This window comes from Zingiber officinale, chromosome 10B (genome assembly GCF_018446385.1).
Source record: "Zingiber officinale cultivar Zhangliang chromosome 10B, Zo_v1.1, whole genome shotgun sequence".
Lineage (NCBI taxonomy): Eukaryota > Viridiplantae > Streptophyta > Magnoliopsida > Zingiberales > Zingiberaceae > Zingiber > Zingiber officinale.
This window is the reverse complement of record NC_056005.1, coordinates 8,447,167-8,518,770: the sequence shown is the minus strand read 5'-3', so window position 1 is coordinate 8,518,770 and position 71,604 is coordinate 8,447,167. Positions and strand designations below refer to the sequence as shown.

Genomic DNA, 71,604 nt, shown 5'->3' with positions numbered 1-71,604 from the left:
GTTTAAGTTAGGGAAACATAAATGCAATACATATGCAAATAAATATGCAAATCAACTCATGCATAAATAATGGAACCTAAATCCTTAGGCTCCCCCTTCACCTAAGCTCCCCCTTGAGCTAGGATTTTCCGCAAAGGTAAACTTCTCCCCCTTTGCGTAAACAATCGCTCCCCCTTCACCTAAGCTCTCCCTCGAGTTAGGATTTCTCGCAAAGGTGTATAGGTTTCCCACTTAAACCTAGACTTCTCCCCCTTTGTCATACATCAAAAAGAACTCCAACAATATCTCAATTATTGAAAACATGTCATCTAAATTGACCCTAAACTCATGTATTTATCCCTCATGGATCTCATACATTTAAACGAGTTGACACGGTCAAGAACAACGTTGAAAAATACTTTTAGGCTGGTATCAGTCGACTGAACTAGGTACCAGTCGACTGACCCCTTCGACAGAACCTTACAGAAGCATTCTGTGGTCGAAATCTACTGTTACCAGTCGACTGGTATCGGTACCAGTCGACTGGTATCGACAAAATGAGCTTACAGAAACATTCTGTGCTCAAAAATACTGTTACCAGTCGACTGGTATCTGCACCAGTCGACTGACACCCTATTTCTGCAAAAATCAGCCTTTTCAGGCCAACTTCAGAAATGCACCAGAAATTCCCTAGACCTCCAAAAATCCTCAAATTTTGTGGAAAGGTCTATTGTACCCTTGTCTACTTGGGAAAAATATATATAAAAATATATTTATCACAGATCCCAAGATTGACACAAAATTCAAAACTAGCTAAAAAGTTCAATTGAACATTGACCTAAAGTCCTAGTTTTGGCTTCCTCTTGATGTATCTGCCCATACTAAATCACAATACTTCCATAGCATGGGTTTATATGACATCTATACATTAAAAGCTAATTTTTATGCAATATGACCCCCAATGTCATATTTTCATGCATGAAACACATCCCAATTGTGCCAACCCACTAGGTTAGAGACTTAAGTTTGTCTCTTAATCACTTGGCGCATTTGATAATCCATCTATCATGGGTCCCAAAAGCTCTTCCTATCCTTAGGAATCTTAACCTTAGTCACCTCTCTTGGTGACTCATCCACTATGGTTAGGTCACTTCGATGCACCTCAGGTGACACTTGGCCTACTAAACTCACATTCTTAACCTTAGACACCTTGTCTTTGATTAATTTCTTCTTGTCCTTAATCTTGGACACCTCATCCTTGCTATAATTATATGCTACCCTAGCATATTCCTTCTTATTAGCCTTGGATGACTCTCTCTTGTCCTTGGTAACACCTCTCATACCAATGTCATGTGCTACCTTAACACTTGACCTCCTTTTGGTCTTGGAAAAAATTTTTATGTTTCTAAAGCGTAACTCCCCCTAAAAATATGGTCAAACTTCCATCATTGCACCAACAATGACTTAGGGTTTCTAAATAATTAGGAAAACCAAAACTCGAAGTTTTGAGGTTCAAAATTTAATAATGAAACTAAACCTCAACTGAAACTTCACTTTAGTTTTTCTTAACCAATCCATACTTGTTTTCATCATGAAAACTCATGTAAACATTATTTAGGGTATACTTTATTAGGAAAAAATAGTTTTCTATGAAAATACTTCCTATTTTCAAAGATTGATACAAATTTGAAAACTCTTGAAAAATTCAATGTTTTCTCCTAATTTGTATCTAACTTTTCAATGATGATTACTATCAAAAGATAGTCTTCACCAAGGTTTTTCAAAAGTATTTTGAAATCATTTTCAAAACCAATATCCAACCACGTTCTTTGGGCTCAATGCACATGACTTGTACATTAGCTTTCCCAATGATTGGAAGACACATAACTATGTGTTTTGATGAACCTAAAACTCAACAAGATGCACTAGATCAACATCTTGAGTTTAGTTCACCATCTTAACATCTCACTTGTATCTAACGTGTATTAAAACACATACAAGTCACCTTATAGTTCTTTGTGAGATGTATATTTGGTCTTGCCCTAAACTAAGGGATCATGCATCTCTATCTAGGCATTGTAAAAATCATGATCATCTATCTAGGATGCCACTTGATATAATCCCTCTTGTTGGGATGTTTACCATTTATAATAGATGCCATCTGTCCTTAAATAACAAGGGAATTAAAGTAATGCATGATGTTACATGACATACATCAAAATAAGCAATTTTCAAAATGAAAAGCAAGCTATAGCTACATGATGTATGTATGATATGACATGGTATTGTTTTATTTTTCATAATAAAATATGAATGCTAAATATAAATATGATGTCATGACATATGATAGGCAAACAAAACATGGCAAGTTAGCATAAATAAAATTTACCTAGATTACCTATCTAAGTATTCTTAACCCTAGCTAACTCAAAATTTAACCCTAAATTGCCCATGATTTTCCATGAAAATGTCAAAACCCAATTTTGACATTTATTTTTCCTTTCTAAATTTGTGTCATTTTAACTTAAACAAATTTCTCAAAGTATGACACATTTTACTCTTTCCAAAAGTAAATGAAATCAAATTAAAACATAGATTTGCCTTTTACCTTTTAAGAAAATATCAAAACCCCAACTTGGCATTTCTTATCCTTTTCTAAATGTGTCAATTTAAATTAAGTTCAAAACCTCAAAGTTTGACACATTTCACTCTTCCAAAGAGTGTACATCTTACATTATGACCTAGATTTTTCTTTAATTACTCTAAGAAGATACCAAAATCCCAATTTGGTATTTCTTATGTTTTTCCACATTGTACCAATTTAATTCAAAAATAATTCCTTAAGATTTGCCACATGTTACTCTTTTCCAAGAGTGACAATTTGGATTAAGGTTTACATTTCCCTTAATTCCATAGGAAAATGTCGAATTCCAAATTTGGCATTACTTTTGCTTCTCTCTAGTGTGTCAATTTAAATTAGATTTAACTCCTCAAATTTTGACACATTTTACTCTTTCAAAGAGTAACACTTATCATCCTTTTCATTTTCAAAGGTTAACAATCACCTTGAAAATGCTCTCAAGTGTCAACTTTCCCAAGGTTGGGTTAACTACCTTTCCAATTGGAGTTGACACTCTCTAAACCCATCTAGGGTGTAGAGAATATGTTCCTAGGAACCCAATACATATTGGTGCTCCTTGGATGCTCTAGGTACTCACTAGGGATGACTTCCCTAGATATCTTCCTAAGGACCTTTCTTGGCTTCTTAGAAGCCTTGGTCACTTCCACTAGGTCACTTCTAGGGTTAACTCCCTTTGTAACCTTATTTGTGACTTTATTAGGCCTTTTTGGAGCCTTAGTCACCTTTATTAGATCAACTTTAGGGATGGCCTCCCTTGTGACCTTCTTTGTGACTTTGTTGGACTTCTTAGAAGTCTTAGTCACATTGGTCTTGCCAAAAATACTCTTAGGGATTCCTTCCCTAGTATCTTTAACTTGACCTCTAAACCTAGGGTTGGTCCCATAACTATATGGAACCCTATGAAAGGAAGTCACATTCTTCTTGGCTTTAGGTTTGTATCCCAAATCTCTATAGCCATTGGATGACTCTTGTCTATCTTTTCCTAGGTTATGCTCATTTTGACCCCTAAGAATATTTTCCATTCTTGTTAAGGTCCTTTCTAAATTATCAAGTATTGTCCTCAAGACTTGATTTTCACCCCATAAATCCCTAGATTTTGATTTTTCATTGAATCCTTGAGCATTTCTATTTTTAGGCATATATCTAAAATCCTTGGTGTTATTGCCTAAGTTGTTATTTACCTTCCTAACCTTAGGTGTGGCAAATCTAACATGAGGAGGAATATATTTATCCTTAAGGTTATCATGCCTCCTATTCTCATGATAAATAACATTAAGATGATAAGAGTTGTTTCTAGCATGCTTTTTATCATGTGTCAACGGAATGAATTCATTAAATGATACCTTGGTTTTTACATTGGAAGCTCCCTTCTTCTCCCACTTCTTCAAGTACGCCAATTTCATGAGCTCTCCTTTCCTTGGGCACTTTGTGTGGTAGTGACCCCACTCACCACATGTAAAGCACCTAATGTGCTTCTTCTCCTTCTTCTTCTTCCTACAACTCACATTAGTTTCTAAATTAACTTTAGTGAGTTTAGGATTTACCTCCTTTACCTTCTTGAGTGAAGGACACCTACTCTTGTAGTGCCCCATCTTACCACACTCAAAACATTTGATGCAGTCCTTTGTGCTCTTCTTGGTAGTTGAGGTGGAGGGTTGAGCTTCCAAGATCTCCTCTTCCTCGGATTTCTCTTCTTCCTCTTCACTTGAAGATGTGGATGATTCCACTTCTTCCTCCCTTGAAGATGTGGATGCTATCTCCTCATCTTCCTTCTCCTCCTCGAATGTTGAACTTATGTCAACATTCGATTGGTCCTTCTCTTCTTGGACCAATGAGCCCTTCTCCTTGGGCTTGTCCTCTTCTTGGATTTGTGTAGGGTTCTCATGATGGACAATGATCTTTTTCCAAAGATCACATGCACTTGTGTATTCACCTACACTCAAAAGGATGTTAGAAGGTAATATGTTTAACAAGATTTTTGTTACCTTCTTATCGGCCTCCGCTTGTTCCCGTTGCTCTTCGGTCCAATGCCGAGGTCGGAGGCGTTTACCCTTCTTGTCCGTAGGAGCTTCAAATGGGTCACTCAAGACAACCCATTGGTTTCAATCCATTTGGAACCATGTCTCCAACCGCTTCCTCCAATTATTGAAGTCTTCTTTGTCGTACGGAGGTGGAATTCGGATATCCCATCCGAGCGGTCCTTCGGACTCCATCTTCTTCTTCCTCTAGATTCTTGCTCTCTTGGCGGTTAGTCCGTAGAAGAGCGCCCTCGCTCTGATACCAATTGTTAGGACCGATGTGCCCGCTAGAGGGGGGTGAATAGCGGCTCACCCAAATCGTTCACTTCCTACGTTGTTAGCTTGCGCAGCGGAATAATACAAAAATAAACAAACTAAACAAAATACAAGACAAGAAAGAATGCAAACCAAGCTACACGATCATTTACGTGGTTCGGAGATAAAGCTCCTACTCCACGGCGTGTCCGTAAGGTGGACGATCCCTATCCGTCGGTGGATTACTCCCCGGAAGACCTCCGGCTAGCTCAAACTCCTTGTGGGTGGAGAAACCTCACCACAAACTCACCAAGACCTCTTGGACACAAAGAAAACTCTTGAGCACTTGTAGACTACTAATTAGACCTTAACCAAGTCTAATTTCGTCACCTTGGCCGGCCATACCAAGCTCCTTCTTATAGAGCTTGGAACAAATCAGAACCTGATTTGCCCGTTACCAGTCGACTGGTCCTTGTACCAGTCGACTGGTGCCAGCCCAACGGCTATCTCAACGGCTCTGCTACAGTACATCAGTCGACTGCTACAGTAACGCTACAGTACTGCTACAGTAAACCCTAATTCTAGGATTTTACCTCGAGTGCATTCACTCAGCACTCGTTCTCGCCCGACCAACCTAGACCTAGCCTTCTAGCCTCCTCCATCAGCCTTGCGTCCCTCGGATGCCTCCCCATCCTTCACGTCTTGCCTTCTGGAGCTTCCATCGGCCTTGTCATTGTTGTCGGGTCTTCCTTTGCCAAGAGGTCGCGCCTCCGGGACTTCATCCATTGCCAAGTCACACTTGGACTTACGTTGCCAAGACCACATGCTTGGACTTACACCGCCAAGACTCATCCTTGGACTTTCCTCCTTTTCCAAGATCACACTTGGACTTACGTTGCCAATACTACATGCTTGGACTTACACTGCCAAGACTCACCCTTGGACTTTCCTTGTTGTACCTGTATCCTGCACACTCACAATGCATATCAAATACAACAATAAACCTAACTTAAACCTTTGCCCAAACATCAAAACTTAGGGCACCTAGATTGCTCCAACACATGCCCCATTGGTCGAACGTGCAAGACACCGTGGATGCCTTCATCTTCTCGGCCGGTCGGTGCAGGATGTTGTGATACTTTTGGTAAAACAAGCATGTAGCTGTTAGGACCGAAAAGTAGCTAGAGGGGGGGTGAATAGCTCTTCGCGTGCTCGTTGCTCGGCGTTGCTTGTTTCTTCAAGGATGCGCAGCGGAAATACAAAGAAACAAATACAAACACGCTAACACTCGGATTTTACTTGGTATCCACCTCCAAGGAAGGTGACTAATCCAAGGATCCACACAACGCACGCACCCTCCACTAATGAAACTCTCCTTTATGGTAACTACCAAGGGCGGAGAAGCCCTACAAGACTCAATACAAGAAGAAGAAAGGGTAGTAAAGAAATACAAGCTTACAAGCTTACAATGAGTGTACAAACTCTAACCCTAGTTTCTTCTTCTTGCTTTGATCCGCCTCTTGACTTGGAAGAGCCTCCAAGAACCTTCAAGAACTGGCGATCTCGAGCTTGAGAAGAGTTGTGGAGGAGCTGGTGAAGATTTGAAATGAATCTGTGAAGTGATTACCGAAGACAACGCTCGCCTGCGGCTCAAATACGACGCAACGGTCGGATCCCAATCGATTTGATTATTCCCAATCGATCGGGGAGGCTCTGGATCGATCCACGGATCGATTCAGAGCGCCTCTGTGCTCTGGAAAAATGCCTGGATCGATTCACGGATCGATCCAGCGCTTATCGCGCGAAGCAGCAGCGTCCCAATCGATCCACTGATCGATCCAGAGGCTTTCTGTTCGCTGGGAAAGGTCTGGATCGATCCACTGATCGATCCAGAGGCTTTCTGTTCGCTGGGAAAGGTCTGGATCGATCCACTGATCGATCCAGAGCTTGGTTTTTGCCCAAAACCAAGTCCCAAACCTCCCAAACCAACATCCGGTCAAACTTAACCTGTTGGTACGTCATGCCTAGCATCTAGTCACTCCCTTGACCTGCTAGGACTCCCTCACCAAGTGTCCGGTCAATCCCTTTGACCCACTTGGACTTTTCTTTCATGCCAAGTATCCGGTCACTCTCTTGACCTACTTGGACTTTTCTTTCATGCCAAGTATCCGGTCACTCTCTTGACCTACTTGGACTTTCACCTAGCTTCACTCACTAGGGTTTTCAATCTGCCTAGCTTCACTCACTAGGTCTTTCACCTGGCTTCACTCACCAGGATTTTCATACTGCCTAGCTTCACTCACTAGGACTTTCACCTGGCTTCACTCACCAGGATTTCCATCTGCCTAGCTTCACTCACTAGGACTTTCACCTGACTTCACTCACCAGGATTTTCATACTGCCTAGCTTCACTCACTAGGACTTTCACCTGGCTTCACTCACCAGGATTTTCATCTGCCTAGCTTCACTCACTAGGACTTTCACCTGGCTTCACTCACCAGGATTTCCATCCAGTCAGGTATACCTACTTGACTCTTCTTCATTCACACTGATCAGTCCTTGATCAGAATCTCCCCATATGAACAACTGCACGTGCATTGTCCATGTGTCTACATGTATTGTCAAACATCGAAACTATGACCAAGACTCAAGCTTGGTCAAACCAGTCAACCTTGACCTAAGGGATATTGCACCAACAATCTCCCCCTTTTTGATGTTTGACAATACCTTTAAGTTTGGACCATTCTGAGTTAAGCTAATCCCATAGCCTTAACTCCATTCATGCCAAGGTATGAATGTTGGTTCCCTTCATTCTCCCCCTATGACCTCCCCCATAGGTAATGAAGGTCTAACTTAAACCACACATTCTCCCCCTATTGGCACACATCAACCCATCTTTGAGCACACATCAACCCGTGCCTCAATTTGGGCACTCTTCAACAAATGCCCCATTGTTGAAAACTCTCCCCCTGAAGAGTTGCTCATCGTTGTTCACAACTTCACTCGTTGTGACCAACACGATAATGAAGGACCCATTCCCTTCATTAACCTTAACCCTACATTCTCCCCCAATGTAGGCAAATGCCCATCCTTGAGCATTATCCACTTGAAGTCACTTGAACAATGAGGATATCCACTCCCCATTAAAGTACAAACGCTCAACCTTGAGCATGTTCTTAACGGAAGGTTGACCACCTTCCAAGGTTCATGAAAAATAGTTTTCATGTCTTTAAAGAGTCCCTCCCCCTAAAGACATGGTGGTAACTTCTGTCATTGCACCAACAATGACTTGGAATCCCCAAAACTTTAGGAAACCCAATTTTAGAAGTTTTGAGGTTCAAATATTCAAAATTTGAAACAAACCTCAACCTAAACTTCAACTTAGCCTTCCTTAACCAATCCATCCTTGTTTTCCACACGAAAACACCCTTTTTATGTATACAAATGTATTTTCAGGGGTTTGGAGTGGTTACCTAGACTAAAATAGGTTCAAAATGCTGAAAATAAGCTTTCCCAGCCAAAATCAGCAACTTGGATCGATTGGAGTTGGGTTCCAATCGATTGAACCTTTCTGAATCGATCCACTGATCGATTCAGACTTCCTGGATCGATCGGCTGATCGATCCAGCGAGCTTCTGCTCGCGGGAGACTTGCCTTCTGAATCGATCCACGGATCGATTCAGGCACTCCAATCGATCCATGGATCGATCGGAGCTCTGATAGTAGCTGAATTTCAAAATCAGCCAACTTCAGAAACCCCTAGAAAATTCTACAAAAATCCAAAAATCATGAAATTTCGTGTAGACATTATTTAGGGCATACTTTATCATGGAAAAATAGTTTTCTATGAAAATATATCATATCTTCAAAGATTGACACAATCTTGAAAACTTGCTAAAACTTTAGCGTTTTCTACAAGTTTGTGTCTAACTATTCAATGGTGATTACTATCAAAAGATAGCCTTCACCAAGGTTTTCCAAAAGTCTTTTAAAATAATTTTCAAAACCAATATCCCATCACATTCCTTGGGCTTAATGCACATGACTTGTACATTAGCTTTCCCAATGATGGGAAAACACATAACTATGTGTTTTGATGAACCTAAAACTCAGAAGAATGCACTAAATCAACATCTTGAGTTTTGTTCATCTTCCTAACATCTCACTTGTATCTATTGTGGACAAAACACATACAAGTCATCTTATAGGTCTTTGTGAGATGTAAAATTTGGTTTTGCCCTATTCTAGGGATCATGCATATCTATCTAGGCATTTTAGAGATATTAGACATCCACCCAGGATGTCACTTGTTAATAAGTGTTGTTAAATGCCATTTGTCCTTAATTACAAGGAATTAAACTTAATGCATGATTATGCTATGGCATACATAAAAATGAAATAACTTTCAAAAGAAAGATTCCTATAATTACATGATGTATGTATGACATGACATGGTATTTTTGTATTTTCATAATAAGGTATGAGTGCAAAAATAAATATGATGTCATGACATATAATGGGCAAACAATCATGGCAAGATTCAGCATAAATAAAATATACCTAAATTACCTTTCTAAGTATCCTTACCCACTTAGCTAATCCCACTTGTTTTAACTTAAAACGTTAAACCTAGATTGCCCTAAATGCTTCAAAGAAATGCCAAAACCTAAATTGACATTTCTGTTTCTCTTGATTTGTTTATGCCACTTAAAAATTAAGCATATCCTCAAATGTTGGCATATTTCATTTTTCCTCAAGAATAATCACATAAATCAAGGCCCGGATTGCCTTAAATTTCTAAGAGAATACCAAAATCCCAACTTGGTATTTCTCTAGGTTTTCCCAATTTATGTCATTTTAAGATAAAATCAATTTTTCACCATTAGGCACATTTTACTCTTCCCAAGAGTAAACATAAATCCACTTCATTTTCAAAGGTTAATAATCACCTTGAAAATGCTCCTTGAGTGTCAATTTCTTCAAAGTTGGGTTAACTACCCTTCTTCTTAGAGTTGACACTCTCTAACCCATCTATGGGGTAGAGAAGATGCTCCTAGGAACCCAACACCTATTGGTGCTCCTTGGATGCTCTAGGTACTCACTAGGGATAACTTCCCTAGATACCTTCCTAGTGACCTTGTTGGACTTCTTAGAAGCCTTGGTCACATTTTCTAGGTCAACTCTAGGGATAGCCTCCCTTGTGACCTTGTTGGTGACTTTCTTAGACTTCTTAGAAGCCTTAGTCACATTTATTGCAAAAATACTCTTAGGGATGACTTCCCTAATATTCTTGACTTGACCACTAGACCTAGGGTTAGTTCCATAACTATATGGAACCCTATGGTACGAAATTTCATCCTTCTTAGCCTTAGGTTTGTATCCCAAACCTCTATGGCCATTGGATGACTTTGATACTCCTAGACCTAGATTTTTACCCTTAGACTCTTGTGTCATATTTGTAATTTTTCTAAGGGTCTTTTCTAATTTATCAAGTCTTGACCTCAAGACTTGATTTTCCTTCCATAATCCCTCAACCATAGATTTTTCATTACACCCATGAGCATTTTTGTTTCTAGACTTATAACTATGGTCCTTAGTGTGATTGCCTAGATTTTTATCTATCTTCCTAATCCTAGGTGTGGTAGTCTTAGCATGATAAGCTACATGTTTTTCTTTAATTTTATCATGCCTCCTATTTTCATGGTAAATAGCATTAAAATGATATAAACTTGAATTAGCATGCTTTTTACCATTATGCAAGGGAATAGGCTCAATGAAAGTTACCTTTCTTTTTACCTTAGGGGCTCCCCCTTGAATTGAGCTTCCTCCTTGAGCCTTGACCATCTTCTTCCCCTTGGGGCATTGACTTCGGTAATGTCCCTTTTGATTGCAAGAGAAGCATATAATATGCTCCTTGCTCTTCTTTGTATTGGGGATGGTCTCCTTGGGCTTTACCTTGCCCTTTTGTGCCACTTGGCCCTTTTTCTTGGCCAATTTAGGACACTTGCTCTTGTAGTGCCCATGTTCCCTACATTCAAAGCATATAATATGATTTTTATTATTAATTGAAACATTTATACCTTTGCTTGTAGGGGTGACATCTTTTCCTTTGGATCCGGAGGTAGAAGCTTCCTCTTGATCGGACCTTGATTCTCCTCCATTTGATTTTGCTTGACTTGTGGAGGTAGAATCTTCTTCCTCCTCTTTGTCTCTTGACCCGGATGTAGAGGCTTCTCCTTCTTCTTGATCCGGTGTCACCAAGGATTGCTCCCCCTCAATCCTAGAGGTGGAGGCTTCATCATCTTGTACATGGAACAAGGAGTATGCTCCCTCCTTGTTCTCTTCATTGCACTCCCTTGAAGATGAAGCTTCTTCATGGACTTCTTCTTCGGAGGTTGAGCATCTCTCAACCTCGGAGTCCTCCTCTTGGTCTTGCTCCAAAGAGTCACCCTCTCTGGATTCTTCTTACTCTTGTACAGTGGAGGGGATCTCTTCATGAAGCTTGGTCAATTTACTCCACAATTCCTTTGCATCTTCAAATTCTCCAATTTTGCAAAGGATGGTGCTTGGCAATAAATTGACCAAAAGCTTGGTCGCTTTGTCATTGGCCTCGCACCTTTGGACTTGCTCTTGACTCCACTTGCTCCTCTTGAGAACTTTGCCCTTTGAGTTTGTTGGAGTCTTGAAGCCTTCCATAAGAGGAAACCATTGCTCTATCTCCATCATAAGAAAATTTTTGATTCTTGATTTCCAAGAATCGAAGCTCGTGGAAGTGTATGGTTGAGCCACCCTCGTGTCGAATCCGAGCCCATCTCGGAATTCCATTGTAGAAGTTGAGCTTTTGAATTTCTTTGACTTTGACAATTTTGCTTCAACTTCTTCACCCTCTAGCTCTTCTTGTTATGCTTGACCCTTCCGGCGATGATTCCGGTGAAGAGCGGCCTCGCTCTGATACCACTTGTTAGGACCGAAAAGTAGCTAGACTTCAAGGATGCGCAACGGAAATACAAAGAAACAAATACAAACACGCTAACACTCGGATTTTACTTGGTATCCACCTCCAAGGAAGGTGACTAATCCAAGGATCCACACAACGCACGCACCCTCCACTAATGAAACTCTCCGTTATGGTAACTACCAAGGGCGGAGAAGCCCTACAAGACTCAATACAAGAAGAAGAAATGGTAGTAAAGAAATACAAGCTTACAAACTTACAATGAGTGCACAAACCCTAACCCTAGTTTCTTCTTCTTGCTTTGATCCGCCTCTTGACTTGGAAGAGCCTCCAAGAACCTTCAAGAACTGGCGATCTCGAGCTTGAGAAGAGTTGTGGAGGAGCTGGTGAAGATCTGAAATGAATCTGTGAAGTGATTACCGAAGACAACGCTCGCCTGCGGCTCAAATACGATGCAACGGTCGGATCCCAATCGATTCGATTATTCCCAATCGATCGGGGAGGCTTTGGATCGATCCACGGATCGATCCAGAGCGCCTCTGTGCTATGGAAAAACGCCTGGATCGATCCACGGATCGATCCAGCGCTTATCGCGCGAAGCAGCAGCGTCCCAATCGATCCACTGATCGATCCAGAGGCTTTCTGTTCGCTGGGAAAGGTCTGGATCGATCCACTGATCGATCCAGAGGCTTTCTGTTCACTGGGAAAGGTCTGGATCGATCCACTGATCGATCCAGAGCTTGGTTTTTGCCCAAAACCAAGTCCCAAACCTCCCAAACCAACATCCGGTCAAACTTAACCTGTTGGTACGTCATGCCTAGCATCTAGTCACTCCCTTGACCTGCTAGGACTCCCTCACCAAGTGTCCGGTCAATCCCTTTGACCCACTTGGACTTTTCTTTCATGCCAAGTATCCATCCGGTCACTCTCTTGACCTACTTGGACTTTTCTTTCATGCCAAGTATCCGGTCACTCTCTTAACCTACTTGGACTTTCACCTAGCTTCACTCACTAGGGTTTTCAATCGGCCTAGCTTCACTCACTAGGTCTTTCACCTGGCTTCACTCACCAGGATTTTCATACTGCCTAGCTTCACTCACTAGGACTTTCACCTGGCTTCACTCACCAGGATTTCCATCTGCCTAGATTCACTCACTAGGACTTTCACCTGGATTCACTCACCAGGATTTTCATACTGCCTAGCTTCACTCACTAGGACTTTCACCTGGCTTCATTCACCAGGATTTCCATCTGCCTAGCTTCACTCACTAGGACTTTCACCTGGCTTCACTCACCAGGATTTCCATCCAGTCAGGTATACCTACTTGACTCTTCTTCATTCACACTGATCAGTCCCTAATCAGAATCTCTCCATATGAACAACTGTACCTGCATTGTCCATGTGTCTACATGTATTGTCAAACATCGAAACTATGACCAAGACTCAAGCTTGGTCAAACCAGTCAACCTTGACCTAAGGGATATTGCACCAACAGTAGCTACTATCCGAGTGGCATCCTCTTGGAGAGTTGGTCAAAAATATCCGTCTAGAAGAATCTTTTGAGCCAGTGAATGACCGCTCGGGTAGCTTCCACAGGAGCCAAGATGTACTTCTTGGAGTATGTATTTTATGTCCTCTGGGCCCACACATTTGAGTAGCGGCCTTGAGAAAGACCTCTTATAAAGCTCGTCTCCGATCAAGATGAATCGCCCAACCCTCTTCTTTAGTAGTCGACCTGTCTCTTGGTCGGTCGGTGTGCTACCCGATCGGAGGAATTCAATCAACGACGTTCTCCAGTCACTTGGGAAGACCACTCCTTCCATCCGGTCGATGTGCGCCACCAATGAAACATGTTCGATTAGCTGGCTAATCACGATCGGTGATTATAAATTGGCTAATTTAGCTAGTTTGTCTGCTACTTGATTGCCCGATCGGTGATAATAAATTGGCTAATTTAGCTAGTTCGTCTGCTACAGTGACCTCTTGAAAATTTGCCTTCAACCTCTCGAAAGCTTCTGCATATAACTTGAGTCAGGAGCTGCTAATCTCGAACGTCCCAGATAGTTGTTGGGCGACCAATTGAGAGTCCGAGTGAATGAGAACTTTTGTAGCTCCGACATGTTGCGCTGCTTGTAAGCCGATTATCAAGATTTCATACTCGGCTTCATTGTTGGTGGATTGATAATCTAGCCGAATGGAAAGTTGCATATGGTCTTCATGTGGTGAAATAAGCAGGATGTCGATCCCGCTTCCTTGTCAAGTGGACGAACCATTGACATATATTCTCCAGGTTGCTGCTGATTCGGCGTTCTGGACCTCTGTGATGAAATCAGCCAAGGCCTGAGTTTTGATCGCCGTTCAAGGTTGATATTGAATATCAAACTCGCTTAGTTCGGTTGTTCATTTGATTAACCCCCCGAACGCTTCTGGGTTAAGGAGGACTCTTCCCAGGGTACTATTGGTTATGACGATGATCGGATGAGCGAGGAAGTATGGGTAGAGTCTTCGAGCGGCTAACACCAGCACATAAGCCAATTTTTCAAGACAGGTGTAATGGGACTCTGCATCTTTCAATATATGACTTAGAAAATACAAGGGCTGCTATTCAAGACCCTTTTGCTTAACTAATGTCGTGCCGACCACATACTCAGTTGTCGATAGATAGATCTAGAGCAGCTCCCCAACGCTTGGCTTAGCTAACATAGGTAAGGAGTTAAGATACTCTTTGAGCTCTTCCAATGCCTAGTCGCACTCTGCATCCCACTGAAATTTTATCGCTCGGTGCAGCACCCTGAAGAATGGCATGCTCCGGTCGGATGACTTGGATATGAAACTGGACAGTGCAGTGATCCGTTTGATTAGCCGTTGGACCTCCTTCAAGCTGCGGGGGCAGGGGCATGTCTTGTAGCGCCTTCATTTTGCTTAGATTCGCCTCTATACCCTGTTCGGTGATAATATATCCAAGGAACCGTCCACTCTTAGCATCGAATAGACACTTACTCGTGTTCAGCTTCATCTCGTATGTCCTCAAGGTTTGGCATGTTTTTTCGATATTTGCACATATATCAGTAGCTCAGACTGACTTTATTAATATGTTGTCGGCGTATACCTCCAAGTTGCCGCTGATTTGCTTCCGAAACACCTTATTCATTAGCCTCTTGTAGGTGGCACCAACGTTCTTCAGTCCGAACAACATGATGTTGTAGCAGAACATTCCATCGGCCGTGATAAAGCTAACCTTTTTCTGATCTTCTTTGGCTAGCGACACTTGGTGGTAGTTTTGATATGCGTCGAACATGCAGATCAACTCACAGCACGCCATAGAGTCCATCATCTGGTCTATTTAGGGTAGTGGATAGAAATCCTTCGGGCACGCTTATATAAGTCACGAAAGTCGATGCACACCCGTTATTTATTGCGCGGCTTGGAGACCAACATGACATTGACGAGCCAGCTCAGGAACTGGACTTCCCGGATGTGGTTGCCTCCAGTAATTTCTCTATTTCTACTCGGATGATTAGGTTCTGCTCCGCGCTGAAGTCCCTTTTCCTCTGCTTCACGGGTCGGGCCTCCGGTCGGATATGAAGCTCGTGTTGGGCGACGCTCGGCGAGAGTCGGAGGAGCTCGTAGGTTGACCAGGCGAACAAGTCGTGATTCTGCCTAAGGCAGGTAGACAGCTCTACCTTTCTTTTGCTCTCAAGATCGGTTGCAATGAAGGTGGTCGCTTCCGACCGGCTTGGGTGAATCTGGACCTCTTCCTTTCGTGCGGGTTTTTCCGAGCTGTCCTTGCTTTTGATCTGACCATCTCGACATAGCATCGCCGAGCGGTCAATTGTTCACCTTTGACTTCTCCCACCTTGTCGTCCATCGGGAACTTAATATTCTGGCAGTAGGTGGACACTACCGCTCGAAACTCGTTGAGGGTCGGTCGGCCTAATATAACGTTGTAGGCCGATGGTGTGTCTACCATAATGAAGTTTGTGGTCCTTGTCCTCTTCAGGGGCTCCTCGCCGAGTGAGATGGCCAACTTGGTCTGGCTGATCTACAACACTTCTTTGCTCATGAAACCGTAGAGCGGGGTCGTCATCGGTAGCAGTTCGCTCCGATTGATTTGCAACTAATTGAATGCTTTCTTGTATATGATGTTCACCGAGCTCCCTGTATCAACAAAAGTTCGATGGATTGTATAATCGGTAATTACCGCTCGGATGATCAGTGCATCGTTGTGAGGAATTTCCACTCTCTCTAAATCTCTAGGGCTGAAACTGATCTCGAGTCCTTCAGTTCTCTCCTTGCTGCAACCTACAATGTGGATCTTGAGTCGCCGAACATGCGACTTCCTTGATCGGTTAGAATCTCCACCAGTTGGCCCACCGGCGATCATTCCTATCTGTCCCCGAGCGGTGTTACTTCGGTTCTCTTTCTCCTGTGCTGATAGTTTGTTCTGCTCGGAAAAGACTCGGGCGAGACTTTGATTGCTCCCATGCTGAGGCCGATGGTGGCGTGGTTCGGCTGTTGTCCTTTCTTCCTCCCTTTAGATGGTTGTTCGGCGCCTTTGTCGTCGATCAAGTGATGGGGATCGACGATGACATCCTCGCGAGGCCGGCCTACTAGCTGCCGGTCGTAGCAGTCCCAGGTATTGTGTGTCGCCGACTGGTGAAAGGAACAGAACATTGATGTCCACATCTTGCCTTTTGCAGCCTTTGGATGAGCAGCCGCCACATGCTGCACGATATGTGTCCTGGGCTCGTGTGGCAGAGCTCCTCCTGATCGAGGCCCTTTGGGGGGTTGATGACTGCTCGACTACCACCGTTCAGACGATCCTGTGGGTGTCTCCTTCTTCCTTGTCGCTTGGGCTTCTTCCATGTTGATGTATTCATTGACCTTCTTTTATAGGTGACCAAAGTCTCTCAGCGACCTCCGAATGAGCGACCGGAAGAACTCTCCTTCGGTGAGCCCTTGGGTGAAGGCGTTCACCAACGTCCGAGGAGACCGCCGGGATGTCTATCACCACTTGATTGAAGCACTGGATATAGGCCCTCAATGCCTCTCGGGGCCCTTGCTTCAGCGAGAATAGATTCACACTCATCTTCTGGTGGCGGCGACTGCTAGCGATGTGATGCAGGAAGGCTTCTCGGAAGTCTTTGAAGCTGTGGATCGAGCTGCTCGGCAATCATTTGAACCAACGCTGCGTTGATCCAACTAGCATGGTGAGAATGAATCGACATTTCACCCCATCGGTGTACTGGTGAAGTGTGATCGTGTTATCAAACTTGGCAAAGTGGTCGTCAGGGTCAGTCACTTCATTATATTCCCTGATAGTCAGTGCGGTGTAATGCTTCGATAGAGGGTCATTTAGAATCCCCTCCGAAAACTACTGATTGACTCGCTCGGGTGAATCATCCTCTTTGGGTGCCTTCTTTTTCCTTATGTCTCGAGCTAGTGCCTCATCCGAGGAAGATCCTCGATCTCTATCCGCTCGGCCCCTTTCTTCTACTGGAGTCAATAACAGTGCTCGATGGTATGGGACCGGCGCATTCGGGACTTCCCCATAGGTATCGATCGGCTTTTGATTCGGCTCCCGAGTGGAAATTTGCGGTCTCCTCACTCAGCCTGACGACCTGCCACTGAGGTTGCAGGCTCCTATGCTTTGTGTTCGAACAGTGCCTGTTGGCGCTCGGTCAGTGCCTGTTATCGCTATTGCTCCACTATCTTTGCCACTCGGGCCTGTATCAGCGTGTCGAGCTCCTCTTGCGTCAATGTCACCGTTGTGAATCGTCCATCGTCTTCCATCTTCTCATTTGGATGCAGGTTACGATTCCCACAGACAACGCCAAAATGATCCTGTCCGAAAGCGTGAAGCTGAAAAGCCGAGGATGTGGTGACTCTGCTGACTAGATTAAGACCTCGCTCCTCTCTATAAAATAAACCAAACCAAGGAAGGGGTCCCTAGCGTTGGCTCTCCGACGCTCAAGTTAGAAACAATAGTAGGAAGAGAAATCGAAAATTATAAAGATAGAGATCAATCTTGCATTTATTCATACCTAGCATACTCTTTTATACTTTTCTTAGTGGTCCTCCATCTTCCCTTATTTAATGATATTAATTATCGACAGAAGACATCTTTATCTTGACTTATTCGCATTCAATGATAGATGGAGTGTTTTCTTTTATCTTCTCTTCTCCTTATTAAATATTTATCTTTTCCTCTTTTATTATTTTATCGGTTTATAATTAATATGTACAATGCTAATGTCATATCCCGAACCAGATGGGTGACCCACTCGACCACTCTCCTAAAGATCAAGCTAACCGAACATCGTTCATCCAGACGGTCGACTGGACAATGGTTCGTCCGATCAGCTGCTATATATATATATATATAATTGATTCTGTGTTATAATTTTTTTATTATTGTACATTAGAATAATAGAATAATTAGGAAGAACGAATGATTATCATAGAGATGTTAAAAGAAATTCATTTATAATTTATTGAAAAATTGAGAACTATTGACCGGAGAAAAAAACCTTTGAAACTACGACAATTTACCAAAGGGCGCACTTGAAAATCTGAATTTATCAAAAGACGTACACTACTTTGGTATTTACCAAAGAGCGCACTTTTTTAAAAGCATTTCCTATTTTACCCTCATGATAATTTGACTTTTTCTATTGTTTTTCTTTTCTTCATTATATTTCTCTCACTTCTCTCTCTCCTCTGTCGGCAGAATATAGGAATAACATTAGTCAATCTTTAATCACATTTTAATACATTTGAAGAAGCCAAAATAAATAATGGACACCAGATTTGGACTCCTTGTAATTTTAGAAATCCACAGGAACTTAAATGGGTGCAATCGGAGCTTTCTAGGTCGATCAGTGGGTTTAGGTTAAAACCCACTGATGGACCTAGAGAGCTCCGATTGCACTCATTTCAAGAAGTTCAAATATGGTGTCCATTATTTATTTTGTATTTTATAGATGTTAACAAGCAAAATCAAAGAATCGAATAAAAGCCCATGTTGGGCCTGATATGGAATCATATCAGGCCCAATGTGGGCCTGATATCTAGTCCACGTTGGGCCTGATATCATTCCATATCAGGCCCACGTTGGGCCTGATTTGAGTCCATATCAGGCCCAATGTGGACTTTTTTGCCGATTCTTTGATTTTGCTTGTTAATATCTATAAAAAGCCAAAATAAATAATGGACACCATATTTGAACTCCTTGCAATTTTAGAAATCCATAGAAACTGAAATGGGTGCGATCGGACTCTGGGTCCATGGTGGGTTTTCACCGAAACTGATCGATCTGAAAGCTCGGTGCCTCATTCGATTCTATAATTCTAAAATTACAAGGAGTGAAAATATGATGTCCATTATTATTTTAACACTCTAATGGTGGACCAGAGGTTTTAAAATCCTAAATCTCTCTTTCTTTTTTTCCTTTTTTTTTAGGCATGATATGAAGAGATATCATGCCCACGTTGGAGTCCGATATCTCTTCATATCAGGCCCAACCTGATATCTCCCATATCAGGCCCAATTGGGCCTGATATGGGAGAAATCGGCCTAGATACAACAAAAATAAAAAATAAAAAAGAAATAAAGAGAGATTTAGGTTTTCAAACCCTCCACTAGAAGTGCCAAAAATAATAATGGACACCATATTTTCACTCTTTGTAATTTAGAAATTCATAGAAGCTGAAATGGGTACAATCAGAGCTTAGGTCGATCGGTGGGTTTCGGTCAAAACTCACTATGGACTCAGATTACAGTCATTTCAGGTCCTATGGATTTCTAAAATTGCGAGTTCAAATATGGTGTCCATTATTTATTATTTTATAGATGTTAACAAGCAAAATTAAAGAATCGACATAAAAGCCCGTTGGGCCGATGTGGAATCATATCGGGCCCAGCGTCAACTGATCATTCCATGCTCGGGGCCCACGTTGGGCCTGATTTGAGTCCATATCAGGCCCAATGTGGTTTTTTTTACCGATTCTTTAATTTTGCTTGTTAACATCTATAAAAAGTCAAAATAAATAATGGACACCATATTTGAACTCCTTGCAATTTTTGAAATCCATAGAAACTGAAATGGGTGCAATCGGAGCTCTCTAGGTCCATCAGTGGGTTTTGACCGAAACCCACTGATCGATCTAGAAAGCTCCGATTGCACCCATTTCAGTTTCTATGAATTTCTAAAATTACAAGGAGTGAAAATATGGTGTCCATTATTATTTTTGGCACTCCTAGTGGTGGACCAGAGGTTTTGAAAAACCCTAAATCTCTCTTTCTTTCTTTTTTTCTTTTTTTTTGTTTAGGCTTGATATGAAGAGATATCATGCCCACGTTGGGCCTGATATCTCCCCATATCAGGCCCAATGTGGGCCTGATATGAGAGATATCAAGCCTAGTAACAACAAAAAATAAAAAAATAAAAAGAAATATTTAGGGTTTTCAAAACCTCTTGTCAGGAGTGCCAAAAATAATAATGGACACCGTATTTTCACTCCTTGTAATTTAAATTCATAGAAACTGAAATGAGTGTAATCGGAGTTTTTAGATCGATCGGTGGGTTTCGGTCAAACCCACGATGGACTGAAGAGCTGCGATTGCACCATTCGGTTCATGGATTTAAAATGGCGAGGAGTTGAATATGATGTCGTATTATATTTGACTTTTATATGTTAACAAGTAAAAATCAAAGAATCGGCAAAAACCCCACATGATACCTTATCAGGCCCAACGTGGGCTGATATGGAATGATATCGAGCCACGTGGGCCTGATATTCCATATCGGCACAACGTGGACTTTTATGTCGATTCTTTGATTTTACTTGTTAACATCTATAAATAAAATAAATAATGGACACCATATTTGAACTCCTTGCGATTTTAGAAATCCATGCGGCGAAATGGGTCGATCGGACTCTGGGTCCGTCGGTGGGTTTGGCGAAACCGATCGACTCTCGATTCGATTCTATAATTCTAAAATTACAAGGAGTGAATATATGGTGTCCATTATTTGACACTCCTAATGGTGGACAGAGGTTTTGAAACCTAAATCTCTCTTTATTTCTTTTTAATTTTTATTTTTGTTGTATCTAGGCCTGATATCTCCCATATAGGCCCACATGTGGGCCTGATATGGAGATATCAGGCCCAGTAACAAGAAAGGATATCAGGCCCAACATGGGCATGATATCTCTTCGTATCACGCCTAAAAGGAAAAAAAAAAAGAGAGATTTAGGGTTTTCAAAACCCACCACTAGGAGTGCCAAAATAATAATGGACACTATATTTTCACTCCTTGTAATTTTAGAAATTCATAGAAGCTGAAATGGGTGCGATCGGACTTTACAGATCGATCGATGGGTTTCGGTCAAATTGATGGGCTGAACTCGATGCCATTCATTCTATTTCTAAAATGCAGGAGTTCAAATATTATTTTGACTTTATATATGTTAACAGTAAAAATCAAAGAATCGGTAAAAAGCGCCACGTTAGACTCAATGACGTGGGCCGATATGGAATGATATCGGGCCCGTTGGGCTGATATGGAATGATATCAGGCCCGCGTTGGGCCTGATATGATTCTCAGGCCCAACGTGAGCTTTATGTCGATTCTTTGATTTTGCTTGTTAACATCTATAAAAGCCAAAATAAATAATGGACACCATATTTGAACTCCTTGCGATTTTAGAAATCATAGAAACTGAAATGGAGTCAATCGGACTCTGGGTCCATGGTGGGTTTTGGTGAAACCGATCGAAAGCTCGATTATCATTCGGTTCTATAATTCTAAATTACAAGGTGAAAATATGATGTCGTTATTATTTTGCACTCAATGGTGGACGGAGGTTTTGAAAACCTAAATCTCTCTTTATTTTTTTATTTTTTATTTTTTGTTGTATCTAGGCTGATATCTCCCATATCAGGCCCATGTGGGCCTGATATGGGAGATATCAGGCCCTGATATGAAGAGATATCGGGCCCAACGTGGCATGATATCTCTTCGTATCACGCCTAAACAAAAAAGGAAAAAAAAAGAGAGATTTAGGGTTTTCAAAACCTCTAGGAGTGCTAAAAATAATAATGGACATCATATTGTCACTCCTTGTAATTTTAGAAATTCATAGAAAATGAAATGGGTGCAATCGGAGCTTTCAGATCGATCGGTGAGTTTCGGTCAAAACCCACTAATGGACCTAGAGAGCTCCGATTGCACGGATTTCTAAAATTGCAAGGAGTTCAAATATAGTGTCCATTATTTATTTTGATTTTATAGATGTTAACAAGTAAAATCAAAGAATCGGCAAAAACCACATTGGGCACGATATGGACTCAATTGCACCAACGTGGATACGGAAATTCTCCACGTTGGGCTGATATGATTCCATATCAGGCTTTATGCCGATTCTTTGATTTTACTTGTTAACATATCTATAAAATTTAAATAAATAATGATACCATATTTGAACTCCTTGTAATTTTGAAATCCGAAGCGAAATGAGTGCAATCAGACTCTCGAGGTCCTTGATGGGTTTGGCAAACCCTCGATCGGCAAAGCTCGGTTGCCCATTTAAGTTCCTGTGGATTTCTAAAATTGCAAGGAGTCCAAATCTGGTGTCCATTATTTATTTTGGCTTCTTCAAATGTATTAAAATGTGATTAAAGATTGACTAATGTTATTCTATATTCTGCCGACAGAGGAGAGAGAGAAGTGAAGAAATATAATGAAAAAAAGAAAAACAATAGAAAAAGTCAAATTATTATGAGGGTAAAATAGGAAATGCTTTTAAAAAAGTATGTTCTTTGGTAAATACCAAAGTAGTGTACGTCTTTTGATAAATTCAGATTTTCAAGTGCGCCTTTTGGTAAATTGCCGTTGAAACTATCAATGATTATATCTGTAAAGAAAATCTTCTAATTAATTAATTTACTGAAATATTGATGGTCAGATAGTAATTTTTAGTTTTCGATAGGGGAAAAAAATGAAATTAAAAAAAAAATAAAATAGAAAAAAGGGGCGTTATAAAGTGACCGGACGGGATGTGAACTGTGAATGCCCGACGATGTGGATGCTTTACCGGATCGCGATGCACATCTTAACCTCGTCCTCCGCCTAGGAATACACAAAAATGGAGAATCGCCGCCGCGCCACCGGAAATAAGCGGCGGAGACGTCGCCATTCGCCCGCCTCTGACGAACGCAGGTCTGGCCTCCGTGACTCACTTCTCCGGTCTTCCCTCGACCGCACCAATCGAAATCAGCGGCGCCGGCCTCCCGCCTCTGACCGTACCAATCTAGCCGCGTTTCAATCCCTCGCCGCCGAGGACCTCTGGTCCGACTTGCCAGATTTGCTCCTCCTTTCCGTCCTCGACCGCCTCCCCTCCCTCCGCGACCTGTTCTTAGTTGCTTCCGTATGCCGATCCTGGCGCTCCGTCTTCCGCTCCTACTTCCCGTCCACCTCGTATGGCCGTCCGCCTCTCCTTATTCTCCCATGTGTCGAACCCGAAGCTTACCAGTGGATCGAACCTCCTCGATGCCGCCTGAGGTCTCCTTCCGGACCCTTTTCCAGCGGTCGCTCTATGGTCCCTTCGGAGACCCTCTGCCTGACCCTTCTTGGCTCTTCCTACGGTCAGCTCATCTTCCGCAACCGCCTTGGTGTTGTGGTGGCCGACGCATTCACCGGGGAGGAGCTCCGCCCGCCCACCCTCCCCAAGTCCCACCGCTTCTACTTCGGAGCCTTAACTGGTCCTCTTTCATCCCCAGGTTCCCATCTCCTTTTGTGCGACAAGCAGAGCCTATTCCTGTGGCAAGTGGGAAGCAGCAGCTGGAAAGAATGCTCCTTTGAACAGCATCATTTCTTCATAATTAGTGTCATGGCTTTCAAAGACAATATTTTTGTGTTGAGCAGTAGCGAAACACTATACTCTCTCCAGTTTTCCCCCTCTTTCGGCGTGAAAGAATTCACAGTGCGGTGGTGCGAGGAAAGCTCCAACTGGGCAGTGGCTTTTGGATCCAGCAGCCGGATGGTTGAGTGCGACGGCAAGCTCATGCTGATACGCATTGTTCCATCTGGGGAAGTAATAGATTTCTGTTTTGCCGTGTACTCCTTGGACTTCTCGGGGCAGCCGACATGGTCGAAGGTGGATAATTTGGGAGATTGGGCATTGTTCGTCGATATCAAGAGTAATTTTTCAATCTCTTGCGCCCATCCAGGCAGGTGGGGAGGAAGGAGCAACTGTATTTATAATGTCGACCGTGAGTTTGATCATTGGCATGAATTTCCATTGGATGCTCCGACTAGCAACATTGCCGAAGTAGAAAATCCGCTTGACTTCCATAATTTTAGCTTAATAAACTGGCCTTCTCCAATTTGGGTTTATCCAAGCATGTTATATTGAGACCTTCCATAGGTATGTAACTATCTCCTAGTATTGCACTTAAGACTAGAAAAACTTTTTATTGTTCAAGTATTTTGTTATTCTTGGCGATTTTTAGCAAGTTTTGGGTTTCATCACAGGTTGTTGTGATAATAAATAGTTCAATAGTAAAAATGAGTATGTTAAAATATTCATCTTTATATTGCTTGTAAACCAATGTAAAATATTTTGTTGAGGCTTCTAAGTTAAACCCATTACCAAACGGTTGATTCAGCTCAAGTAAAATTCAACAATAGATGACCTCATTTTCTCAGCTTTTCTATCAGACTGGGAATATGAAGAACCAATGATATTAAACCTTTGAAACTTTGCTTGGCTTCTGCTTAGAAAATCTTTGGATCTATAAACTATGTTATGGCTACTTGCTTTAGTAAATTCTTTTTTCTCTTGAGAGTTATTTAGGATAAGATGAGTATATGGTGTATATGTTTTCATCGATTCCACCACGCATGGATAGTGATTCTTGGTTTTCACAAATTTCTTCTGCTATTTTAATTTCTAGAATATCATATGATGAGCATACTGAGAGCATCCACAGTGAGAGCTCGTTGACGTGGACTTGGTGAAAAACCTCCCTCCCATAGTGGAGGGAGGTTTTTTGATTAAAACGTCGTCTTTTCATTTTTTTTTTTTTTTTTTAATAATTAAAAAAAATCAAAAAGCCTAGTAATTAAAGTCTGCTTCTTATTTCAATGAGAACAACCGTTGTATGCCGTTGAGCAACGACTAATTTTTAACCGTTGTTCAATAGTTATAATTAATTTTTTTTTAATTAATTTTTTTTATAAATACATGATCGATTTCATATTTTTCATTCTTCTCCTTATTATCTTTGCTTTCGATTTCTTTCCTCAATTCTCTTTATTTTCAACCACAAAAATATCTTGATTTATTTCAAATGACTCAAAATCCAGATCGATCTATGCTCCAGGAATTTTGGAGAAATGAATTGGCGGAAGATGCGAAGGATATAGATGAACGAAGAATGCTCCAACTATATGAGCAGCGACAAACGATACATCAAAGAGCTCAAAGTTCTTCCGGTAGAACACAGAGGAGAAGGTATTTGAATCGGAATCGTGAAGTTGGACATGCTCGTCTTTTCAATGATTACTTTTCTGATGATCCGATATATCCTGATGACATATTTCGACGTCGATTTCGAATGAAAAAAGAGTTATTCCTTCGTGATCCGGTGATAAGGAGGGGGGATCCTTGTCAACGGGGGGTCAACGACACGTGGAGGTCAAAGGTCAAGATAGTCAGCCCGGAGACCGGCCGACCGGACGAAGCAGGCCTACCGATAGGGCCCTGCAGGCCGACCGGCCGGGAATTCTCCGAACCGAATGGAAGACAACCTGACTAGGGGTCGTGTTTCCAATGCTCAAGGTAAAAAGGTTTCAATGGTCGAGCGGGCTCACCGTTCGGCCGGGGCACAAGGCTGGTAGGAGCAGTCTCAGCCGAGCATATGACCGATGCAGGAGTAATGTGCTTGCCGAGCGGTCGATCCGCTCGGCCCTGGAACAGACAAGGAGCGCAAGAGGACAAAGGAGACAGGAAATAACATCATCCTCGAGACACCTACCGCCGACAAGCAGCAGAGTTGGCGGTCGAGCCGTACACAGAATCGTACGGTGGAAGCTTCCACCGTCACATCCGGGATATGCTCGGACAATTGCGGAATGGCGCCAAAAGTACTTTTCTGACACAAGCTTGTTAAGGTATGTTTGGGAAAACGTGCACGCGTCGGAAAACGTGCCCGCGCTTCCCCGGGGTCCTATATAAAGACCCCAGACGTCGACGAAGGTATGCGCAACTATTTACTGTAGCCACGTTACTCTGCTTCGTTCGTTGCCTAACTTGAGCGTCGGAGGATCGTCGCCGGGAAACCCCTCCCGGCTCGGCTTCTTTGCAGGATTGTCGGAGAGCTACATCACCAGTCGGAGACAGCGGGGCGTGCCACGTCCCCAGCGTCCGTCGACTCAGCGCTCGGATAGGATTACTTCGTATAGTTGATGCCATGAAAAATCATTCCGAATATTTTCAATGGAAGGTCGATGCAGCGGGGAAAAATGGTTTGTCACCACTTCAGAAATGCACATCGGCTATTCGTCAATTGGCGTATGATGAGTATCTATGGATTGCTGAAACAACTGTCATCCAATGTTTATTCAACTTTTGTCGATGTGTAATTGAAGTGTTTGGAGCCCAATATTTAAGAAGACCTAATGCTGCTGATATCCAACACTTGCTTGAAATGCATGAGCAGAGACATGGTTTCCCTGGCATGTTGGGCAGTCTTGATTGTATGCATTGGCAATGGAAAAATTACCCCGTCGCTTGGAAAGGTTAGTTTATTCGAGGAGATCATGGCGTCCCAACAATTGTGCTCGAAGCCGTTGCATCTTCGGACTTGTGGATATGACATGCCTTTTTTAGGATTGCAGGGTCACGCAATGATATCAATGTGCTTAATGAATCACCGTTATTCAACGACGTCTTACAAGGGAATGCACCCGAAGTTAATTTCACGATTAATAATACACAATATACAAAATGATACTATCTGACCGATGGGATCTATCCAGAATGGGCTACTTTCGTCAAGAGTTTTCTATGTCCCCAGGATCCCAAAAGAAAAATATTTAAGGAACGATAGGAGGCTGCGAGAAAGGATGTCGAGAGGGCATTTGGGGTGCTCCAATCACGATGGGCAATGATAAAAGGTTCAGGACGATTTTGGTACAAGAATAATTTAAAGGACATCATGTATACCTGTATTATTTTGCACAACATGATTATTGAGAATGAGGGAGATGCAGTAGTCAATTGGTCAGACGATGAAGGAGATTCTTAATCACAAATATTTCAAGGCTCCACTCAAGAATTCCAAACATATATCCGTAGAAATTACCAGCTACGTGATAATCAGCTACATCATCAACTTCGAGCCGACTTAGTTGAGTATATCTGGGCACGCTATAATTGTAATCAGTGAAAAAATAATTTATTAATTGCGATATATATATTGTGATATTTATGTAATTTTTTTAATTATGAAAGTTATTTTATGTTGGTAATTTATGAATTTAAATTTTATTAAAATTTAATTATATAAAATGTAAATATGAAGAAGAGATAATGAAATATATATAATGAAAAGTGTGAGACCCATGAAGAAGTTGTTGAGAGGTTTTTTGATAATGAAAAGAGGTATGGAGTTTTTAACTTTTGATGTGATGCAGATGTGACAACGAAAGAGCTCACAGTGGGTTTTAATCACTGTGGATGCTCTGATTACTTAGTGTACTTGTGTCGAGCGAAGCCTGAAGGATTACAGCAGTTGGAAAGCCTCTGGTGTCTCCATGCAGAAGATGTAGTTTATAGTTCTTTGTAGTACGGACAATAATTTTGCTAGAGCACTCTTTCGTGGCCGCCCCAAAGCATTTGGAAGAGAGATAAATTTGTGCCAATTAACACATGTGATCGTGTCCGAGTGTTAAGTCGATGGACACTGGGGACATAGCGCTCCTGTTGACTGATCGAAGACCCTAAAGACGTAGATCCTTTGCCGCCGTGAACTTACAAACACAATGTCGAGCCGGGGAGGGGTTCCCCGACGATTAGGGGTGTTCATTTGGTTCGGTTCGGATTATTTGGGTTATTCGGTTCGGGCTATTTGGATTTTATAATTTTCTAAATCCAACCAAGAATCAAACCGAATTAGCTATAAACCAAACCGAATTACCCGAAACTAATTCGGATTATTCGGTTCGGGTACCAATTAACTCAATTTTCTTTTCATTTCAAATTTTCAATCTTCTTCAAATAAATAAACTTTTAATAATTTATATTTATAAATAAATAAGCTCCAAATTTAATAAAATAGTTTCATTCAATATAAGAAAAAAAAACTTACACATTCCAAAGATTATATAAAAAAATTAAAAAATATATATTAATTTCTTATTCGGGTTTCGGGTGGGTTATTCGGATGGGGAGTTAAATTCAAAACTAAACCATTAACCCAATTAACATTTCGGATCAGTTCATTCAACCGATCTGAATTTCATTTAACCAAATCAAATAATCCGAATATTATTTGGATCAGGCGAGTTAATGGATTGACCCGAATAATGAACACCCCGATCGACGATGACCCTCAGACGCTCAAGTCAAATCTCCGGCAGAAAGAAAGAAGTTGCGAAGACGCGAGAACTGTAGTACAGTAAGGATCTCCACATACCTTCGTCGAAGTCTGGGGGTCCTTATATAGAGCTCCCCAGAGGCGCGTGCACGTTCCTAGAGGCGCGTGCACGCTCCTCCAAACATACCTGGAATGGATGTGTCAGGAAAGCATGCCCGATATCCTACCTTAATAACACGAGCATATTTCTGACATGACAGTGGAAGTTTTCACTGTACGATTCTCTGTTCGACCAGGTCGCTGGCCATGCCTCTTGTTGGCGACATTGGTTCCTAGGAAGATCTCGCCACCTGCTCCCTCTGTCTTTTACCAGGCCGAGCGGAAGAACCGCTCGACTAGCGCTTTTCCCGGGCCGAGCGGAGGCCCGTCGGTTGACGACCTTCAGGTGGATGCCCGCTCGGCCGAATGCCGTGGCTACTGTAGGCCGAGCGGGATGACCACTCGGCCTCCGTTTCTTCCTGCTTTGCCTTATGAGTATCGGAAACTCGGCGTCAGGCCGAGCTGTCGAGTCGGCTAATCCTTCTGCTGATCAGGAAGGTAACCCCCGCTCGGGTCGAACGTCTGCCGAGTGTTGACCATTTTGACCTTCTGCCGGATGTTGACCACTTTGACCTTCTGCCAGGCGGGCCTCTTCCTCTTACCACCGGATCATATGTCTTCTCTTCAAGTCTAGTCGAAGGAGACTGAAAGTCCGACTGACTGGACAAATAGTCTGGCGAGTGGTTGGCGGGATTCGACGTCTTTTAAAATATAGCTCAAGAAATACACCGGCTGCTCCTCGCCGTTCGGCCTTACAAGGGCCGAGCCGACCGCGTGCTCGGTCGAAGATAGATAGATCCTGAAAGACTCTCCGACGATTGGCTTGGCTAGTACCGGTAGTGAATTGAGATAGGCTTTGAGCTCTTCGAACGCCCGATCGCTCTCCTCATCCCACTGGAACTTGGTGGCTCGACGCAAGATCTTGAAGAAAGGTAGACTCTGGTCGACCGTCTTGGAGATGAATCGGGATAAGACCGTTATCCGACCGGTGAGACGTTGAACTTCCTTCAAATTCCTTGGGGGTGGCAAATCTTGTAGTGCTTTTACTTTGCTAGGGTTCGCCTCGATAGTCTGCTCGGTAACTATATAGTCCAAAAATTTCTCACTCTTCGCGCCGAACAGACACTTGCCCGAGTACGCTCGGAGTGTTCGACAGGTTTCTTTCATGTCTGCATAGAGGTCAGTAGCTCGGAGGGATTTAATGAGTATGTCATCGACGTATACCTCCATATTCCATCCAATCTGCTGTCAGAAGACTTTGTTCATGAGTCGTTGGTACGTGGCCCTGACGTTCTTTAAGCCGAACGACATTACGTTGTAGCAATAGGTGTCGTCCGCCGTGACGAAGCTCACCTTCTCCTAATCTTTTCGGGCGAGCGACACCTGATGGTATCCTTGGTATGCATCTAGCATGCATATCAGCTCGCACCTAGCAGTCGAGTCCACCATCTGATCGATTCTGGGTAGGGGATAGAAGTCCTTCGGGCATGCTTTATTCAGGTCCCGAAAGTCGATGCAGACCCTCCACTTGTTGTTCGGCTTGGAGACGAGTACTACGTTCGCTAGCCAGCTCGGGAACTGGACCTCCCGTATGTGGCCGGGTTCCAACAGTTTCTCGACCTCCATTCGGATAATCTGATTCTGCTCGGCGTTAAAATCTCTCTTTTTTTGCTTTACTGACCGGGCGTCTGATCAGACATGAAACTCATGCCGCGCGACGCTAGGGGAGATGCCGGGCAGCTCGTGTGTTGACCACGCGAAGATATCATGGTTCTGCTGGAGGCAGCTGATCAGCTCGACTTTCTGATCGGCTTCCAGATCAGATGCTATGAAAGTCGTCGCCTCTGGTCGGCTAGGATGTATCTGCACTTCCTTCTTTTCTTCATAAACTAAGGTAGGGGGTTTCTCGGTTATAGCGTTTACCTCGATCCGAGAGGCCTTTCAGGCAGACTTAGCCTCCGCCTTTACCATTTTGACGTAGCAGCGCCGCACAGCCAGCTGATCCCCTTTGACTTCTCCGACGCAATCTTCAACCGGGAATTTGATTTTCTGGCAAAATGTTAAGACAATTGCTCGGAACTCATTAAGGGCTGGTCGACCCAATATGACGTTGTAAGCGGACGGAGCGTCTACAACGATGAAGGTATTCGTCCTTGTTCTTCGGAGTGGCTCTTCTTCGAGGGATATGGCTAACTTTATCTGACCGATCGGCTGGACCTCATTACCGGTAAACTTGTACAGCGGAGTCGTCATCGGCAGCAGCTCGGTCCGGTTTATCTGGAGTTGGTCGAACGCCTTCTTGAAAATGATGCTGACCGAACTCCCTGTATCAATGAATATGCAGTGGATTGTGTAGTTAGCAATTACCGCTCGGATAATGAGGGTGTCGTCGTGTGGTACTTCGATTCCCTCTAAATTTCTGGGATCGAAGCTGATCTCTGGTTCGCTCGCCTTTTCTTGGCTGCAGCCTACCGCGTGGATTTCCAGACGCCGCGCGTACGTCTTGCGAGCTCGGTTGGAGTCATTGCTAGTCGGCCCACCAGCGATGATGTTGATCTTTCCCCGAACGACATTGTTTATGTTCTCCTCCTCCCGAGTGGAGTGCCCGACTTGTCCACGCGAAGATGGGGCGCGGTCATCTTGACGCTGATGCCGCCGCTCGGGTGACCGCCTGATCTCCCCTCGTCGTTTGGTGCTCGGCCGCCTATATCGCAGTTCGGGGGAAGGCGATCGGCGGCGATAACCCATGGGAGTTGGCTGAGCGACTGCGGGGACTCCGCGACAGTCTCGTGTGTTGTGGGTGGCGGATTGATGGAAGGTACAGAACATAGGAGTCCATACCTTTCCCTTAGACCTTGGTCGTTCGGCCGTCACGTGTTGGACGGCGTGTGGTCTTGCTTCCTGATGTGGTCGTACCACATCGGCTCGGGACCCTCTTGGAGGTTGATGGTTGTTTGGTGGCCTCCACTCGACTTGCATAGCAGGTTCCGATGGCGCTTCTTTCCTTCGGGCCGCCTGACCTTCTTCCACGTTGATATACTCGTTGACCTTCTTTAGCATATGATCATAATCGCGGGGCGGCTTCCTGACGAGCGAGCAAAAGAAGTCCCCATCAACGAGCCCTTGGGTGAAGGCGTGCATCATTGTTTCGGAGGAGACCGTGGGGATGTCCATGGTCACCTGGTTAAAACGCTGAATGTAGGCCCGAAGAGTCTCTCTCGGCCCTTGCTTCATAGAGAACAGACTAACGCTGGTCTTCTGATAGCGCCTGCTACTCGCGAAGTGGTGGAGGAAGGCTGTCTTGAAGTCCTTGAAGCTTCGAATCTACCCGTCCGGCAACCTTCGAAACCAACGTTGCGCCGAACCGAATAAGGTGGTGAGGAAGACTCGACATTTAACTCCATCCGTGTATTGATGAAGGGTTGCCGCGTTGTCGAACTTGCCAAGGTGGTCGTCTGAGTCAGTCGACCCATTGTACTCGCCGATCGCCAAGGGTGCGTAATGCCTTGGCAAAGGATCCTATAGAATTGCTTCGGAGAATTGACGGTTGATCCGCTCGGGTGATGAGTCAGCTCGGGGCGCTTTGCCCTTCCTTGCATCCCGAGCAGGAGCTTTGTCTGAGGAAAACCGGTCTCTATTTGCTTGCGCAATCTCAGAGGGCGTCTGGAACAAGGCCCGGTGAAATGGGATCGGCGCGGGGAGTGCCTCTACTTGCATACCGGTCGGACCTTTGTTTTGACCCCATATAGAGAGCTGTTCCGGACGGTCGTCGTGCGCCGCTCGGCTTCCAGATGCTGAAGTTGCTCGTTGCACCAGTCGCTCGGCTAACGTCTTCTGTTGCTGCTCTATCATCTTGGCCGCTCGCGCCTGCATGAGCGCGGAAGTAGAGAAGACGCGAGAACTGTGGCTACAATAAGAATCTCCACATACCTCTGTCAAAGTCTAGGGGTCCTTATATAGGGCTCCCCAAAGGCACGTGCACGCTCCCCGAGACGTGCACGCTCCTCCAAGCATACCTGGAATGGATGTGTCAGGAAAGCACGCCCGACACCCTACCTTAATAGCACGAGCATATCTTTGACGTGACAGTGGAAGTTTCCACCGTACGATTTTCTGTTCGATCAGGCCGTTGGTCATGCCTCTTGTCAGCGACACTGGTTCCTAAAAAGATCTCGCCACCTGCTCCCTCTGCCTTTTACCAAGCCGAGCAATGGAACCGCTCGACTAGCACTTTTCCCGGGCCGAGCGAAGGCCCGTCGACTGACAGCCTTCAAGCGGATGCCCGCTTGGCCGAATTTCATCCCGCTCGACCTCCGTTTCTTCCTGCTTTGCCTTATGAACGTCGAAAACTCGACGTCAGGCCAAGCTATCGAGATGTCGGGTCGACTAATCCTTTTGCTGATCAAGAAGGTAACCCCCACCTGGGTCGAACGTCTACCGAGTGTTGACCACTTTGACCTTTTATCGAGTGTTGACCACTTTGACCTTCTGCCGGACAAACCCCTCCTCTTACCACCGGATCACATGTTTGGCAGAACAAACCCCTCCTCTTATCACCGGATCACATGTTTTAGGGAGAGTTCGTTTTTTTTACTGGCTCAAAATGTTACCGATAGTCAGCACATTGTCATGCTCTTGTTGGACCATGTGGATGATATAGTTGCATGTTAATCCTTCCTCGTATCCAGTTTTATATCCTGGCTTCTATCTGTTGCTCAAATATTAAGTTCTTGGTTGGAACTGAGTTCTGACAGGATATTTGACAGAGATCTTGTAACGCCCCGGTCCGGGTGGGCCCCATCCGGACCGAACCAGGAACGACACCAGAATTGTCTATCGATTTAATGTCTAGCTCCACAAACCACCGGAGGTCCTTTCAGCGTGTTTTGTCCTCACTCGCATGCACCCTAGAAAACTTCCCAGGAAGTCACCCATCCTCAGATTTCTCCAAGCCAAGCACGCTTAACTTTGGAGTTTTTAAGTTTGGGCTTCCGAAAAGGAAGGTGCACCTTGGTGATATGGATAGTATCATCTAACCTTTTAAGTCATACTTAACCAGAATCTCAGAACCGGGGTATTACAATCACCCCCACTTAAAGACACAACATCCTCGTTGTGTAACCATAAATCACACCACAAACAAATCCCAGAATCTCCCTCGCTAGGTGGTGCCCTGGGTGCTCCTGCCACAGGCACACTCACGGTCGCAAGGTCGCTCTGATACCATCTGTAACGCCCCGGCCCAGGCGGGCCCCACCCGAACCGAACCAGGAACGGCACCAGAATTGCCTATCGATTTAATGTCTAACTCCACAAACCACCGGAGGTCCTTTCAGTGTGTTTTGTCCTCACTCGCATACACCCTGGAAAACTTCCCAGGAGGTCACCCATCCTCAGATTTCTCCAAGCCAAGTACGCTTAACTTTAGAGTTCTTAAATTTGGGCTTCCGAAAAGAAAGGTGCACCTTTGTGATATGGATAGTATCATCTAACCTTTTAAGTCATACTTAACCAGAATCTCAGAACCGGAGTATTACAGATCTAGTTTTTGCTTTTGCAAACCAAATAATTGGAAACAAGATACGGGCACGGATAAGTAGAAACAAAATTCTGAATACAATTGACTTTCCAACTTATTGGACCAATCCATTCGATTCCCTACCAGATGAAACTTTGGCCGCAGATGAATATAAGCATTTGCCCGGACTTGCAGGCAGCAACATAAGATGTTGGCATGATCATCACTTACGGTTTAATTAGTAGCCATAACCTGCAACAAGCAAAAGTGTAAACATCACACCAAATCATCAGGGGAAACACTGATGCGTTCTTAGTTTTGTTGTGTTTGGAGTACCTGAGTTATCCATAGGGTTTCCTACAGGCACAGGCTCAGGCTCCTTGATGTCAACGACCACAACGTCTGAAGTGAGAAAAGTCTTAGCTACTGAAGCAGCATGCTCCAAGCAACACCTCACCACCTGTTTCATGGAGAAGAGCTTGTGTAGGTACGATAGGCACAATGACGAACAAGTTACAGTTAAGGATGTGAATGTAGAAGTAATCGAAACACACAAACCTTGGTGGGGTCGATTATACCCGCAGCCATCAAATCCTCGTATATGCCAGTGGCAGCATTATAACCGACTTTGTAGTTTTCGTTGGACAAAACCTAAGGCAATTACCAGACATTATTGTTGCATACCTGAATTACATTTTATTGAACCGCGCATGTGATAGATCCAATACCTTCTCAGTGACCACACTTCCATTGACACCGGCATTTTTAGCAATCAACTTCAGCGGGTAGCTCAAAGCCCTCTTGACGATGTCTGCTCCAACCTGTGGAAGTTGCAACAAAATGAAATAGTTGATAAAGATCGGTTGGTTATGCAAACGCACATGATCACATGGATAAGTTTCTTAATGCAGGAGGAATGCTGTTAACCTTCTGCTCATCATTTTCGAGAGTCGCTTTGATGGCATCAACTTTCAAAGATAGCCGCAATAGAGCACAACCACCGCCAACCACAATACCTTCCTCAACAGCAGCCTGAACATGTGGCATGTGAAATGGGTTGTTGAATAAAACACAATTTGAAACATATAATATATTATGATTTAAAATGGGATAGTAGTTGAAAGCTAGCAAAATGACCTTTGTAGCATTAAGAGCATCTTCAACTCTCAGCTTTTTCTCTTTTAGTTCAGTTTCGGTTTGTGCTCCAACCTGCAAAAGTTTGAAATGAAAGAGAACATTAACAACACCTAACGGCAGAAACAAGAAACTAATAAGACCTTGAAAGCACAAAATAATTGCTTTGGTCTACCTGAATAACAGCGACACCACCAGAAAGCTTTGCTATTCTCTCGTTAAGTTTTTCCTTATCATATTCTTGCTCTGAAGCCTAGACATACATAATGAACTTTACTAAGATTTTTTTCCAAAGCAATTAATTAAAGCAAATAATATCTTATCACGGAATACAACCTCGATTAGATTCCTGATCTGTGCTACTCTTTTATTTACTTCCTCCTGAGTACTACCGTCACCAACTATGGTGGTTGAATCTTTTGTAAGTACAACCTTGGCCGCAGTACCCAAGATATCTTTGTCAGCTTTATCCAGGGAAAGGCCAACCTCTTCTCTGATCACGGTAGCTGCACAAACAAAATGAGATAGAATCTTAAGAAGAATAAATTAACAAGTAATATAGAGAATATATCTTAATGAATCGGTATGAAATAGATAATCTACCTCCTGTCAGTATTGCAATGTCATCCAGGTACTGACTTTTGCGCTCCCCAAAACCAGGGGCTTTAAGTGCAGCAATCTTTAATGCCCCTCTTAATTTATTCACAACAAGAGTTGCTAGAGCTTCTTGTTCAATATCTTCGGCAATTATGACTACTGGGTACCCACCTCTTATAGCATCTTCCAAAACATTGATAAGATCTCTTGCGTTGGTGATCTTCTTGTCAACAAGAAGCAACTATAAAACAATCAAATATGAATTAATACAAGCTTACAGTTGTACATGAAACCTATAAAAGAAACCTCTGATGTCAAGAAAAAAAGGGTGCACTCGTGATAGGATTAAACCTTGCAATTCTCATATTCAGCAGTCATCTTTTCACTGTCTGTAACAAAGTATGGGGAAATGTATCCACGATCAAATTGCATTCCTTCAACAACATAAAGATTGTTTTCAGCACTTTTCCCTTCTTCAAGGGTAACCACACCCTTCCTTCCAACCTTGTTCATTGCTTCGGCTATCATATTTCCTATTTCATTATTGTTACCAGCACTAACTGCAGCAACATCTGCAAGTTCACTGTCTTCAACCTGCAACACACAATACCAACCTCAAATTCTAATCAGCCAGACTTGACATTAGTTAGATGAGTAATGTAATCTGACAAAAAGCTCAGCCTACCTCCTTAGACATTTTCTTAAGTTCACCAACTAATGCTTTGGCAGTTTTTTCAATACCACGGGTAATCTGAACAGGATTTGCACCAGCTGCAACTACCTACATGAGAATCTACCCTATAGTAAGGGGGTAATTTGACTATCTGCCATAAAAAAACGTTGATTTGGATAGTGTACCTTAACACCTTCTGCAATCATGCCTTGAGCAAGAACAACAGATGTAGTAGTTCCATCCCCAGCCAAATCATTGGTCTTAGCAGCAGCTTGTCTGACTAGTTTGGCACCAATGTTCTCAACAGGATCCTCTAGTTCAACCTATCACATGTTAAAAGTTACAAAGGTTCAATATTGCATGAATAAACAGAGGGCTATCTAAAGAGGAGTAAAGCTCCACATATTAATTTATTTTACAATTGAAGAAGGAAAAAAGGAAGTCTTCAATTTGTGAATCTTGACAACTAGAATGTCTACGAACAATAAGTTTTCTGAAAGCATATAAATGGGGTATTTGGCCAGGCCTCCGCACAACACAAATGCAATACATATTTTAAAAACAACAAAAATATCACATTAAACAATTTCAATCATGCGTTCAAATATATACTTGCATTTACTGAATAGATACCAAATTAAACAACTTAAAAAATCAACATAAAAATCAATAAATAAACACATCTATCATTTCACATTTTGAATTAAGCATCCCAAAAAATTTATAAATTCCAAATAGAATGTATTACAAATCAGCTTAATTTTATCCATACAATGTTGCATGTTAACCAACCTAACCAATCCATATAAAAGAAAACCTAAAATTATCACCTAAACAATCAATGAATGTTATTTTTTCTATTTAAGTATAAATTGATCTAATCAAATCAATATTGAAATTGAAATGACTTGACACCATGACAAAGCAAAGATTGATTAAGCTCATATATTCCTTTCCCAGCCAATAAACAGATACAATAAAATTCCTCCTTGAATAAACCTGGCAGGCAGCAGCCACTTTCCAGAACAATGATGAAATAACTACCAGCGTAAGATGTTAGTTGTGATATAGCCATTTATAGTGTTCAATGGAGGTAAAACATCTACGTGGACTTTGCATAGTTGGATCATTGTTTGTTCGTTGCTATTGTTCATATTCCTAGTAAGAGGAAAAGAATATAAAAACAGTTGAAAGGACAATCATCAAGGAGATAGCTAGCATACTTTTTTAGCAATATTGCTAATGCATATAGTATGGTTAGCGTTTCATTCCATGCTGCCTATGCAAGCTCAAGTAGCCGTAATCATGTATATCAAACAAAAATGGAACATATCATGATGACTCAAGCATGAGAAAAAGGAAACACCAAATTGCCTACCTCTTTTGCTACTGTAACCCCATCATTCACAATCTTAGGTGATCCATACTTGCTTTCCAAGACAACATTTCTTCCCTTTGGACCGAGTGTAACCCCAACAAGATCAGCAAGCTTGTTGACACCATTCTGACGACACCCAAAATGGATTTTATGTAATAGACAAGGAAAAAAGATATATCTACAACATAATAAAACACATATGTGGTAAATATTTACAGTTAACAAAGCATACTTGTAGTTTTTTGATGGCTGAGCCATCTTTATTGAAGTATAACTCCTTGGCCATAGCATTAATCATACAGTTCCCTTTCCTTCGGCGACTGAAGCTCAACTTGTTGTTGCTGATGTTTAAACTAGGTGACATAGAAGCAAGAGAAGAAAGCTTCTGCCTAGAAGCTAGCATCTTATTGTCTGTTGTGGAACTAGGAGAAGCAACCGCTCCAAAAGTAGACATTGTGTAGAAAGTTGAAGCCATGGACTGCTGATGAGAAACATAAATATTTCATAACCAAACAAAAAGTAAACTTAGATTCACAACTACACACATATAGCGAGAGAAAGAAGTAAAATGGAAGATTTCTAGTAGAAGATCGTATTAATTGAATAATATGTTTTAATTTAACTAATTTTAGATGGCAATACTCATTGGATTTCCATAAGACACTAATTAGGCAAGCAGTGTTTCCAAATCATAAGTTTTGACAGTCCGCTTTCCAAGTACATGTGATCAATTTGCCACGATAAGGTCCGTAACAACACCAAACACTTCAAAACGCCGTGACAAAAGACTCGTGCACAAAAAATGCAATTGTGTTCTGCAAAGCACGAGAAGGTAAAAGGATCCCACCAAGTCCTCTTCGAACTCTGACGGGCTTACCGACGGGCCAAATTTCTGGAAGACGCGAGTTAAATTTGCATGGAAAAGCAAGCCCTGTACCTCGTAGACGAAAAATACCTAGAACACAAGCGGAATCGACCGAAACGACATACAAATTTAGGCAGGAATCTCACCTCGGACGGAAAGTCGAAACTAGGTCTTCGTTGGACTCCGGCGTACAGGCCTTGCTTTGTGAGAAAGCTCTGCAGACGAAAGATAGAAGTGGAGGCGGATGAGGTTTTATGGCAGAAGGGCTTTCCTTTCGGCTCGACAAGAGTCGCAAATCTCAGCCGTTAGATCCGGAGTGGAAACTCCGTGGAACCATCTAGAATTGACCGAACGGAGAACAGTTGCCACGTAACGCCGATTGTGATATATATATTTATATCGGGGTTTGCATCCCGTTTTAGGCTTTCCGTAGGCTTCGTGTCTCTTTCGCCCACACATCGGCCATGGCTTCCTTCCTTTTGCGCCGATCCAAATCCCTACCTCTCCATCGCTTCCTCCTCCGACCGGCGGCATTGAGCGAGTCCTTCGCTTCCGAACAGTGCCGCCGTGGTCTCATCTGCGTTGCTTCCCGCCCGTTGTCTGGTCCTGGATCCGCTGATCTCAGACCGGATCGCGCCGCACAAGCTTCTCCTGGACTCGCCCCGCCTAAGGTGATCGGCTGCCTTGGATCAGGAAAAGTAAACCTTATTCTTCCCTTGCCCTTTGTGGCGTCCATTTGAGTTTGCCAGTTGTACGTTTGCATCTCGTCCAGTTGAGATCAATATATGATCGATTCGTTTGCTTTCCGTATGTTGATCTGAATATTTTGCCACCCCTTTCTTAATCTTTCCTATCCTGGCGACTCCACTGAGCCTGAAATTTTATTTTTTAGCTGCATCTATATGTCTTCTTTCCGAGCTTGTAGTTGGATGCTCATTCGCCACCAGTAGCTTCTTCGAACCAAATTCAGTCTCCCTCTTAACTGAGTGGTAGATAGCGATACCTTTAATGGATCATACCTAACTGCATATTGATGTCATCTTATCCTCATGTCATTACCCTAACCCTTTCCCCTCTAAGCTAAGTCAGTGAATTTGAATTAATAGGCTTCATCATTTACCTCGGAGCTTTTGGAGTTGATTTTCTTGCTTATGCAAGTCGGTGATTTCCCTGATGGTTTAAGAGTGTCCTTTACGGGAAATTCTCTCTGCAACTTCTCTTATGAGAATGGAAGAATTGAAAGCCGCTAAAACAGTTATTTGAAGGCTCTTTTTTAAGCTAGGTATGTATCATAAGCTATGGTTAGGGGGTTACGTATCCATTGCTTGTGGAATTTGTCTCTCTGCTAGAAAAGCCTCTATTGATAACTTTTACATGTTGTAGAAGCTACTCGGTAGCTTCTACATATTTTAACAGATACTCGGCAGTTGCTACAACTATGATGGGTCAAAGGGCTATTTTCAGGATAAAATCATTGAAAGGGCGCCCATTTGATATTTTTTTTTAAAAAAAAAAAGGGGCACCCGTTTGATGGTTCTCTTAATTTGGGGTGCCCTTTTGATTTTTGCCCTTGGATTTTCAAATTTAGAATTTAATAATGTAAAATCTGAAAAGTTGATTATGTTATCTATCAGAGTTACACCTAGTATTTTTTATTTTATCTTCTCTAGTAATATGCATTCATCTTATTTTCAATGAAAAATTATTCTAAACTCCGTGATGGAGGGAGTAGTGAGCTATGAGTATGCAAAATGAAGTGGAGGAACATTGAAGAAGGGTAGAGGAAGAATGGTGGAGTGTGGTTTCTTCACTCTGTTTTGTCAAGTTTAGTGGAAAGACAGAAGCCAAAAGAAGTGACTGCTTTCCACAGATTAGCTTTTTGATTATTTGTTAGAAAATATCTAGTGTTTTAAAATGTGTTCCATGTTGCATATGGGATGCTTGACCATATTGCATGTGTTCCCATAGTTTTATCTTAGGTTACTTGTAAAAACAAAGTTACTACGTTTAACTGTACTTGATAACTTTATATAGTTAGGAAGGAACTAAACAAGAAGAACATGAACACATCTAGATATTGTAAAAAACAGAGAAATGTGTAGGAATGATCATTTGATATTTTTAGAAAAAAAAAATCAACAAATCAAATGTAAAAAAGAACAGATAAGTGAAAAGGAATTATTAATATTATATTTTAGAACAAACAATTTTTTTCTTTACTTAATCTTTATGTATGCTCTAATTTAAAACTTAAATAATATATTTTTCACTAAACAATATACATCATAAATATTATTAATGATAAATTTAATAATTATAACGAAATACTCTCCATATAGGTTATTGTTGGAACAGTGATTTTTTTTATTGTTTGTTTAGAAAAATAAGAAAGTTTCTGGGACTTTGTTCTATTTCTTTTTTAATTAGCTGACTCTTGTCACCTTAAGTTCTCGATCTTTACCTTCACCTCTCTTGATAAATTTTTTTTCCAATTGCACCAAAAGATTTTTTTGTTTGACGTTTGTTTCATTGTTCTAAAGCTTGTCAGAACCTTGTTGAATTATTTTAGTTAGAACTTCTCTATAATCACCAATTTGAATGGTTGTTGTTTATTATCATAATCCAGATTTCTGTCTATGGCAAGATTCTCCCAAATTGCACTTTTAGTTCACTATGGTATGATCCATCATTGTTGGCTCGTTCCTTGCACACGAAAGCAGATGTTGGAGAAATGAACACTCAAGGGAACAATTTGAACTCTCAAGAGAAGAATGATATAGATTCAAAGGTGCTTGCTTTCAGTCCACTTGAGGGCACCCTTGCACATGGAAGGAATAGTGAATTAGTTCATGAAAGATTGAAGCTAAAGAGCATGGAGCTCTCCATAAAGACTACATATGCACTTATACCACTATTGCTACTTGTATCAAAATCAAAGTTAACTACCTCGCTGCTCATCTTGTGCACATACTGGCAAATATATGGATTTTACAAGGAGATCTTTCTGGATTACGTTCACCATGAAGTTACAAGGAAATGGGTCTTGATATATTTCAAGCTGCTGCTGCTCATTTTGGCCAAGGACACCATCCTTGCTTTCGATCTAGTATGATGGCCAATCCTATGATTTTCTCAACCAAGTATTGTTTCTCGCAATTCCCTTTTTTGTTAAGTGTGGTTTGTGAAGGCATTCGGAGGTTAATGCTCGACAAATTTATAATTAATTACCTGATGAGTACTCAATTTTCATGGCGTTGTGGTGTCAGATGGTAGCCTTTTAATAAATTCGCAGTTGAATCCAGTTTTGTTACGCTTGCCTAACTAGTGTAATTGAGCTCATCATGTGATCAATTGAATCTATATACGATTGTTTATATTGGCTGGTTGCCTTGTGTTTTACCAGAAGTATCTGTATTAGTACCTTTGACAGATAAAACCTTTGTTTTCAATTCTCGGTTATGATCTACAAAATCTTCATCTAATTGAAATTTTAAGGGATCACACGAAGCATTACAAGAAAAATGTACATCCATCGAACCTCTTGGAAGCTGATATCATAGTTCAGTGGCTGTTGGTGCCCAAATGTCTAAGATGAATCATTATGGAAAGCAGATCAGAAGCACAAGTGTTAAATCCGTCCGAGCAAACTAACTTCGTACGAAAAATTTTTCTGGTGCAAATACATTAACAGCTTTCCATTAACAATTCATTGAGACTCCATCAAATCTAACACAACCATAGATGCTTGTCCATTTAGAAGTATAAATAGGAATCAAATAGCTGTACATTCCTCCAAACTGGAGTCCATATGAGATGAGTTTGAGACGGCAATTGCAAGTCTTGCAGCAATGATAATCATGTCACTAACTGTCGGAGCTATAAGAAGTTCCAGCTATAGAAAGATCATTTTCTTGCTTGTGTTTGATCTCGTAGGCCCATTCGAGTCCTGGACAGTAATGGAGAGGCGTATTGAACCGGTCATGTCACTAACTGTCGGAGCTATAAGAAGTTCCAGCCATAGAAAGATCATTTTCTTGCTTGCGTTTGATCTTGTAGGCCCATTCAAGTCCTGGACAGTAATGGAGGGGTGGATTGAACCGGTTGTCGTTCATGTCCGGTGGCAGGAATGCACCATTCTCAACCAGGAACTTGATAGCTTTCTTGTTTCTTTCTTTGGCAGCAGTATGAAGTGGAGTCCCTGCTTCATATAAACAAGGTTACATGAACAATTGCACACTGGTACAAGAACAGAAAGGCAGGCATCACACGACAGAAGTTTCCTTAAGAACAAATGCAAAGATAACCACAAAATACTTAAAATCTTCAATTAGACTAAGCTATATTATTATTTGTTCCACATGGAAATGCTTATAGAGCTCGATAGCTATTGTTTCCACTACCAGTCAAATGCACCTAAAAAAATAGAATTTCCTTCTAAAAGAAGGTATTGAACTAACTATGTTACAATCCATCCGCACACGGTGCGAGATGGAAAAAAGGACAGCCCGGTGCACGAAGCTCCCGCCATACAGGTCCCGGGGAAGGATCCATTGTATGCAGTCTTACCCTGCTTTTTGCAAGAGGTTGTTTCCAGAATTCGAGCCCGTAACATTTTGGTCACATGGCAACAACTTTACCGTTGCGCCAAGGCTCCCCTTCACGGTGTGAGATGGAGCAGTATAATAATAAAAAATGTGAATCGCACCTACTAGAAAAATAAAAAGAAGATAAAATGCAGAGCCACATTCATGCAAAAGTTCAGCAATGATAAAACATAAAAGAAGTTAAAAAGGTGATCTTAACTATTGCAAGCACACTATCCTTTATGATTGAGGCAATAAGAAGACAAAATGAAAGAATTAATAGTTTACTCATACTATACCATCATTGGTCCACAATTATGGGCATAAAATCAAATAGGGAATGACAATTTCCTCCATTTGTGTCATGGCATCCATGTCAAGATCCAAAGCCTAACTCAATCAAAATCATCTCTAAATGGCAGCATGTGTACCCAATGGTAGTTCCATCAAATACACCTGAGCATGTATGTCTAAGATAATTTCCACTCTAGATAAAACCTTGCCATGCCAAGCTCATGTAAAGGAACTGATGGATTAATTTACCAGCAAATTATAATAGTTTCCTCATCTAAGCTACAAGACTTCTTTGTTAGTGGGAGACTCAATTATGGTAACAATTGGAATATGGGAGACTAAGAAAGAAGGCACTGCCCAAATTGATAACAGTTTCCTCATCTACCTTTGCTAGTGGGAGACTCAATTATGGTATCATAATTGAGATATGGAAGACTGAAAAAAAAGGCATTACCAGGGCAAAATGATAAACATCTCACGGCTAGGTTTCCTGACTAGGGAAGAGTCAATGTTAAAACAACTCATTTATAACTCTTCTAGATAAAGTAACACTGTGCAACAAAAAGATATCACAATCTTCAAAAGCAAACAATACTTCAAGAAATAAATCTTACATCCACAAGCTCCCTTTGTTCGAGCATCAATGTTAGCACCCCTCTCCAGTAACTCAACCATGACCTTGATGTGCCCACCTTGTGCAGCAAGATGAAGAGGAGTCGCACCATGAGCTTTTGGACCAAAAGTAGTGACATTGACATCCATTCCTTCATCCAAAAGACACTTGACCTACAAAAGATGAATTGCAACAACAAATAAAATGATCAAGATTCATATTATCCCACACCAAACTACTGGTGGAAATGATGCAAAAAAGATCAATATATTGTATTCATACCACTAAAAAATAGTACCCTTCAAAAGAAGATTCCCAAACACAGATTTATATGTAATGCAATACAAGTATACAGCAGGAAGAAGCTGGAAATCTTGTAAAAGTAGGTTACCAAGATAGCATAATAGAAACACTGAAAAAGTACAATATAGAATATGAATTAACAATTACATGTTAAGTTAGCAGATCTAATAATAAACAAAAAATAAAGAAAAGTTATCAAACTGGCATCCCTACCAACATAAATGTCAAATGAACTATGATTGTTATTTTAATTTTTCTGAATCATAGCCTAATGTTTAGATGAAGGGGAGCTTGGCGCAACGGTAAAACAACCTATTGCAAAAAGCAAGGTAAGGTTGCATACAATGGATCCTTCTCCGGGGCCCCTTCTCCGGGGCCCCGCATAGCGGGAGCTTCGTGGACCAGGCTGCCCTTTTATAGTCTCACGTTTAGATAAAATATGTCTAGACAATCTATCCAACCACATACAATATCCAAAAACATGAACATCTAAAGCCTTACCAAGTGTGTGCTATATTAATATACATTTACCAATAGTGTCCAGATGATACTGAGAAAGAATTGGTCATTCACACAATCTGCTCTACAACAATGATGCCTATTGTATAAATCACATCTCAACAGCTTGAAATTTTGTTTAATTCCTATTTCATATTCAGAGAACAAACCTTCAGACACTTCAATGTAACAAAATAGTTCTGACATTGTCAAGCACAATTATTGACTTTAGAGTTCAGAGTCAATTATCAACTCCTAGGGCAATGGTGTGTATTTGATTTAAAGATTTAACTATAACTCTGGATGTACTGAATGAGCTTGGCTGAACTTGAACAGGAACCAAACAACAAAAGGAAAAAATTTGCAATTATTTTCCCACTTGGACTCCATTGTTAAGATATTTTTTTTTACATAGTTGAATGGCTGATCACTTATTTCAAGAGTCTGGTTGTGACTTGGACTCCATTGTCAACATTGTTTTAGTTAAAGTTGAATGCTGACAGCTGCCCAAAATTGCTTAACCAAAAGCTTGAGTGGAACTGGTCTAGAATCTAGATTGTAATACAAAAATTCTAAGTGATAATTATTTAGGCTGCCACATTGCAAAAGATGTAAGAGATTGTGACTAGGTTGGTTGCCCATACAATAGGGACTTATGGAATATAAACATGATAAATCCTGTGATTTCGTCATCTACGATATCCATGTAGACCTGGTTACGCATTTTGCACCATTGTTTACTGATAAAAACTAAACCATGCCAACAAGTCAACTGATGATCATGTATTTTCCCCATTCCTAGAAACAGAATTAATCTTCCTAGCTTGACTATCAAACGGTAGCAAACATGAACATTAACACATATAGAAAATAATATTAAAAAAAAATCTAACTATGCGCTATAAGAAGCTATTAACAGATTACTTCTAGTAGATAAATTGAACGGTAAATTAAGGACATCTACCTCTTTCAAGTCACCCTTTCTAGCACGAATGTGAAGCAATGTCCATCCCCTGTCATCCCTCTCCCTGACCCTCTGCTTGAAAAGATGCCTGCTTGACAAGTAACTCCTAGTCTTCACCTGCTGCTGCTCAAGAGGCATATTTCACGACCCCAATAATCAAATTCAAAGACGAAACGAAATCCCTAAAAACCACTAGAAGCAAAGATCCCCTTTTCGACGAAAAGAAAAACCAAGATCTTGTCCTGCCAAGTAAGCGACACAAGATACAACCCCGTAGCAAGATCCAAGCTTTACATAGTAGCCAAGGCAATCGAGAAAGCCAAAGAACTTAGCGGGAGGCGGAGTAGTTTCCCATGCCAAAGGGTGCAAACGGATTGAGTCCAGGACCGAAGGCGCGGAGGTCGTTGAGGGACGAGATCGGAGCGACGATAGTTGAAGAAAGAATCATAGTTGAGGACGTCTGTTTACACTGATAAGATAGAGCGAAAACCATAAACGGAAACGGACGTGATGATCAAGGGCGGTTGTGGAAGCCGCAGGAACTCTTCTTCCGATTTCTAGGGATTTGATTCTTCCTCGGTGACCTCCGTCCGCACAAAGAGTGAAGAATTTGTTGGGTTGGAGTTGGGGATTTTATAGACGGCCGCCTATTATCGAACCGAATGAAGCTGTCAGACCGATCTTGCGGTTTACTCGAACTGTGATGTGAATTTATACATGAGTTCCGGACTGGACCGGGCATTTTTTGGCGCTTTCAGATCGGACCGTCAGATTATAAATTTATAATGGAATATTGTAAAGTAATACTTATATATATATATATATATATATATATATATATATATATATATATATATTTATTTATTTATTTATTTAAAACGATAGAACATAATTTATTCATTACTCTAAAAATATAAAGTATTTTTAAAATTTTAAAATTAATTAGGAGAAAAATGTAGAAAAATTTACAATATCCCCATATTTTGCTTATCTGCAAGGGCACTGTGTTAAAGATATTCTCCAAATCCAAAAAGAATACTTTTTTAAAAAAAATATATATATAAACATAAGAATCTTTTTATTGCTCATCATTATGCGATTAGGATTAGAATTTTAATTTAGCCATGAGGACTAATTTTCGAAGCTCTCATTGGAAACCATTGATAGAGTTGAAATTTCTAATTTTATGATTGATTTTAAAAAGTTAAAATGGAATTAAAATATTAAAAATCAATTAATTCAGTATTTAATTGAATTAATTAATATTTTAGTTAGCTTACAAAAATTAATGCATTCAGTTTCAATTTAATATTAATTTAATTTTGAACCAATTGATGTTAAATAATAAATTATTTTCATACATTTAATTTTTAAATTTTAGACAAGAATGCATTGCAAATTAAAAAAAAAACGAACAAAATGCTGGCATAAACAGTTGTATATGAAACATTTTGATAACAAAATAAATCTTACATTTGAAATATTGAATGAAGATATTAGGCTGGCAAGATAAAGCTGCACATTAATCCAGAACATACTGTTCAGCCCTGAGAAGCACAGGGAGTGATGGAGAAGTTCCAACATTGGCTTGGTTGAAGAGTTAATGGTACCTGTCCTGTGCATGATTACTACATTATTGTCCTAAAAACTCCAAGGGACCTTCATGTTCGTAGAATCATTCATACCAAGCGCTCAGCTGAACTATTATTATGGCAAATCTACTGTTTTAGACAATAAGGAAAAAGGGTAAATAATCACATTCGCATTCCATGCTGCTTCCTTTCCCTTTCTTTTTTTTATATACGTAGTGTTGTATTAAAAAGACAGTCCCTCCCATTCTTATATATCTAGTGTTGTGTTAACGATGGTACGCATGATGAAGATCTCATATGGCATTGTGCCTGTGAAAAATAGGTTATCATGCAAGAAGGCTTGGGTCCTCTAGGAGTTTTAAATCATCAAGTCTAACCAGAAGCGAAATTTCAAGTACCTTGCATCACGACCCATCAGCTAAAGCTGATTAACCTTTAGCTAGCTGTGAATGGCTTTCATAATCTCTCAAATGAATTGAAGGGATGAGCTTCTAGTTGAGGCATTGGAGGCGAAGTCTCAGATTGCACTCCGGACCACTGTGGCCATCTGATTGCTCCAGATTAGATGCTTGCTTCCCATATGGTGTGTCCCAGAGAACTGTCAAATTCATATTATCAAAAGGGATCTTAGTGTAACGATTAACGTGCTATATAGAAATTGAACAAGTATACCAATCAAGTTCAAACACTGAGTGAGTTAGAAGTCCAGCAACTTTAGGTTTGTATAGAAAGTGAATGATTTATCACAAAATTCAGAGGAAAGTCATATTTATATCCTCGACCCACCCTCGATGGAAGATAGTTCCCGGACATAGTAAGTTACAGTGCTCCTATTATAATGCCAATAACAGTGTAACACTGTCGCAAGACAGGGCAAGAAAACATTGATCAGGTGCAAATGTGCATAAACAAAGACAACTTACGTAAATGCTAAGAATGATACAGACTATTGTTTCCACAGGAGGAGCAATTTGCGAACAAATCTTACTTTGTTTCGCTGGACAACAGCCTCCGTGCACGAAGTAAGCCTTTCTTACTTACTACAAGCCACCAAAGTTGAATTCTTGACGAGAAGATTGAGAATAAGAAAGTATTCCAATCATTACAAATAGTCTATTAGATCAGCGAAAAAATACGGTTAAACACTAAATCCTCTTATAACTGAACAATATGTTTATGTGTAAATGAGCGTGGATGTTGCCTCACATAACAAGCCATTCATGAAAAAGAAAAAGCCGTAGCCTTTTTACATCAAATTTTAGTGTTAATTCCATAATACATAAATAAATAAGATTTTATCAACTACTTACCAGGACTGCGAAGCCTCATTTAGCGTCTACAGACCTATTTCAAATCCTCTCTATGCTGAAATGAAATCCAAGTCAATTCACATATCCTTTCGCAGAAATAAAATGGCAATAAACTGAAAGTGAAAGAATCGATGAATCCCAACATCAAACATTACCATATACATTAGATGATATGCAAAACTTAGATGATTAGTAAATTCTTTTTTTTTTTAAAAATGACAGGGACCACAGAAGGAAATTCGAGAAGCTGCAGGTGATAATCCAGAGGTTTAAAGAGCTCTTAAGTTCATACCAAGTCACATTATGTGAACAAACAAATCGGTACAAGCGTAAATTCTCTTGTAGCTCTTATGTTATCTCTTTTTGTTGTTGTTGTTGTTGTTGAGAAGAATCATAAAGTGGAGAAAAGGACAGGGGCATAAACCTCCTAGCATACCTAAAAAAACAACCAATAAATCTGCCACTCAGCCGATGAGTGAACGTCTCGTCAGAGTTATGCTCGAGTCATGAAAGAATCCAGCGAAGGAACTCCTCCGAGGAGAAAGAGATTAAAAAAAGGTTTCTATTAATAATTTATCTACTTATGTCCTTAATAACCAGAGTTACCATACAGATCAAATCAGACAGAGTTCCGGAACATGTCAAATTAATAGAGAAAGCTTACAAATTGTACTCGAGGATTACAGAATTTGCATCTTAAAAAACGATAACTGTAAAATTCCACTCGAAAATTCGAACAATGTTAAGTGCCCTTCGATGTCGTAGAAGAACAAGAAATTAAGTCAAGCAAACAAGCAGGCGATGGAAGACCGAAGACAGAGACAAGACCAACGTTAAGAACCACATCAACAATCAATCGCCAAAAAAAAATTTAAAAAAAAAAGAGAGAAGAAGATAGAACATCGATCCGACCTCCAGTCATCGAGATCAGCGGGGGAAGAACCAGGACGAAACGGAGATCGTCGCTCTCGCTTCCGATTCAGTTGATGCAAGGCGGGAAGCAGCTCGCCCGCCGGCAGACGGCGACGCGTTCCCGACCTGCACCAAGCGAACCAGAAGCGGCCGCGACTGCTAGATCTTAACTCTTCCCCGGAACAGGCGGCGGCGAGGTCAGTGCGGAGTGAACCACGGCTCCCCCTCTCCGCCCCGATTCGGTGGCCTTACTTATCCAGACAACGAACGGCCAAGATCACGACACGTGCAGTCGAGAAACCATCTTCCGGATCCAACGGTTCTTTCGGATTACAAGTCGCGTAATTCGATCGGACGGTTCAGATTACATCTCAAGACATCATGACATCTTTAAGATGTGTGCAGTACCCTTGTGATGTGCAAAACATCCTTGAGATGTAATCTAGATCGTCCGATCGACAGTGAGACATGGGGACAGAGAGGATTCGGGACAGAGGATCCGAACTATAAGTCGCGGAGCCAAAATCTAGTAATAGCGAATAAAAAAAACACAAAATTATTTATCGATGATAAATATTCAAGGTCTGTTAATTCAACGTAATGTTGGGCATGTGAACCAGAGCAGATTCCTCTGGCGAGTGTGTTGTGAAAGGAATAAGGCACAGTGGAGAGCTCGATGCAGAGGGAGCTGGCAGAGAGAAGGGAGAGAGAATGTGCCAGCAATAAAAGGAACGAGTCAGTGTGGGCTTGTCGTCGTCGCCAGCGTTACGCTCGTCTCCTCTGCGAAAAGGATGCACGAGAATCTATCAGTGAATCATTCATTGCTTGCTTCGCAAGGATTGCTTCAAGGATCGGCCTGTCCAAGCTCGGGTAGGAATTACTGATCCACCTTCGTGTCACATGGCTGGGGAGAAGACACAGAACAAAAGTGGACAAGCAAGAGGCACTTGGTTTGGATATCCCATCAATGATTGAATTTGAAATTCCTTGGGAGTTTTTGAGCTGAGATATTGGATGAAGGCGCTGGGTTAGGGGTGCAAGTGAATTGAATCTGGTTATAAATATTTTGAGTCGAGTTAAAAAATATTTAATTTATATTTAAAATTATTGAATTGGAGTTACACTCAAATCTGTTTCATAGTTTTTTGGTTTATGCAGTGGGCTAATGGCCTCTAGCTATATTATTGTAAGAAGATATTTCATTCTGTTCTTAAATCTAAAAGCTCCTGCCACTCTGCGTGATCCAAGCATTCGCAAATTTAGTAAATAGAATATGGTTTAGGTATGTGTCCCCATTTAGTTAAAATCGACGTATCGTTGTTCTGGGTCAAACATAAGATTAAGCGTGATATCTTTTACTGCATTAAAAGATAAAATTTTATTAGATCATTGTACTAGGAAATCCTTTAGTTTTATCTGTCTCTACTTTATCATCAGACGATACTGAATAATTGAGGTAAGTGATACCATCTTTTCTTTCATAAGATAAGATTTTGTTGGCCCGAGGAAATGATTAAGTGATCGAACGTCTTTTCAATTTTTCAAGTATCTGGAGATTAAATTCCAATTTCAATGAATTAACAAATGATTTTTTTCTTAATGGATAGTTGTCATAAGAACGTTGAATTAATGAATCGTAGTATTTCTCGATTTATCCTAGTGATCGATGAAAATTTTTATGGGACTAAATTGATCATCCCAAAATTAATCGATATAAGAGAAATACCTAGTGTCAACTAAAAAAAGACAATATTTTGTTACCTTTCGAATCATGATACGGGCAACTTCTCAGTTTCCTAGATCTCTAAGAATCGAGTCCCGGACTCGATAATGGATGAATTTTCTTTAATAAACGATTAACCTAAGAACACTAGACTGATAGGTCACCCATTGCGAGCGCTTCCCGATTTATCCTGATAGTTGATGGAAAATTTTCGTGGGACTGGATCGATCACCCCAGGATTAATCGACGTAAGCTGGATATTTGGTGCCAACTAAAAAAATATTTTCTTACCCCCAGAGAAATGATGCAGTGGCAGAACACTTTCTTAGTTCTTTAGACATTTAAGATCGAATCTCAACTTCAACGAATTAACGAATGAATTTCACTTAATGCACAGTTGACCTAAGAATATAGAACAAATAGGTCACTCGCTAAAATCACTATTTGATTTATTTTAATGATCGATAGAAAATTTATGTAAGACCAAATTCATAATCCCCAGAATTAGTCATTAAAAATTGGATATTTAGGTGGCGTTTGGTTTAGAGGTTTGGGAATGAGGGAATGAATTCATTCCCAAACCTTATGTTTGGTTAATGGGAATGGAATCGAGATTTTGGAATGAAACCCAAAAATTTGGGTATGGATGAAACCCACCCCCTCCCTTGGGTTTTGATGGAATGAAAATAAAAATTAAGTTTTGGACGAAAATACCCTTAGTATATTTGTTCAATTTTTATTTCATTTCACTTTCTCTTCTTGTTCTCTCTCATCATACTTTCTCTCTCCTCATTCTATCATCACATTTTCTCTCTAAACATATTTTCTCTCTCCTTGTTCTCTCTCATCACACATTTTCTACCATTTTCTCTTTGTAGTCTCTCTCATCACACACACTCTCTCTCATATTTTCTCTCTCTTCATTCTCTTCTCATTTTTTCATTATACTTTCTCTCTTCTCAATCTCTCTTACCATACTCTCTCTCCATATTTTATCTCATCACACTTTCTCTCCCTTCATTCTCTTCGATCACACTCTCTCTCCTCATTCTCTCTCATCACACATTTTTTACCATTTTCTCTCTATATTCTCTCTCATCACACACACTCTCTCTTCATTTTCTCCTCATTTTTCATCATACTTTCTCTCTCATCATATTTCCTCTCTCCTCAATCTCTCTTATCATATTCTCTCTCTCTCCATATTTTCTCTTATCACACTTTCTCTCTCTTCATTCTCTTCCATCACACCATCTCTCCTCATTTTTTCTCATCACACTTTCCCTCTCTTTATTTTTTTCTCATCACACTTTCTCTCTCATCACATTTTCTCATCATACTTTCTCTTCTTAATCTCTCATTTTCTCTCATCACACTTTATCCCTCTTCATTTTTTCCCATCACTCTTTCTCTCTCATCATACTTTTTCTCTTCTCAATCTCTCCTTCACGCTCTCTCCTCATTTTCTCTCATCACACTTTCCCTCTCTTCATTTTTTCCCATCATACTTTCTCTTTAATCACATTTTCTCTCTCGTCATTCTCTTTCATCATATATTTCTCTCACATTCAACTTTATCTTCCATCTAATTTTTTCTCTTATTTTCCTCTAAAGGTAAAAAAAGGAAATTTAAGTTCATTCCGATTGAAAATATTCAACTAACCAAATATTATTTTAAGGAATTATACCCAAGCTCATACTCATTCTCATTCCACAATATTATAATACTCATTCCCATTCTGATTCCTATGAAAGAACCAAATGCCACCTTAATGTACGGTACAATAGTTACACTCTCCAAACAATTAATCAAACATCAGGTTTTGAATTTTAACTATGACCCACTATAAGAATTTCGATGAGCTTGTCTCGCCTGATCGGTAAAAATTTTTTATGGGACTAAATTAAATTAATTGATTTGAACGGTTAAATACCTGAATTAAATTTAAAAAATAAGATTTGGTTTACAGTTTTTTTATTATTTTAATTTTCAACGGCCAGAAAGGAAAGAAGGTCTAAGAGTTGAAATAATTCTAAAGTTTTTGAAAGTGTGAATTATATAATATAGGACAATTTACCAAATAGTCTACTAATTAAGTCCACAACTATTGACAACCCACAATAAATATCTTTATGTCTCTAAATGATAAGGTTTTAGGCTTGCTTCCTTTCGTGGCCCTCTTCAATTGGTAAGTACGTGAGGTAATAACGGCAGTGCTCGATAGATTAAAACTCTCTTGTCATCACCTATGTGAACTTTCACCCGTACCCTTATTAATTTAGGTTTCTATTAAACTCCTTATCAATAGCATGCGACGATCATGAGAAGGTCGCTAATGCGACAGTTATCATATTTTCTAGGCTTGTTTCCCTCTTCGTCTCTCTCCTCCACCCTTTTTAATAAACTCATGCCGATTGACTTAGAGTCGCTCTCAATAAATATTTTTTGATTTATTTTGATAAGTAATAAATTTTTTTCATATAATCAAATCTATCATCGCTACAGTTGAGTTGATATTTGAATGATAAATTTACATCACAGATATAAAATTTGAATCTTCTAGAGTTCATTCCCTTGTGAAATAAATTTCTCTCGTATAAGAGGTTGTTCAATATCATGATTTACCTCTCTTACACAAGGTCTTGAGGTGGATAATGGAGGGATGCCTAAGGTGGGCATTATCACCTTTTGCATCACTTAATAAAAATGTTGTCTTGCTTGCAAATAGAGCACCCCCTTCAACATTGAAACAACCTTGACGAAGACCATGAAAATTGAATAACGACGTATGACTATGAGCATTTCTAAGTGTACCTAATGCGAATAGAGGGAGGACCACCCACGGATGAAGTATAGACACTTGTATTAACAAAAAGAAAAAAAAAACTCGTTGTCTTACCTTGGGGCTATGGTGTAATGGTAAGAGATGAGATGAGCTCCTTATACAACAATGATTCAATTTTCACTCAGGAACATTACACTGAGAGAGTTTGAAAAAACTTATGACACAAGACCATCCGCTATGACCCATCTTCGTTTCTCAATTTATCTCCCAATTTATCCCGATAACTGAAAGAAAGCTTTCATAGGACTTAATCAGTTATCTTCAAGATTAGTAGATTTTAAGAATTGAATAGCTGAATTACTAAAAAAAACAAATAAAAAAGTAAAATTGTTGCCTAGCCACATGCTTCCCAGGGACAACACAAAGGGCAAGGCATAAACGACACAAACAAAAGCATCCCGTCAATTCCCAACTAGGGCATTTGCCCTGCATGATTAATTTTCAAAAAAATCTAGCTGCAAGTGTCAAATCCCTTATCGCTTTGTTAATTTACCTTGATCGCCTATCAAAAACTTCTATGAAATTAGACATTAATTTGTTTGAAAATCTAGATGCCTGAAAAAAAACTATTACCTTATCCCCAAGGCACAACGCGATAGTTAAAGATAGGATGGACTTTCATGCAACAAAAATTTGAAACTCACTTATAGCACCTCATATGTCCAAATATTCGAATCACTCGTGATACTAAATCATCTGTCAGAACCCATCTATGCTTCCAAATCTATCTTACCCATCAATAAGAAACTTTCATGAGACCAAATTGACCTCCTCTAAAATTACTAAAATTAATCAGTTCTAAAAACGGTCTTAATGTATCTTTAAAAAAAATAGAACTATTTGGGTAAAATAACTGGAGGGGCTAAAAATTATTTTAAATTTATTCTTATCGCTTTTTAATTTTCACATTTTTAGATCGGTCGACCATCCTGACCATACTTACTGATTCAATAGCCCTGCACCCAACCCCACCCACCCACCCACCCTATCTACTCAGGTCAGCATTTCCAAATCAATTGGCTTACATAAGGGGAAAATTGAAGGACATAAAGTAGTTTATTAGCAGAGCCTTGTGGAGGAGTAATAAATACTTTCTAAAAAGAAAAATGACTTGTTTTTTTTTTTCAAGGAATTTATTTTCTCAAATAAATGTCTACAAAAACTTCAGTTGACTTAAAAAGGTTTTTCTGTTGGCCATAATTTTGTATTGCATTAAATAGTTTTAAAAAATTCATGAAACATTAAACGAAATCTTAATTAAAAAGTGGTGCAAAATGAAATAATGTAGCTCTGGCATCACTAATTAACCAAGAATTCAGACAAAGAAATAACCTATTTATTGTTTCTCCAGAACAAACGAGGATCTAAGTTCAGGACACTCCTTCACAGTCATATGCCAATTTCACTTATCAGTTATACAATTTCATGATGGTCTTCCTACAAAACATTCTGGTATGCATCCATTTGTATCATAATCAATCCCTCGACTAAAGGGTATCATTTGACAGCATTAGTATATAGAGTAAAAACACAGGCTATACTTAATCCTCCACTTCAGATCTCACATTGTCCATCAATTCTTGTTGCTACAAAAAACATTTGCATAAATAACTCCTCTAAAGACTTCATAACAATCCAGCACAGCAAGCGAAGATTCCATCATTCCAAATGCACTAGTAAGATTACTTGAAAGAATTCATAATTTCATTAGCTACTATTTGTGCACTAAGGGATAACATACTTATGGCGAATAAATTGGCACAGCCAAATTTCTTTGGTATCTAGAACGAAGCATCAGAGCAGCACAAACAGACGCAAGGTTACATAAAGACCTTAAAAAGGGTTGCCAACAATATCTAAACAAGAGAAATCATGGGAAGGTTTTTTATCCATCACTTAAATTGATAATTAAAATAGCCAATTAATGACTCTATTAGATACCAGTATGATTAACAAATTTCAGTCCTGATATGTGAACAGGAGTAGCAATTTGCTGTAACCAATGAAAGCACAAAACCAGAGGAACTTTAAAATTCTTCACATTTATATCTTTTTATGTAATTCAATTTCAAAGCTTTGGCCTCTATTACTCAAACACTTTTGGTTATACCTGCAATAATGTTGACACAATCCTAGTAAGTTATGTAATGTAGAACACTTAGATGCCCTAGACCTTGTGTTGTTACATTTGATAATGAAATGTGTTTGACATCTAGATCCCATGTAGAATACTGGTAAATCTAAGTAAATGGGCATTCACTCCTTCAAAGTTCAAACACATTCTTTTCCTCTCCTTTAACAGCTCGAATCATAGCTGCTACATGGTTGGTTAAGGCAAAAATAATAACTTAGACAATCATAAATAACCTCCCTAGTTGCAAAAAGGTTGGAACCGCCAACCCAGCGGCCCCCTCACCCCGGCCCCACAAGTATGAGAGGGAGTAAATCACGGTGAATACGGGCCCGGCTATGACATGGTGGTCTCAGGTGTTTAGCACGGACAGATATTGATGTTATCGCATTTGCTGCCGCAGACCCTCGACCTATAAATAACCTCCCTAGTGAAATAAGACTTAGTGGTTGTTGCTGTAGACAATCATAAATAAGAAAATTAATATTAGTTTTGCATAGGAATAAATCAATAATACAATAATTGCCTGAAGAATAACAAAAGGAATGTCAGCCCTTTGACCACCATCTATAAATGGTTTCAAAATCTCAGTCAGTAAGTAGTACAGAGAAGCAAGGCAATCAGTTGTAGATTTCTAATTTTTTTTTATCAAAAAAAGGATGCAAATTTGTTATTAGTCTCACAGACATTGTACTCCATAAACCTCGGTGGAAGACATGAACTGGCAATCACGATTTTCAACCATATATGTCGCCATGATGTTTCCTTCCTTTTCCATTATCAATCCTGGCATTACAAGCTAATCCACATAGATTAGCAGAAAGGCTAGGATAGTAATTCATTGCACTCCGAGTATCTTTTTCACTCTAGAATTACAACCCCTAGAATCCTAATCTCTCACAGGACAAAATGTGTTGTCTGAAACTCTTGAAGCATTCCATTGCTTTGTAGAAAAGCTGCTCCGGCATTTTCTTTGCACTACCCAATTTAATTTACTAATATTAGCTGATACTTCAATTAAGTGAGGGGAAAGAAGAAAAAACCTATCAAGCATCAATAAAACTCAGATGCAACACAAAGGAGAAAGATGAGAACTACAACTTTCGGTAGTAATCACCCTTTTAACGAAACATGTCAAAACAGGAAAACTACAAGTAACCAAGAAGAAAAAAAAAATCGAAGATATGCAGATCTAGAAGAGGCGAATATGATATAAAGTAGTCATATGCATTAATAGAGTTAACCATCCGACTGTTGTCACACCTTATTCACACGTCCATATTCCCTAACCTCTCTTCACGGACACATAACACGCGGCCTACCATAGTACATAAAGGGTCAAGAGATGATTCGTGGCCAAAAGCAAACATTTCAGGGGCATGGAAGAAGTAGATAGACAATAACGATGGCGGTTTCGAGACAACTAGTAGCAGCGCGGAAGGGCAAATAGCGGAACAAACTTAGTAGTAAGATTACCGACGATAACAACTGCCACAGGGGGGAGGCTACTTCTTGAGGCTGCCGCGGACACCAGGACGGGGCTTAGATGTATCACCAACATAGCTCGAGTGGAGGTTGATGAGCTTGGACTCGTCGAAGGGGATCTTGGGATGGCGGGCGTCGTGGTGGATCTGCATGGACTTGAGGTCGGGGGCGGTGGTCTTGCAGAGAGGGCATTCCAGCTTCGCGTGACCGCCCTTCTCCTGGCCAGAGCGATCTGACAGCCCCGCCTTGCCGCCGCCCCTGTTAGTCGTCGCGGCGTCGATCTTCGAGGCGATCTCCTTCGCTGTGTGCTTCTTCGGCTTCGCCTTACCCGTCATGATTGATCCGATCGCCTCCCCGGTGCCTTGCCCCTTCCTCCGAGTGTCGATGCAAGCGACAAAGCCGCAACGTTAACCCTAATCCAGATCCTTATTCCGGCTCAATTGACGGAATCGCTGTCCCCTTTGATGAATTGGATTTTAGGAAATAAATCAATTCTTGCGACTTAAGTTACAAACCAAAATCGTGACCCGAATCGTGGAATTAAGGATCTTGTAATCTCAACATTATAAAATTATATATGAGTTATGATATTCATCCAGAAATTTTATCTAGAAAATTCATCTAGATAGACATATAAAAATGAGATCAATCATTTCATTTTTTGTGGGTCTTATTATTTATGTGTCTATCTAGATGAAATTTCTAGATGAATATATTTCTTATTATATATAGACTTTTATGTTATATATGTTTTTTGGAACCAGGATAATAAACATGAGTAAGTATAATTGATGCATATTAGTGAAAGTCAAAAGTCTAGTCGGATTAACACGATCAGGATTAATCAATCATATTATCTCAATTTCGAAGGGCTAGATTCCTAATGAATTAGTACCTTTTCAGTTTAGAGACATATTCTCGGTCAAATTCTTCCAACTTTAGTGGTTTATCTCCTTCTCGCTCAGTTCACTGCTCAATTAAGAGACATATTGTCGGTCAAATTCTTCTAACTTCAGTAGCTTATCTCCTTCTCGCTCAGTTCACTGCTAGGGCTGTAAATGAACCAAGTGTTCGTGAACAAACTTGATGTTCGGCTTGGTAAGAGCTTGTTTATGTTCGTTCAATATACATAGGATTAATTAAACAAACAAGCTTGAACAGCTTGTTAAGCTAAACAAACAAGCTTGAACACATATGTGTTCAGCTCGTTAACGTTCGTGAACAACGTTCGTGAACAATGTTCACGAACCATATTTATTAATAAAACTCTTTTTAATATCCTAAATAAATAATTAAATAAAATAAAATAAATAAATAAATTTAAATTATCAATCTTAATAACCAATCAAACAATTAAAAGTTTCAAACAATCAAACAAGCTTGAGTTGAGAGTTTGATAACATCTAAACGAACCAAGCTCAAGCCAAGCTCAAACCAAGCTCGAACCAAGCTCAAGCCAAGCTTGAATTGAGAGCTTGATAACATCTAAACGAACCAAGCTCAAGCCAAGCTTTAAACAAGCTCAAGCTCATAAAAAATAAACCAAGCCAAGTTTGAACACTCATTTCAAAAGCTTGGTTCATTTTAAGCTCGGCTCGGCTCGGCTCGGTTATCTTATCAAACAAGCTTGAACACCCCAAAGCTCGGCTCGGCTCGGCTCGGCTCGTTTACAGCCCTATTCACTGCTCAATTAGTCCATATGCATGCAGTTGGTTGGATTATCTCAATCTTAAATGGTCTGGATAATCACATAACAAAAATTATGGGGAATAAAACATAACCAATTGTTATTTGATTCAATTTAGTGAATGCAATAAAAATGTATCTGTTTGGAGATTTTAATAAATAACCTAATTTAATATTTTACTATATTACCCTTAGTTACAAAATTAATTATACATAATAATAATAATAATAATAATAATATTATTATTATTATTATTATTATTATTATTATTATTATTATTATTTAAACTCTACTATATTTACTATATTTTCACATTTTTCTTTATTTTTTATTTTTTTGTTATTTTGTTTTTTTTTTTTTTGAGGTTTATTATTTTTTTTATGTTTTTTAATAATTTTTTTATTTTTTACTTTTTAAAATTTTTTTTACGTTCTTTCTATTTTTTATTTTTTAAAAGTTTTTTTTACAATTTTTTTATTTTTTATTATTTTGTTTATGATTTTTTTTTAACGTTTTTTTTTCTTTTTTTTTCTTTACATTTTTCTATTTTTGTCAAATTTCTCTTATCCGAAAGTATTTTGGGTAAAAAAAATTCGTTAACCTCGGAATCAAAAAAACTCTCAGTTTTTCGATTCCTGGTTACATGCCCCTTTTGCTGACGTGCCGGACATGGAACATTACTCGAGAATCATCGATTACCTAAACCAAACAGGATTTTTGTTGATAACTTTGGATGGATAACCAAAGTTATCAAGAATAACCCTCAACCAAACGCACTCATGATTATCCATTCAAGATTATCAACGAAACCTCTATTTGGTTTAGGTAATCGATGATTCCCAAGTAATGTTTCATGTCCGATATGTCAGCAAAAGGGGCATACAATTCGGAATCGGAAAATCTTATAAAACTGAGGTTTTTCTTGATTCCGGAGTTAACGAATTATTTTTATTAAAAATATCCTTAGATAAGAGAAAAATATGAAAAAAAAAAAAGAAAAACGTAAAGAAAAAACATTAAAAAATAAAATAAAATGATTTAGAAAAAAATAAAAAAAACATTAAAAATAAAATAAAAAACTTAGAAAAAAAATAAAAAAAGAAATAATAATAATAAAAAATGTAAAAATAATAAAAAAACACAAAAATGCAAAAAAAAAAAAAACATAAAATAAGATTAAAAAATAAAAAATGTAAAAAATATAAAATTAAATTATGGGAAAATATAAAAACATAAAAAATTTAAAAATATATAAAAAACATAAAAAATATAAAAATGTAAAAAACGTAAACAAATAAAAACATAAAAAATTAAAAGTAAAAAAAAAGGAAAAAAAAAATAAAAAGCGTAAAAAATAAAAAAAATAAAAAGCGTACAAAAATAAAAATAACATAAAAAAAATCATAAAAAACATAGAGTTTAATAATAATAATAATATTATTATTATTATTATAGTTGGTTTTGTAACTAAGGGTAGTACAGTAAAATATTAAATTAAGTTATTCATTAAAACATTCAAACAAGTTTGTGTTGCATTACCTAGATTGAACTAAACAACATTTGGTTATATTTCATTCCCCATAACCAAGGTTATACATAATAACTTGAACCAAACACACCCTAAAGTTATGCTTGCTCTGACTTGGTACCCCATTCTACCAAGCTCAGAAGACCTAAAGTCGATATGAATTGCCTAATCCCAAAGGTTCGTACTCCCACTGATTCCGTGATTTGATCGGCCAGCCCTAAAGTCACCTTCCGAGCAGATTCTTTTGACTCCAGGGGCTCGACTCCCCTCATTTCCTTATAGATGAACAGGCATACAATCAAACTAGCTCGATCGAGACCAGGGGCTTTGTTCCCTTACATCTTGTACTATGTCATTGGAGCCCCCACTACTCAACATCTTTCAGTGGGCAAGACCTCTAAAGTCCAATGGGCTCCATGTTTCATGGGCTAATACTATAATAAATGTTGTGTGTAGATTGTTAGAAGCACGTGAGATGGTATCATTATACAAATATTAGATATGGGTGATGGGATTGGTTGATATAGTAGTATACAACAATTTGACATTTCCTTTATTATGGCATGATGTATAACTAATGAAGAGAGATTATATGTATAATAAAAGGAGCACATTTTCGCGGGCATAAGTATGCTTTCGCACACACATTACATTTCCTCTAGTATTCATCTTCTTCATCTACTCCATTAATTTGAGCACCGGAGTGGCTATGCCGGAGCACCCCCTGGCCCCTGACTATTCTTTAATGCTCCTTTTCCCCTCTCCATTTCTTGATCCTATAGGTGTTCTTGTTTTGAGGCCTTCTTCCAGTCAACTTAGTAGTCAGCTCAATAGTGGTCCAACTCTCATCAATCCTAAACAGGAACAAATTTAGCATTATTTATGGGAACATACGCTTGATCTGAAATGTGAAGATGGATGTAACCGGATGACCCGCTATCATCACTTTATCACAAGAAGACCTTGACTTGTTGGTAGCTGCCAAAGTGAAAAAAGTCATATAGAAACAACAAACAATAAATCCCTCACTATCGAAAGGACCCGCATCATCAACTGAGGGACTTCAAGCTCCTGATTGGAGATCCAAGCCACTATAGCCTATCAAGTTTCCACGCACCCTGATTCGGATACTTGCAGAAGAATATGTGGGATCCAAGCAGTCTCAAGAATCCTCCGACAGAGATACACCCCTAAGACCCTCAGAAGGGCAAAGTGTTGGTTGTTTCTATGCGTGTTTTACAAATTTTGTTTCGAAAACAAGAAGCGGAAGTGTAATAATTTTCTAAATCATTATAACACACATACATGATTCATATGTGTAGACATAATCATAGAAAATAAAAACTCCTTGTTTAGATTATATCTATCGGATAACGTTGCCTAGCAGCGAAGCAGCCGGTCGACAACATGTGACTGGAAGGCCAGCTGATGGGTGGCCAGCGGTGGTTGAAGGCGGTGGCACGAGGGGGCGACCTCCTTGGGTGGGCGATGGTAAGAGAGGGAGAGGGAGAAGGGAGAAGGGAGAGAAGCCTAATCACAATTAGGTTTTTCTTCCAATGAAATCTTTATTTTTTTTCTCTCCTCATGGAGGGGTTTATACACCTCCATCTAGGTTTGAAAAGCAAGTTCATACTCATACCCAATAAGTCAACTCAATTCATTAGCAATAAGTTTGGTTCAAGAACTAAATATTTTAGTTTAAAACCAATAAATTTTGGTTCATAACTAAACCAAATCAATTTGGTTTATTATTAAACCATAATGAATTGAACTTGCTTATAACAAGCGTGGCGCGCCATCGCTTCTTGCTCGACAAATACCTTTTATATTTGTCTTTTGTCTGGTTTACTAGATTTGATCTCTCTCAATATGAGAATCTAATTCTTAAACTTATTTTATGTCTTTCAGATATTCTCGTAGTGCATGACCCAATATGTTCCCAATTATGTTGGTCATTTATAATTAACCATTAATTATAAATCGATCATGAATACCACCTAGTAGTATATTATGACCCCAATTAATCAAAAAATCACAGTTAATCCCAGAATATTCTGAACTTTTCAACAACTACAGTTATCAATGAGTATGTTCATTTCATTCATCTTATACTCATTTGGTTTATACATGGTTTATATGTCATTTCTTACTAGACTAATTATGTCACACCTAGCCTAAGTAATAGTTCCTTGTTCCGTGGATTTAAATTACTCAAATATGTATCCAAGAAGATTATCCGCTTGACGTGCAATATTTTGGCTAAAGACTTACGATTAATAATCCTGAGAAGATCTTATAGGGTATACGTCTCGTCGTCTCCTTATAAAAATAGTAGTGAATCCTTTATAGACTATTTAAATAACTTCGGACATGTCAACTTATACCCAAATATCTCAAACTTACACCTCCTAGCATATGTTTGCTAAAATATCAAAGTATAAGTTCACATGACAAAGATGACTTGAATACCTCAAGTCTAAGGAAACTTATATTCGATCTGCAATGAGATCTTCATTGACTTATACATAATCAAATGAAGTCTCATAGAAGGACACATCCAATAAATTAGTTACCATTAACTAACATTCATATGTTAACTCTCAACATCTCGATATTTTCAACTAATGGGGAGCAACTGCTTGGATAAATAAAGGAGCGTAACATATGCTAGTCTTATAGAATCGATGATGTTCAGTCTCATCAATTCATCAACTAGGAAATATTTCAATACGTACATAATTACACATGATGAGATACTCACTAATTATGACCTAATCATAATTTCTCTTATGTTATGCATTATATTATATATTTTCTTAGTTGAGTTTTAAATCAAATTATATACATAGAGAATATACATCTACATAGTAACTTTATTTATCAAATAAATGATACAACGTCTAAAATGATTGCCTTAGAGCACTCTCAAATATAACATACTCTCACTTGGCCTAATGTCAATCACCTTTATTCTAATACAAGAGGATTCAACATGACTATCAAACTTACTTTGTGGTAGAGTCTTTGTCAAAGGATTCACTTGGTTCTTTTCGGTGAAAATTTTCTCAATTTATATTCCTCTCCTATTTATGATTTCCTTGATCAAATAATAGTGGCGTAGCATATGTTTAAATCATTGATGAAACTTTGATTCCTTAGCTTGTGCAATGACCCATTATTGTCGTAGTAAATTGGTAACACTTCAACAATGATCGAAACCACACTAAATTCAATGACAAAGTTCTTGATCCAAACCGCTTCCTTTGCTGCTTCATAAGCTGCAATGTATTCCACCTCAGTGGTAGAATCAGCAACGATTTCCTATTTGAAACTTTTCTAACTTATTGGGCCTCTATTTAGAGTGAATATGTATCTAAACTGGGACTTGGAGTCATTCTTGTCCGTCTAAAAGTTGACATAGTATATACCTGCGCATTATCATATCGCCATCTTCATATACCAAGAACACATCTTTAGTTCTTTTAAAGTACTTAAGAATTATCTTGATAGCCACCCAGTGACCTATTCCTAGATTTGGCTGATATCTGCTTGTGACACCCAGAGCGTACAATATATCGGACCTAGTACATAACATATACATGATCAATCATATAACCAACATATATGAGATTTGACTCATGCACATTCTCTCATCTTGTGTGCTTGGATACATAGACTTCAAAAGGTGAATCTCATGTCTCATGGGAAGAAAACTTTCCTGAATTCCTCAATGCTAAATCGTTTTAACACTTTATCTATATATGTAGACTGTGAAAGACCAATCAACTTTCTCAATCTATCTCTATATATCTTAATCCCTAGGATATAAATTATTTTTCCAATGTATTTCATGGAGAATATTTTGGACAACCAAAATTTTCCTGACTATAGAATAAACACGTCATTTCCTATGAGTAATATGTCATCAACATATAATTCTAGAAATACGACTGCACTCCCACTAACCTTCCTGTACATGTAGGGTTTATTTAGATTTTACGAGAAATCAAACTCTTTGATTACCTTATCAAAATGGGTGTTTCAACTCCTAGATACTTTCTTCAGATCATAAATGGACCATTGAAGTTTGTATACTTTGGTTTTGTCAACCGATGTGAAACACTATGGTTGTATCATATACACATCCTTGAACAATTTTTCATTAAAAAAAGTTATTTTCACATTTATTTGTCATATCTCATAATCATAATAAGTTGTAATGGTCAAGAGTATTCAAATGGATTTAAGCATGACTACTTGAGAAGGTTTCATCATAATAATCCAATATTTTGACAATAGTCTTTTGCTACCAATCTTGCTTTGTAGGTAATCAAATTATTATTCATGTCGATTTTATTCTTGAAAACTCATTTTCACCCAATAGACGTTATACCTATGGGTGGGTCTCCTATGTTTCAAACATGGTTTTTATACATAGACTTCATTTTCGATTTCATGTCTTCAAACCATGAGTCTCTTTCTAAACTATTCAAAACTTCTTCATAACTAGTAAACACTTCATCTTTACTGTGTAATACATCTATCAATTTATTTATGAGAAATCCATATCTCTCAGGAATTAGATGCGACTTACTAGATCTACGAAAAGGTGGTGTAATAATAGGTTCTATTGTTACCTTGTCCTCATGATTAATCGATTGTGTTCCTAATTAGGTAATTCTTCGATGTCTATTAGAGTCTCTTGAGCTGCCTCAACTTCAACCTCACTCCCACTGTTTTCTTGTAAGAGAAATTTTTTATCTAGAAATACAACATGATTTAAACCAAACACCTTTTATTCTAAGGGATGATGGAATTAGTAACCTCTTATTTCCTTAAGGTAATCAATAAATAAACACTTATAAGACTTAGCATTCAACTTATTTGATACAATCCTCTTCACATAAGTAGGACAACCTCATGTCTTCAAGTAAGACAAGTGAGGTTTTTTACCGGTCCATATCTCATATAGAGTAGTAGATACTACCTTAGTCAAAACTCTGTCTAGCAAGTAAATAATTATCTCGAGTGTGTAACCCCATTAGGATTTAGAAATACTTGCATGATTTATCATCGACTTAATCATGTCTAATAAGGTTTGGTTTTACCTCTCCAACACACTATTGTATTGTGGTACATATGATGAAGTCCATTGAGACAATATGCCATTATTTTTATGATAATTCTGAAACTCTTAGCTTAAAGATTCGTCACCTCGATTTGATTGAAGTATTTTAATACTCTTGCCTAGTTATTTCATTTATGTATTCTTTAAATTTTTCAAAGGTTTCAAACGTGTATCTTAAGAGATAGACATATCCAAATCGTGAGTGATCATCATGAGATAATGAAATAGTTATAACCTTCTTGTGCATGAGTTAACATAAATCCACATACATCGGTCTGTATGAGAGCTAATACATCGTTCTCTCATTCACCTTTTCTCTTAAAAGGTAATTTAGTCATCTTGTCTTGTAAGCATGAAGTGTATGTATTAAATGAATCCAATTCAAATTATTCCAAAAGTTCATACTTGTATAATTCGGACATGTGTTTCTTACTTATGTACCCAAGGCGACAATGCCACATGTAGAAAATTAACTGATCATTCTTTGAGTGCATTTATTGCTCATTCTAGTAGCATAAAGAATATCATTTAAAGTTATGTAACAATAATTATTATTAAAAGTTAAATAAAAAATTTTTATATTTAAATAAGAAATAGAAATATTATTATTTATTAAAGAATGACTATAATAATAATTATCTAATTCTAAAACGAGTCTACTAGGGAGTTTTAGCAAATAAGTTCCTATGACTATTACTACAACTTTTGCTCTATTGTCAACTCACAAATTTGCTTTTCCCTTGATCAGTCTTGCACTATTTCTAACTCATATATATATATATATATAAAGCACACCCTATATCTAATATCCAAGTGTCTAAGAAAATAGTATGACAATCAATAACGAAGATACCTGAAATATATGAGAGCATCGAATGTCGTCTTCTTCTTCAAGGACTCAAGATAAATCTTACAGTTTCTTCTCTAGTGTTATGTTTTGCCACAATGGTGACATGTACCATATGGTGTTGATTCTTTTTCCTTCATCCTTTTTCTTCCCTTTAACTTGAGATTTTGACTTTCTCTTAAAACCTCTCTTTGAGGAATCAAACAACATCATAGCTTTAGGTTCTTTCTTCACCAATGGCTCCATTGTCTTAAGCATGCACAAGAATTATGAATTTAAGTTGGTTCATTCGATAATTCATCACAAATTGCGAATAGCTATTAGGTAAATTATGTAGAATCAAGTCAATACTTAACTCATGATACATGCAAATCTAAGTGATCTCAACCACTCAATGTAACCATTCATCTTTAGTACAAATTCCACTCGCATGTCTGACGCCTATTAAGGTTATCATCAAATTTTACTCGCTCTCATGGTCAAGAAAAGGTCAGTTTTATCACATCCAATGGGACTTTTGTTATAATGTTAGGTTGTTCAGACTAAAGACTGCATGGGTCATTTACCTCAAGAAATAGCTCGGGAGGAACATCGAAGTTTATGGTGATGATATATTGATCAAGATTGTCCGAGCTAAAGATTTAATTTCTGATGTTGAAGTTGTAGTACACTGAGGTAGTTTAGACTCAAGCTAAACCTAAATAAGTGTCTATTCAAAGTCAAGAGTAGATGTTTTATTGACTACATGTTGACCGAGTAGGGAATCGAGGCAACCCATAGAAAGTCCAAGTGCTAAAAAATATGGTTCATCCCCAAAACCTAAGAGAGGCACAAAGGTTAATCGGTCAGATACTACCCACTCCAAATTCTTCTCTCGGTCAGTGGATCAGAGCCTTCCCTTATTCAAGGTTCTCCATAAAACCTCAAAATTCCAATGGGATGAAACTTGCAATAAAACTTTTGTCGAGCTCAAAGAATACCAGTCCAGTTACCACTTCTCTCTTAAGATATTAACAGGAGAGTGACTCTGGGTGTAGTAATCTATTGCTGAGGCAGGGTCGAATCGGTCCTAATTTGACAAGAGTGCAATGTGCAACATCCGGTGTATTTTTCAAACTATTTATTAAAAGATATTGAATATCGATACACCACTCTAAAGAAGCTAGCCTTATGACTAGTTATGACAACTCATCAACTGAGATCTTATTTTCTCTCTCATCCATTAACAGTTCTCACCAATAGTGCTTTTGGTTGTGTGTTAACCAACCCAGAGTTTTCAAGGAGATTTATCAAATAGACCACAGAGCTAAGTAAATATGACATACAGTACCAGCCCCGAACGATCATCAAGCTTCAAGCCTTTGCCAATTTTTAAATTAAAATAAATTGTCGAGAATAAGAGAGCACATGCAGTGTTTATGTGAATAGATCATCCACTCTTCACGGTAGGGGGGTCGAGATACTTTTGATATCTACCTGAGTGTATATATTGTAGTTTTTCATTCAATTAAAATTTTGAGCCTCCAACACTGAAGTCAAATATGAAGCTTTGCTCGTAGGTCTTCAAGGGGCAAAGCACGTAGGAGCTTCCTGAGCATTAATTAACTCGGATTCAAAGTTGATCGGTAAACAAATTAGTGGGAATTTTGAAATCAATGACTGATTAAAGCGGTATGTCTAGGCCATCAAGAGATTAAAGCATATTTTCAAGAAGTTATTTTCAGAAAATTCTCCGAGTTGAGAATTAGAATGCTGACGAACTGGCCAAAATGGCTAGCTCGTTAACTATATGCGTCCTTGATAAGTCAGTTATGCAAACTATTCTAATAACTCATATCGACCAACAGGTAAAGCAAGATATACAAGCTGAATGGCAAGTCCCTATTATTTCTTTTCTCCAACAAAGAATTCTACCAATTGACACCTAGCAGGCACAAATACTCAAAAGGAGAGCCAAACATTTAACATTGATCAGTGACCATTTATATAAACAGTCTTTCTCTTGCCCTCTACTCAGGTGCTTGGGCCCTAAAGATGTCAATTATGTTTTACAATATATTTATCAAGGCTATTGAGGGACCCATATTGGGGTTAAATGCTTGCTCAGAAAGTGATATTAGTAGGGTACTTTTGGCCCACTCTACTTACTAATTAGGCCTGACTCATGGCCACTTGCCTTCACTGCAAGAAACATCAAAATTTCTTCATCATTCAAACGAGTCCATGAAGACATCCATTGTCTCTTATCCCTTTGATAAGTGGGAGATGAATATCGTGAGCCCTTTTTTGACTGGACCTAGTCAAAAAAATTTATACTAATAGTGATGGATTATTTTTCCAAATAGGTGAAAGCCAAAGCCCTATCCAGAATAACTAAAGTGACGATCATTAAATTCATATAAAAGAACATCCTTTGTGGATATGGAATCCCCTATAAATTTGTCTCAGATAATGGTAGTCAATTCTATGACCGTAAATTTCAAGAATTGTTATGGGGGTGTTAGTATTCTTCAAGCTTTCACTTCCATTATCTATCCCCAAAGTAATGGACAAGCAGAAGTAACTAATCGATAGATTGCTCGGGGGCTCAAGGCCAAGCTCGACTATATTGGAGGCAGCTGGGTGGAGGAATTGTTAAGTATTTTGTAGGCTTATTGAACCACTCCGTGAGAGCACAAGAATGATTCTCTTCTATCTAGTCTATGGAAAGGAAGTAGTTGACCAGTTGTTCTAGTGGAAGTTGACAAGAAATCCACTTGACGGAGTCTCTATGATCAAAGTAATTCGAATCAGCAACTCTTAGAATCAGACCTGATCAGTGAAATCAAGGAGAAAGCTGTGGCTCGACTCACAACCTATAAGTAAAGGATAAGTCAAAACTATAACCAGAAAGTCATCCCTCACATCTTTCAAGTCAGTGACTTAGTATGGAAAAGAATTAAGCCCATCAAAAATTTTAACAAGCTGGAACACTAATGGAGCGGGTCTTACTGTTGGTGCAATATCTCTTGGGTCAAGGTTGACCAGGATGACTAAGCTTGAGTCTTGTTGTTTAGGATTCGATGTTTGACAATACATGGAGATTGCAGGTGCAATCGTTCATTTGGAGAAATTGTTGGTACAATTCTCCTCTGGTCAAGGTTAACCAGTTAGATATGAAGAAGAGTCAGGTAGGTTAAGACTGACCGGATACTTGACTGGAAAGTCCTAGTGAGTGAAGCCAAGCAGATGGGAAAGATCTAGTGAGTGAAGCTAGGCAGTATGAAAATCCTAGTGAGTGAAGGTAGGTGAAGGTCCTGGTGAGTGAAGCCAGGCAGATAGAAAGACCTGGTGAATAAAGCCAGACATGTAGAAATTCAGGTGGGTCAAGGTTGACCGGACACCTGATATTGAGAAGTCCAAGTAGGTCAAACAGTTGACTGGATACTTGGCACGAGGATAAAAGTCCAAGTGGATCAAAGGGGTTGATCGGACACTTGGTGAGGAAGTCCTAACAGGTCGAGGGTGACCGGATGCTAGGCATGATGCCCCAACAGGTCATGGCTGACCAGATATTGGGTTTTAGGGGTTTGAGACTTGATTAAGGCAAATCAAGTTGGATCAATCGATCAACCGATCGATTGAATCATACCTAATCAATCGGTTGATCGAGTGGATGTGCCCTGCGACAAATCCTTCTCCCAATCGATCAGTCGATTGATTGGGAAGTTGATGCTGTCGCACAGAAGCCCTCCCAATCGATCGGGTGATCGATTGGGAGGTTGGAAAATCGCGAGAAACCTTGAATCGATCGGGCAATCGATTTAGGCGATTTTTAGAGAGCACAGAGGCGCTCTGGATCGATCAACCAATTGATCCAAAGCCTCCCTAATCGATTGAGAGTCATTCAATCGATTGGGATCCGACCGTTGGCGTTAGATAAAACCGTTGCGAGCATCTTCTTCAGCACTTCTTCGCCTGATTCTTCTCTGATCTACACAAAGACTTCTCCGAGCTCTCACCGCCAGTTCTTGAAGGTTCTTGGAGGCAAGTGTTGGTGCATGTCCAAGTCCAGAGGCGATCTACAACAAGAAGAAGAAGCTAGGGGTTAGGGTTTTCAGTATAAATCTTGTAAGATTTCAATTGTATTTGTTCCCTTTCTTTCTTCTTGTACTGAGAGTGTTGTAAGACTTCTCCGCCTTGGGTAGTTATCGTAAAGGAGTGATTTCATTAGTGGAGAGTGTGTCGTGTGTGGATCCTTGAATTAGTCACCTCTTCTTGAGGTGGATACCAAGTAAATCCTTGTGTTAACGTTGTATTTTTGTTTATTGTACATTTCGCTGCATATCATCATCAAGAAGCAAGCTACGACGAGCCTGACGAGCTATTCACCGCCCCTCTAGCTACATTTCGACCCTAACACTTACAAGTTCATTCGGAAGCTATCTTCGAGAGCTTATTAT

The 71,604-nt window shown here is 39.7% G+C and overlaps 5 protein-coding genes and 1 long non-coding RNA gene across 9 annotated transcripts; 2 read left to right on the top strand and 4 right to left on the bottom strand.

Moving 5' to 3' along the window:
• The first annotated feature begins 22,999 nt into the window (after positions 1–22,999).
• On the top strand, positions 23,000–24,362 carry LOC122028919. The gene has a single exon (XM_042587894.1). It carries the CDS (start codon positions 23,000–23,002, stop codon positions 24,266–24,268), a length of 1,269 nt encoding a protein of 422 aa, XP_042443828.1. The 3' UTR covers positions 24,269–24,362.
• Positions 24,363–34,035: 9,673 nt separating this feature from the next.
• LOC122029444 (ruBisCO large subunit-binding protein subunit beta, chloroplastic-like) lies at positions 34,036–38,996 on the bottom strand. Of its 2 annotated transcripts, none has more exons than XM_042588426.1 (15): positions 38,865–38,996; positions 38,086–38,331; positions 37,854–37,979; positions 36,661–36,798; positions 36,488–36,583; positions 36,154–36,396; positions 35,809–36,043; positions 35,542–35,711; positions 35,381–35,458; positions 35,209–35,280; positions 34,999–35,103; positions 34,800–34,892; positions 34,630–34,722; positions 34,408–34,531; positions 34,036–34,323 (listed from the first exon to the last, which is right to left on the bottom strand). In XM_042588426.1, exons 2-15 carry the CDS (start codon positions 38,326–38,328, stop codon positions 34,310–34,312), a joined length of 1,830 nt encoding a protein of 609 aa, XP_042444360.1. In that variant the 5' UTR covers positions 38,329–38,331; positions 38,865–38,996; the 3' UTR covers positions 34,036–34,309. The 2 variants fall into 2 exon arrangements, with proteins under 2 accessions (XP_042444360.1, XP_042444362.1); XM_042588428.1 differs by having other exon boundaries at positions 38,086–38,334; positions 38,865–38,961.
• Positions 38,997–39,144: 148 nt separating this feature from the next.
• Positions 39,145–42,028, top strand: LOC122028818 (succinate dehydrogenase subunit 4, mitochondrial-like). 2 transcript variants are annotated; one of them, XM_042587748.1, is made up of 2 exons: positions 39,145–39,389; positions 41,345–42,028. In XM_042587748.1, exons 1-2 carry the CDS (start codon positions 39,183–39,185, stop codon positions 41,828–41,830), a joined length of 693 nt encoding a protein of 230 aa, XP_042443682.1. In that variant the 5' UTR covers positions 39,145–39,182; the 3' UTR covers positions 41,831–42,028. The 2 variants fall into 2 exon arrangements, with proteins under 2 accessions (XP_042443682.1, XP_042443681.1); XM_042587747.1 differs by having other exon boundaries at positions 39,145–39,416.
• Positions 42,029–42,342: 314 nt separating this feature from the next.
• LOC122028819 (phytochrome-interacting ankyrin-repeat protein 1-like) lies at positions 42,343–46,610 on the bottom strand. Its single transcript, XM_042587749.1, has 3 exons — positions 45,974–46,610; positions 44,210–44,381; positions 42,343–42,916 (listed from the first exon to the last, which is right to left on the bottom strand). Exons 1-3 carry the CDS (start codon positions 46,109–46,111, stop codon positions 42,705–42,707), a joined length of 522 nt encoding a protein of 173 aa, XP_042443683.1. The 5' UTR covers positions 46,112–46,610; the 3' UTR covers positions 42,343–42,704.
• Positions 46,611–47,422: 812 nt separating this feature from the next.
• LOC122028611 lies at positions 47,423–50,012 on the bottom strand. Of its 2 annotated transcripts, XR_006124883.1 has the most exons (4): positions 49,788–50,012; positions 48,876–48,930; positions 47,964–48,163; positions 47,423–47,874 (listed from the first exon to the last, which is right to left on the bottom strand). It is a non-coding gene; the product is annotated as an uncharacterized LOC122028611 (long non-coding RNA). The 2 variants fall into 2 exon arrangements; XR_006124882.1 differs by having other exon boundaries at positions 47,423–48,163.
• A 7,683-nt stretch (positions 50,013–57,695) lies between these two features.
• LOC122030022 (protein METHYLENE BLUE SENSITIVITY 1-like) lies at positions 57,696–58,443 on the bottom strand. The gene has a single exon (XM_042589174.1). The coding sequence runs from the start codon at positions 58,305–58,307 to the stop codon at positions 57,993–57,995; it is 315 nt and encodes a 104-aa protein (XP_042445108.1). The 5' UTR covers positions 58,308–58,443; the 3' UTR covers positions 57,696–57,992.
• Positions 58,444–71,604: the final 13,161 nt, after the last annotated feature.

What these genes read in the sequence shown, in the direction of transcription:
- LOC122029444 (XM_042588426.1), bottom strand. Translation starts at nt 38,328, where the DNA reads ATGGCTTCAACTTTCTACACAATGTCTACTTTTGGAGCGGTTGCTTCT. An exon ending in CAGCCATCAAAAAACTACAA is followed by an intron (nt 37,980 to 38,085) that starts GTATGCTTTGTT and finishes GGGTGTCGTCAG; the next exon opens with AATGGTGTCAACAAGCTTGC. An exon ending in ATGCTCTTAATGCTACAAAG is followed by an intron (nt 35,104 to 35,208) that starts GTCATTTTGCTA and finishes CCACATGTTCAG; the next exon opens with GCTGCTGTTGAGGAAGGTAT.
- LOC122028819 (XM_042587749.1), bottom strand. Translation starts at nt 46,111, where the DNA reads ATGCCTCTTGAGCAGCAGCAGGTGAAGACTAGGAGTTACTTGTCAAGC. An exon ending in GAAAGGGTGACTTGAAAGAG is followed by an intron (nt 44,382 to 45,973) that starts GTAGATGTCCTT and finishes CATCTTTTGTAG; the next exon opens with GTCAAGTGTCTTTTGGATGA. An exon ending in AACAAAGGGAGCTTGTGGAT is followed by an intron (nt 42,917 to 44,209) that starts GTAAGATTTATT and finishes TATATGAAGCAG; the next exon opens with GGACTCCACTTCATACTGCT.
- LOC122028919 (XM_042587894.1), top strand. Translation starts at nt 23,000, where the DNA reads ATGGAGAATCGCCGCCGCGCCACCGGAAATAAGCGGCGGAGACGTCGC.
- LOC122028818 (XM_042587747.1), top strand. Translation starts at nt 39,183, where the DNA reads ATGGCTTCCTTCCTTTTGCGCCGATCCAAATCCCTACCTCTCCATCGC. An exon ending in GCTGCCTTGGATCAGGAAAA is followed by an intron (nt 39,417 to 41,344) that starts GTAAACCTTATT and finishes ATCATAATCCAG; the next exon opens with ATTTCTGTCTATGGCAAGAT.
- LOC122030022 (XM_042589174.1), bottom strand. Translation starts at nt 58,307, where the DNA reads ATGACGGGTAAGGCGAAGCCGAAGAAGCACACAGCGAAGGAGATCGCC.